This window comes from Lactuca saligna, chromosome 1 (genome assembly GCF_052625555.1).
Source record: "Lactuca saligna cultivar CGN05327 chromosome 1, ASM5262555v1, whole genome shotgun sequence".
NCBI classification, from domain to species: Eukaryota; Viridiplantae; Streptophyta; class Magnoliopsida; order Asterales; family Asteraceae; genus Lactuca; species Lactuca saligna.
The window spans coordinates 28539168-28608688 of record NC_136417.1 but is presented as its reverse complement, the minus strand read 5'-3'; the positions used below and the strand labels follow the sequence as shown (position 1 = coordinate 28608688).

Here is a 69521-nt window from a genome sequence, read left to right as displayed (position 1 = left end):
ACCATATAGCTAAAACACATCCATCAAAAAAATAAACCTTGAATGACAATTTAAATGGAAACGAGTGAAGAGTGATTATCTATCTGCTGGCATTATATATATATATATATATATATATATATATATATATATATATATATATATATATATATATATATATATATATATATATATATATATGGATTTTTTTTCCATTAATTATGCCAAAATGTTATGAATTTTCTAACAATAACCCATAAAACTATAAAACTATGTAGTATATATGGTCCCAATCAAGGTGTGTAAATAGTACCATATGTTAGCCTATCCTTTTTTATTAATATTTATCCTTTATTTTAGGTACAAAATATGATAGTTTTGGTTTGATTTGTTTTGTAACATTAGCATCTTTAAAGAAAACAACCATGCATTTTCATTATTCAAATTTGTACTGGTAATATTGTAAAGTCTCAAGTATCTGGTTCAATAACTTTTTGATTGTAAAAGCATATAAAAGATTTATTTTTTAAATAGGCAAATTTTTAGGAAATGTGGTATTTTACTTTTGTTATAGTTATAACTTATATTTGGGATGCGATCATCCTAAAATGGTCACAATGATTTATAGTAAAAGCTCTTGAGAATTTCAAAAGGTTATCCTATACTATTTTGATTAACAGAAGAATTGTATGAATTTTATATTAGCTATTTAGAGAACCATATTTTGTCCTTAGGATTGTCTACTCCTAATTAGCTCTTGTCTTGGCTTACGTGGAGCCTAAGTCGCATTAACTTGACATATTGACTATTTCTGAAATTTAAAAAGAAATGAACAATTTATTTAGGCCTAAAAGGTGTCGTTTAGTGCTTTAGAAACCAACATTGGTTATCTAATCCCAGTCACCCCCATTCCCAACCATACCAACTTCTACTTTTTTCAAAAGTGTGTAGTTGGGAAGGAAAGTACGATCATATGATCTTCTAAAATGAATGAAATCATGGAAATCAAACGTTTATATGAGTAATGAAGATCGAAAGCAAAGGGAAATCGAAGTATCTAGTCGATATCCACTTTCATGATATGTTCATACCCAACCCTCTACGCTATGTAGAAGGCACGATTGATACATTTCCAAATTTCGATTACGAAGCTTTGTCTATCGAAGATTTGAAGGATGAGCATATGAAGTGATTAAGGATGGATGTGATTCTGTTTATTATGGTGTTTATGGTGAGTCACTATCTTAAACATTAGGAAAGCACCAAGATGAATTGGACTACATCACATTCCTTGATTACGCGTATACAAGTGGTCATGGACGAGTTTACTGCGAGTCAAGATGGGTCACATGCATGACCCACCTAATTTTTTAATTTGTACAAGAAATTATACAGTTTTTCTTTGGTATATGCCTTAAAAGTCATCATCGTTTTTTATTTTATTTTATTTTATTTTATTGGAAAGAGACATGTCTCAAGCAAACTGTTATAAAGAAAAGAAAGTTCATTGTTTACATTATGCTGAAAAAACGAATAAAGTAATAAACATTATTCCTTTAACGATATCATCTAGAAAGAATGGTATAATTGGTATATGCTTGTTTGTACAATAAGATCTTAATCAAAATCTAATATTTAACTCTAAGACGTTGGACCATTAGGTTCATTTTTATATATTTTTTCTTATTAAGATTTTATTTTCTAACAAAACTAATTACTCATTTAGACTTATTAACGTGTTGTTTTTAGTTGATAAGAAAAAAAAGCCAGGAAACTTCTCATTGTTTGTCGATGGGTGGTTTTGAGTTGATTTTGACTTTTTATGTATTTTACTAAACTAGTTAATAGTTATAAGTAAAAGATTTAAAGTATTTAACAATTTATATTAGGGATACAATGGAGGTGAGCTCTTGGGATCAACCTATTGGGCGGTCTAATCGAGGCTCAGCCCAAGCTTTAGATATTAAGCTTGTTCAGGCTTACATAGGCATGCACAAACTGGATTTTTTTTCCAAACCGAACCGGTTCTTTAAACCAGTTAGGTTCACTCCATAGCCAAGGAAAACCGGTTCAGCCTCAAATCGGTTCGGTTCAAACCGGTTCACTCAGGAAATTAATCGAACCTATCTAAACCGGTTTCAAACTGGTTCACACGATATAAACCGGTTTCAATGACAAAATTCTCGAATGGGTGTAAACCGGTGGTTCGGTTCTCAAACTAGTTCGGTTCACTGTGGACCGGTTCAACATAAACTGGTTTACCGGTTCTTTGACTGGTTCAACATAAACCGGTTTTTTTGGGCACCACTAAGCTCACAAGCCGGGTCTAATGCTCAAGTGTTGGGCTGTAGGACGGGTTTATGTTGGGCTATCCAGAGAGTCTGATTTACTTTTTTTTTCTGTTCTGTTTTTTCATATTTATATTTTACATGTACTAAAAAAGAGTAGCCAAAAAGTAGTCGGTAAATACCACTTAAAACAAAGTACTATTGTTAATAAAGTTTGCAACAAAACCCGGCCTACACCCACGTGGTTCATGGATACTAAAAACAAAAGGAAACATTAGCTATAAAACGATCATTCCAACAATCCTATCCTACTAAACTAAAGCTAACACCAAGACCAAGGCCTTTTCTTTTGTCACATACCCAAAATCCAAACATATATACATAATCTATTACCTTTGCACAACTGTTTACAAAGTTCATGTCAACCATATAAGCATGCAAAACAAATCGTCAGCAAGAGAGAATTTTAGTTTCATGTACAATTCAAAGATACTTACGGCAGTTGTCTAGATGATCTATTGGCAAATCATTCATTATAACATCACTCATGATCGGATTAAGACAATCCATTGGCAAAGCTGGTTATTGATGATGCACTTATTTTTCTTTGTGTTCTTTTCATATCACACATAAAGATAGATGGAAATTCCTTTGACAGAAGAAAGTGAAATGAAAGAGAAAAGGTCTACAGGAAGGCAAAAGGGTGGTATAATAACCATGCCATTCATCTTAGGTATTCATACTTTGTCTACTTATTTTTTCAATTTGATTGTGAATCTATATACTTACTCCTAGTTTTGTGATTGGTTACAACTTATGGCAAACAGCAAATGAATCATTTGAAAAAGTGGCAAGTTTTGGTCTACTCCCAAACATGATTATATACCTTATGTCCGATTACCATACGAGCTTCGCCCTCGGTACAAACATCCTCCTAATTTGGTCGGCCGCCACCAATCTCCTCCCCATCGCCGGTGCTTTTCTCTCCGATTCCCTTCTCGGCCGCTTCCTCACCATTTTTCTCGGTTCCATCTTCAGTCTCATGGTACAATCCTACGTACTTCCTTTATAGTTGCACACTCAGACCGGTCCAGACCAGACTGGTCAATTCAATCATTCCAGACCAGTCTGGCCCGATCAATATGCAACTGTAGTTCCTAAATCTAAACTAACTAGGAAACCATTTTTTATGTGTTTCCAGGGGATGATCCTTCTATGGTTAACTACGGTGATCCCGGTAGCAAAACCTCCGGTTTGTAATGTTCGGGTGCCAGGATCATGTGCATCACCGACACCTCTCCAGTATGGTCTCCTCTTTTTAGCATTCACGTTTATGTCGGTTGGAGCTGGCGGGGTACGACCGTGTTCGTTAGCATTTGGGGCTGATCAAATAGACTGTAAGGATAATCCGAAAAGAGAGAGGGTATTGGAGAGTTTTTTCGGGTGGTATTACGCGACAGCTATTGTGGCTGTTCTTATTGCTTTTACTGGTATTGTTTATATTCAAGATCATCAAGGATGGAGAGTTGGTTTCGGGATCCCGGTTGTTCTCATGTTCTTGTCTACTTTCGTTTTTGTTGTGGCTTATCCTCTTTACTATAACATAAAGGTCGAGAAAAGCATGTTTACTAGCTTCTGCAAAGTCATATCCATGGCTTGGAAAAACAGAAACCAAAAGTTACCCTGTTTGAGTGTGAGTGATACGAATGGAAAAACTATGCCCACAGATACCTTGAGGTATGTCAATCAATATGTTATTGCTTTCTAATTCTAGGTAATATTGATCTTTGACTAAATCAGTTTATGGTACCTTTTAAGGTTCTTAAACAAGGCTTGCATAAGTAGGAAACCTGAAGAGACGAGCAAAGTTTGCACAGTAGAGCAAGTTGAAGAGCTAAAGGCGCTTATTAAAGTGATGCCATTGTGGTCTTCAAGTATCATGTTAGCTGTGACCATGAACCAAAGTTCATTTCCAGTCCTTCAAGCCAATACAATGGATAGACATATCACTTCAAGCTTTGAAATCCCAGCAGGATCCTTTTCCTTCTTTGTAATCATAACCATAATGATTTGGGTCACATTATACGACCGAGTTATCCTCCCTTTATTGTCAAAAATCAAAGGGCAACAGGTATACATAAGTGTGAAATTACGAATGGGGGCAGGTCTTGTTTTTGGAATAATCGCCATGGTGCTTTCGGGAATTGTGGAGCACATAAGGAAAACTAAAGCGATTGAAGAAGGGTTTTTGAATGACTCTAAAGCAGTGGTGAACATGTCAGCAAAGTGGCTTATTCCACAGCTTGTTCTTATTGGATTAGCAGAGGCGTTGAACATAATAGGCCAAACAGAGTTTTACTATTCTGAATTCCCAAAGAGTATGTCAAGCATAGCATCTTCTCTATACATGCTTGGGTCAGGTGTCGCAAGCTTACTGGCTAGTTTGATACTAAGCACTGTGGATGCTCTTACTAAAAGGGGTGGAAAAGTGAGTTGGATATCTACTGATATAAACAAGGGTCATTATGAGAGGTACTATTGGCTTCTTGCTATACTGAGTTCAGTGAACTTTTTTTATTATGTTGCGTGTAGTAGGGCTTATGGTCCATGTGCGGATAAAGTTGTACCAAAAGGTGAGAAAATTGATAATTCAGGCGAACATGTGGCGCCCTCAAGTAGCTAGGATCAGAGTGCTTTATGTATATGTTACAACAATAGCATGGGGTCTAAAGAATTTATAATCTGTTGTTATATACAGATATAATATTAACTATCATACAAAGACTAACTTATTCTTCATTTTAGATGCTAGAAGCTATGTGGTATAGACTTTACATACAGAGAGTTTAAATATGGGAATGAAAGCAAAAAGTTGGGAAAGATGAATAAAGATCATAATATGTATGAGTGGTTACTTAGAGCTTGCTTTTTCCAGCCTGTAAATTTTGGAAAGGAGTCACACGCATCCATTGTTTCCCGACAACCACCTTCTCTTTACTGCCTTTCTTTTTTATATCAATCACTACTGATATACTAGATTGCCCTTTTCTCCAACCACATTTGCCTCTATCTCAACTTCTTCCTAATTTTTTTGAGAAAAAAGCCGATGTCAAAGCAAAAGTTGTTACTAATAAGTGAGAGTGATAAACCATAATAGTAAGCAGCAATTCCCAGAGTAGAAATACATTTAGACTTGTGTAATCATTAGGCAAGCAGGAAAAAACTCATTAGTGATTCTGAGTCCAAACATCAACATAATTTAATGTACTCCAGATCATCTATTTGATTATGAACTAATAGTTTGACCATGAAATGAACATAACTAGGGATGTGCTTCGGATCCACTGCTTTATGTAGATAGTCAGTTTGGTTTATTATGAATTATAAATGTAAAAATAGATTTGTATTTTCATTTCTATATCTTTTATGTCATAAGTTTTTGACACCATTATTAGATTGAATTGTTTTTAAGTTATCTCATGTTTATAGACTATCAATTACACATCATTAACCAAGGTGACAAAAAAAAGGATTTATAGAATTTTGTTTTTAGTTAAAGGTTGTATTGCCAATGAAGTATAAAAATAGTAGTTGCTAAAAGGTGGATCTAGGGGAGAACATACTTTTGGAATGGAACCTACGTTTCCTTGACAATGGTTGAAGTGTTTCTTCAATGATTAAGGGGGTGTTTGGATTAGCTTATTAACTTATTGCTTATTAGCTTATTTGTGATGGGTATAAGTAATAAGCAATATACTACCGGAGAGATGCTTATTAAAATTAGTAAACTTAACTTATTGTGATGAGAATAAATAATAAGCACCCTCTTTTTTTCCTATCCAAACACCCCTAAGAACACAACAAAGGAATTTCATTCTGATCTATCTTCTAATTTTTTTCTCTCATTGTCATGTCTTGTCGGTTTGGTGATCTGGTATAAGCCTCAAAGTCACCTTCTCTCTCGGCCTTGATAGAGATTTATCTCTTTCTCAAAAAAACATGATTTTGTCATTAGAACATATCCCTTGAGACTTGTTTTTTTGTTGGGTCTACCATTACATAGTAACAATTTGTTTTACATCGAAACTCTTGAAATCTTCATCAGCAATTTGTTTTATAACATACAATCTTTGTAGAGAAACCTAGGTCAAATCCTTAAAAAATTTTAGCTTCCGTTCTAAAAAGAAAATCATAAAACTTTACATTCCAACCATATAGCTCTTTGTATTTCATATAAGACCCCAAAAACAAAGAGTTCTACACCCATCTTCAAATTCCAAGATGGTGTCATTCCAGGGGGTTTTGATGACAGGTTTAGAGAAAATTTTGTCACAAAACATGCATGCAAGAACCAGATACCATACCCAGGGATATATATAATTTGTTCATGAAAAGAAATAAAAACACACACACACACACTTTTTCCCACCAGTTTGACCTGGAGAAAAGAAATATGAAAAGTTTGATGATAGATTTACCAAAAAAAAACACACATAAAAAAGAGGATCAAACATCCACAAGACCCCACATAGACCATAAATCCAAACACACGACTAAAGTTTATTTTGACCCTAAGAAACCATCAGATCCGAGTAACAAAGTCTAGTTTCCATCTGATGATATGCATACATACTACTATATATATATATATATATATATATATATATATATATATATAAAGTTTCCAACTCAACTCAGAACTCAGAACCTTGTCATGTAATTATTCCCAGGACCGATTATGGTAAAATCAGCTGGGTTCCTGTTAAATAAACACACCAGGGTCCACTGCTTACCTGGTGTGCCCATAACCACCGGACCCGGATCCTTCGACCCACCAGCTCCCGCCACGGGCTGACCCACAACAGTCCGCCCGGTCCCACCTCGCATGTCATACAAACCAGACCTTTTCTGATTAGCTGCCAATGCCACCTCAGCTTCAACCGCATCAGCTAGCTTTCGCGCAGCAAAGTTGTTATGTGGTTGTGGGTGTAGCTTAGCACGCTTGGTCCTGGCCTTGGGTCCACGGTTCGATGATTTGGGTTTGGATTTGGGTTTGGGTTTGGGTTTGGGTTTGGGTGCAGATGTCTTCTTCTTGTTGTAGTTTCGTGAACGGTTGCTTCTAGAAGTAATTTTAAGAGCCTTTTGTTTTTCTGGTGACATCCACACAGTTTCATCATTGGTGGAGTCATCTTCGTCATAATAATCATCGATGATGAAATCTTCATCAGACTCATCAGTATATTCTGTGCCAGAATGAATATGTAGGAAAATTAACAAAAAAAAATTGTTTTTCTTGTTGGGAAAAATGTACATATTTTCACCACTTTATTGATTTAGCCATTTAATTGTTTTTTGCAGTGATTAAACCCTTATGCTTTTTTTTAAAGATAAAACATTTTTCGTTACAAAAAAAATATAGTTCAGTACTTCAGTTGCTAAAGAGATAAAATGATGAAAGCATGTTGTGTTTTTCTGTACTTTCCCTAATATTAAAACTGAGTAACCACAAGAAAATGATTTTTTAAACAGGTAAAAAAGTTAATGGTTTAATCACTACATAAAAATAGTTAAATGACAAAATCGATTAAAAAAATAATAGTTCGGTAGTGGCTAAATAGATGAACTATTTTGAAAGTATGATGTGCTTTCCTGACTGGTTAACCGAAGAAAATGGTTATTTTATATGGTAACAAAAAAAAGTAATAATGGTGATAAAATGGTGAAAACTTAGTACAAGTGTTTTTCTGTCTTTTGTCCTTTTCTGATTTGCTTGAAATTCATTCCTGAATTAGAAGAGAAGCTTACCATCAACCGTATCAGCAAAATGTAGAGTGGATTCGATATCTGAGCCTGTGGGATCCCTCATTAATTCAGACAAACCACGACTTTTTCTTTTTTTGGTTGGCTTTGAAGTCTTTTCTAAATTAGCATCATCATCATCACTAATCACCACAATTTCAGTTTTCCTCCCTCCATATCCTTTCACAATTTCTTCATTTTCAGATTCAGATAAATTCACCAATTCTGTGCCTCCATCACTCATATCTTCACCCATACAATCATTTAGGTCTTTCGAAGTAATAATCTCTGCATAAAAACAACTTATTACCAAAATTCAAAGGACTTGTACACACTAACAATACCATGCTACTATCTTTTCTTTCTGTTACATTATTAAGACATTGTACTTTTAAAAATTTTACCAAAATTTCATTGTACTTTTAGGATGAAATGAAAGTAAGATGCTATAACAAATAAATTAGTGAAAGTATATTGCTATTTTTTGCATTTAATCAAAAGGAGTAACAATGTGTACCCGTAGCAGTGTCGGATTCATTGCCAGTCTCAATTCCCTTAGTCCATTCAAGTTCAAATGCTGTCAAGAAACGAGCCAATTTTTATCAGCAATCAGTGACATATACAATTATAAAAGATGAATCAACAACACCATACTTCAAAGATTTACCTACATTCATTGTTGTAGCCAAAATTCTTATTACAAAATTAGAAAAACAAAACTGTTTCTTTCACTTTTGGATCATGCAATAAACAACATTTTATATGAATGTCTGAAATTTCGAATCAGACTCTCCATATTATACATCTAGTTGTTAGAAATTGTACCTGAAGCATTTTCAGATTGAGTCTTCTTCCCCTTGGGAATTTCAAGTTCAAATTCTGTAAAAAAAATGGGTGGAATCTTGTTATCAGTATCAGATTACATATACAATCAATATTTATAACAAAATGCTCCTTTAAGAAGCTACTTACATTCATTGTTGTTGACAAACTTCTTGTTATATAATTTAAAGAAGGGGAGAATACAGAAAAACACTTGTGCTTTAACCAGTTAACTATTTTCTTAGTGATTGAACCATTATAACTTTTTGACCGGTTAACTATTTTCTTAGTGATTGAACCATTATACTTTTTTGAACACTTGTGCTTTAACCATTTTATCAATTTAACCTTTACACTTGCTTTAACCATTTCATAATTTAACCATTATACTTGTGCTTTAACTATTTTATCAATTTAACCAGTTAGCTATTTTCTTAGTGATTGAACCATTATACTTTTTTGAACATTTGTAAAACATTTTTTGAACAAAACATAAGTTGAGTCTAATTGTTAAAATCAGTACCTGTAGAAGTCTCCAACTGAGTCTTGTTTCCCTTAGAAATCTCTAGTAATGCTGTCAAAATCCAAGAAATAATATTGTCATTAGAATCAAACAAGCTAGAGAAATTGCGTTTAAAAAATATTTGAGATAATGGAACAAAAATAAATGAGGGCAGACTTATAATTCATCAAAATACATACTCATAGCAATTGCAATTTCAGATTCAGTGTTGTTTTCCTTGGTCCATTCAAGTTCAACTGCTGTCAAGAAATCCAACAAACTTTTAATCAGCATCAAATGACATATATGACCATTGTTTTAAGGTCATTGCAAAAACTCTTATTATAGATTAAGAAAAAAAAAAGTTCTGTTTTAGTTCATGGAACAAAGAATATCCAAAATCTTTGTTAGAATTCATACATGTCTAATACAAATTCAAAGTGCTAAATGCACATTTTTGCAACAAAGTTTCCCCTTTTTCCCAATTTATGCAACAAACTGTTTTTTTAAACAAAATGCGGATCCACTTTTCATTTTAGGACCAAATTAGCAACATTGTAACTGGTTACCTCATGATGTGGCACCAGTTAAATGCTTATTTACACAAAAATGTTTCACATTATTATCAAATTATGCAACAATGTACCTTTTTACCATTTTATGCAACTAACACGAATGCAATGATAATGCTAGTGACTATACAAGTTACTCATAAAAAATTGCATCTTTTGGTCCGAAAACGAAACTTCGTTGAATATTTCATATAGAAAACCACTTTTTTGCATTAATTGAGAAAAAGGTGAAACACTGTAGCATAAATGTGTATTTAACAAAGACCAAATCAGGTTCCATATGTGACATTTCTTCATTACAGATGTACCTGTAACAGTTTTAGATCCAGCCTCATTGTTTTTGGAAACCTCCCCTTCAAATGCTGTCAATAGACCAGAAAAAAACACAACTCATCAGCATCAAATGACATATCTGATCACATCATGATCGATTGTCACAACACTTGAGATAATGGAATGAAAAAATAAATGAGGGCAAGTTTGTAAAAAGTAAGGACTTAATGGAGAAGCCTCGTTTTCCTGACTTTCTCTGTTAAGTCATTCTTTCTGCCTTAAGTTAGAAAGAAACATTCATATATAGCTTATCAGATTAAGTCATGCCCCCATTAACTCAAAAAGAAACAGAACCTTAGTTTGGTTGTATTGTATATTGAAAACAAACTTGTTTGGTCCATTTTATAGTTAGAATTAAGAAAATTCCTACACATATACCTGTTGGAGCTTCAAATTCAACAACCTCTTTACCCTTGGAATTTTGAACTTTGGGTACTGTAAAAAAAGAAAAAAAAGAAAACAAAAAAAGAACAGGAAGACTGCATATCAGCATGGAGACATAAATACAATCAATGCATCAAGTTCTACATAGAATTTAGTTTGTCACTTACATTTAGAAGCATTAGTATCTTCTGTAATTTTTAGATTACTCAAGGATGATGTTTCAGGAGCCACATTTTGAGTATTGCGATCCTTGAACTCACAAATTAATCCAAAGGGCCAACATACTGTGGGATCTCTTTCACGAACAGCAGCGACATACTCCCTGAATTTCCTCAATTAATTAGCAAATCCTAAAAAAATATTCCAAATTTTGGGTTTCTGTAGGCATAGATAAAGAATTGCAATTCGTTTACATGCTTTTATTTATTTATTTTTGAATGGAATGCAATCCCAATGTTGAAGACTGTAGGATTCGAACCTAGGACCTTTCCATTTTGAGGAGTTTAAATCCCAGATGATCACCAATAAACCACCTTTGTTAGTTTACATGCTTTTATTTACCTTATAAAAAAAAGTCACACAAGATGTACATATAGATCCAAATAGACCCCAAATCAATATTCACATGATATGCATGAATTAAAAATTATGATGAGAATACAGACTTAGAAAGTTGGATGAATGAAATCAAATCTAGTTCATGATCCAAATTAGGCTACATATCCAACCCCCCAACATGATTTGAGGTAGTCACATATCTTCAAGCTTCGGTCAAAGGACATTTAAGAAATGTGGAATTAGAAACTAAATCAACAGATATCAATGAACAAATGCTTTAAAATGCTAATTCCAAATTTCAAATCCAAACATACCGAATGCTGAAATTCTTGAATCCACTTGTTTGGCAATTTGATTCGTTGTTGAAAACGAACCCCCTCGGAAGCATGTTAATCGACATGGATTTTCCTCAATCACTAGAAACTTGAAAACCCTAGAATTCAATCGAGCCAAAAATTGAGATTAGTCGCACATATCAACAAATCCATGTGCATTGCAATCACAATAACTTGAAAAAACATGAAATCATCATAACCAACTACATAACAAAAAAAAATGGAAAAAAGTAATTGTATTGAAGTTAAGAAGAGGTTGATTCTTGCATTCATAACTCTTCCTACAAGAAACTTTTTAGATCAACCTTCCATTCTTGATCAACTACATAGATTGATTAAAGATGCAAAGATCAAGTGAAATTATGAAGTTAAAGAAATGAACATACAAACACACTTTGCAGCCGCCTGCGATGCACTATCAAACCCTAGATCGCGATATAGAGATCAAATCCTAAAGATCTGAAGTTGCCTTTTCTTCTAATGGAGATTTCAAGGTGTATATATAATCAAATCATCAATGTGGATCGGTGGAAGGTTGAGATGAAAAAAGCATGCATAGATATTATTGGTTCTATTGATGAAAAAAGGCTCTTGCTGAGGTAGGCTATTCGGTAAATAAAGAAAATCGTGTTTGCACAGAAAACCTAGTTCACAAAATGCTAATGTAACAAGGGGGTTCCGTGCACGTAAATGACAGACATACAAAATTTCATTTTAAGCAATTGTATAAAGGTGAAAAGTGCAAAATATACACCATTTTGTGGATTTGAAAAACAAATACAATGTGTTTACTACTTTGCTTAGGTACTAATAGTTACCACACGAAGGAAAGATAAATGAAACCATCTAATAATTTACACCATTTTGTGGATTTGAAAAATAAATACAATGTGTTTACTACTTAGCTTAGGTACTAATAATTACCACACAAAGGAAAGATAAATGAAACCATCTAATAATTTACACCATTTTGTGGATTTGAAAAATAAATACAATGTGTTTACTACTTTGCTTAGGTACTAATAGTTACCACACGAAGGAAAGATAAATGAAACCATCTAATAATTTACACCATTTTGTGGATTTGAAAAATAAATACAATGCGTTTACTACTTAGCTTAGGTACTAATAATTACCACACAAAGGAAAGATAAATGAAACCATCTAATAATTTACACCATTTTGAGGATTTGAAAAATAAATACAATGTGTTTACTACTTAGCTTAGGTACTAATAGTTACCACACAAAGGAAAGATAAATGAAACTGTTTGCATTTGCATATATTCATGAGATACAAAATGAAACACACTAAAGTAACTTTACCTTCAAGTATGATGAACATGATCTTTGGTTTTGTATTATTGTATCACTTTGATTTTGAGCTAGTTTTGTGTGTGCATATGGTGGATTATGTGGTATACCTTTTGCCTTTAGCCTTTATCATTTCAATTTCACAAAACCATAATCATATGCATCTTAATAATGAATAATCTAATGTTTGTTGGGAAAATAGCTCTTTCACCCAAATTAACAAGGCTACAAGGAAATATGTGTATATGGGTATGGTATCCACGAAATTGAAATGCTAAAGGCTAAAGGCAAAAGGCAAAAGGTATACTACATAATCCACACCATATGTACATACAAAACTGGCTCAAAATCAAATTTATACAATAATACAAAACCAAAGATCATGTTCATCATAGTAATATAAATGAAGAGCAGAAGAAGCAGTATAAAAGATGTGAAAAAACAATAACCCACCTCATGTGTTCGATTTTGGTTGAATCTGTGGAAGGGTTTTGTGAAGAATCAAAAGTAATCTGTTCATATTTGCATATTTGCAAATATGAATTTGTGAAGAAACAAAACCCTTGAAGTGTTTTCATATTTGCATTAGAAATCTGTTCAGATTTTGGAATCTTGTGGACGAGATTCGATGATGGGTAAGAGGAAATTGTGTAAATGTGGAGACAGAAACCCTAAACTATTTAGTAAGAGATATAGAGGATTTGCTTGAAATGTAGAGACGAAGAACTCACAAATTAACGTCCATTTTTCACCGACTAATGTTTCCCTCCTCGAACAAACACATTCCAACTTCGATTTTTTCTTTATAAAAATTAAAAAGTTAACTGCTAAAGTCTGCAAGTGCTTATCGGATACAAACAAGGGCGAATTAGTAATTTCGAATTTGAGTTCTTGTTGTAATTTAGCCTGTCTTTTGTAATAATCTATTGTCTTTTGGATCCTCTTGCTAGATTTTTTCAAAATAAAAACATTTCATTAAAAAGACTGTTAAAGTCATCCCCTCAGTTATATAAAAAGTGAATGATAACCACAACAAAGATGTGAACGGGCAAGGTATTTGACATACAAACACACCGTATCAAATAAGTGTAGATGTAATGTTAAAGTAAATCAGTTACAAAGTTTGTCATAATAGAGAGAAATAACTCTCTCTCTCTCCGCGCATGAACACCACCCCACAATGGTGGATTGGTGTTGACGTGTTGTGATGAGATGGTGTGCCTCCTAGTATTATTTTTTTAACAGACAAATTTAATATATTATCTAATTTCACATATATCCACAATGAAACTTGAACTCTTAACCTCAAAGAATGAGGCATCACCTCATACTGTTGGGCTAGAAGCCCTTTGTATTAAAATTATTTAAAATTAAAGTCTATTAGTAAATAAAGATAAATACTTATCATTATTTATCTTATGGATTGAGTAAGAATTTTTATATTCATTATATTATTCATATTTGGTTATATTTTCATTTATATAAACATTTGATGAGAAACAAATCTATTATACAAAATACATACAAAGAAATTCGTGATTTTTTTTTTTTTTTTTACTTTTTGATTTTAGAAAGGTTTCAAGAACAACTCGAAAACTAGTCATGCTAATCATCAGATCCAAAAATCACAATGGAAACATGTAATAATCTTTATTTTTTGTTTATTTATTTTAATCAAATTTGAAATCAATATCTAAATTAAGCTTCCACACTTTATGTTTTAGTAATGAATACATTAAATTTTGTATGTTTTGTGAAGTGTGTGATAAAGAACAAATGGATTAGTCCAATAGTGAGGAACAACCCAATGGGTCCAAACCATTTATGGTCAATCGTAAGAGATCCAATTCACGTGCCAAAGAATAATTCTATTACGTGGGAGTTAGTTACAATAAGATCTATATATGTCAGTAGAATGGGATAGGTAGAGCATTCAGAAAATTCAGGTTATTTTTGTATTCAGCTTAGTTGCCTTGGTAGGAAGACTCATATGAGCTTCTCAATGAATTAAGCTCTCCTTTTGATTCTTCTTTCATTCTTTCTTTTTTCATATAAGTGTGTTTGATCCAAAGGTAGACACACTTCGACAAAATAATATAGTTCTTGTAATAATGATTTCTTGAAGGTTTTAAAAATACATATGCGATATTTTACAATCAAACATTTCAATTGTCAAATAACTTGAGTTATGACAATCTATTTATTTCCACATAAATTAATTAACATAATATATCACCAAAGAGATCTATTTATAGAAAAATAATTTACATATAACTTAAAATGTTATATGTTAAGGTCTGTGTCTATTAATACCTATAGTTGCATCCGCGGTGGATACATTGAATGACAATTTTATTTTGGTTGAGAATGATTCTCAAAGCTTTTGGGTATATAAGTCTAGACTAAGAAATGCTTCACGAGCTAAATTGTATATTCAACCAAAGCTAAAGCAATTATCTGTCAGAGCATTCAATAACCATTACAATCACCTAAAATGTTTAATGATACTAAAATCCCAAACACAAAAACAAAACTTGTATCGCTCTCATATTTAAATCAATTCTAGAAACAAAAGTTACAATATAAACGAGAAGACATACGTTTCAAACTTAGTTAACAAATTTCTCTCAAACTCACCTCACAATACAATAAAAAGACACCATTATGTAAACAGCCATACAGAAGCCAAATCTTTTCAAGTATTTATACATGTATGCATTAAGAATAGCAATGCAAGACGAAAAATAAACATATGAGAAAAAATTTTAAAAAAAAAATCTTGATGTTATAATGTATTTTACCCATTATATACTACATCATGTACCATCGATTGAAATTCATATGGAAGAAACTACCCTGAGAAGTGATCTCCCTATGAAGCAGCAATCTGCAGATACAAACATTTAAGAACATAAGAAAAATAAAGATTCATGTTTATTGGTTTAGCCACTTAGCTATTTTACCTGATTTTAGAAAAGGTTAAATACAGGAAAAAACAATGTACCTTCATATTTTATCAATTTAGCCACCAGAATATTATATAAATATTGATTAAAATATATATATTTTTATCAATTTCATTTTACTAAATTTATAAAATATTTTTTTTTACCTTATTTACAAGCATGTTTACTTGTTCTCTGTACATCTCCTTCAAGTCCACAATATCAGCACGAAGCTCTTCAAGCTACAAACAAGCAAAATTACCATGAAATGAATCGGTTAGTTACTAAGACAAAACAAACTAGTGATAATGAAACAAGTAAACAAAATAAGATATAACACTGCCATGATGGTACTAGTTAATTGAAAATACCAAAACTACCCTTAACCAATCAAGGGTGAAAAGGTAACTTTACCTCCTCATCTCGTTCACCCATCAACTCCAGTGCAGCAGAGTGCCTTCGTCTTAATGCTTCTAGCTCTGCCTTTAAGCCAGGCAGCACAGACACTTCTGACCTTAATTTTTCACACTGCACCAAAGCAGGTCAAAGGTTAATATAGTCATTTACCATAAAAAAAATGTATTGAAAAGAAAGGGAAATTCTACCTCCTCTGTCAATTTAACCAACTCCTCAGCAAGAGAGTCACGAATGGATTCCATGGATGCCTAAAGTTCACATGATCAACCATATAATCAGATTAGATAATTAGGACACTGTACTTTGAAGATTTTACCCAACTATAACATTGTAATTCCAATTTTTTCTTATTAGCACATTGTAATGTGAAAAAACAACCGAATTATAGCAGTGAAAATTGCTTTGTATCTGGACAACATTTCTATAAATTGTGAGAATCTAATGATTACCAATCTTGACATATAAGATGCAAGTTCACCCTCCTTATGACGTAGGGCAGCTTCAAAAGCATTTGGTGTCACACTCTTTAAATAGTAAGAGCTCATGGTAGGCTCTATAGGATTTCTCCTTTCAGATAAAGAATCAGATGAGTCCAAAGATGCCTGAAGATAAAAACTTTCCTCCATGCTGCCTAGACTGCTAGCATTTGAAAGCCTGCGACTTAATCCTGCAAAAGAGGTCCGAAAATTAAAAAACAAAATAAGAGAAAATGGATCCTAAACAGAGAGAATAATGTTTATAAATGTTTAATTACCATTTTCATAGGAAGACTTGGTTCTGGCTATTGGACTTTGTTCAGGAACAATAGAAGATTGAAGTCGAGCTGTTGTTTCTAATTCCAAACGTGCAGCTTTTTCACGTTCTATATCCTATTATTATCATAAACATACTTTATATTAATTAAAAGTATTTTTATTAATAGAGAACGTAATAATCATTAATCAATATAGACTTAAAGGTTGTGTTGTAGCAAATACTCCTCATGCAAAAAAATTGTTAAAAGCAAGAAATAGCAACACACTTTCATTGATCTGTTTATTTTAGCATCCTACTTTCATTTCTTCCTATTACAACATTGTACTTTGAAAAATATATCATTTATAGCAATATCATTCAAATACAAAGCACTTCTCATTGCTATGTTTGGGTATATTTTCAAAGTATTATGCCGTAATAAATAAAAAGCTGAAAGTACAATGCTATAAATGCCTACATTTTTCAAGGTGCAATGCCTTAATAAGAAAGAATGAGTTAACAGATAAAGTCCAGGAAAAGAGGCTTTCCCCATTAAGTCGTAGCTTTTTAAATATTTTCCCTCATTTTCTTTTTTCCCAAGTGTGTCATCATTTTCTTAAATATCTTAAAATCATCACTAAAAAATAAAGGAACCTGCTGAAGAAGTTCATGGTGGGTCAATGCTTCTTGGAGCTCTTGCTTGTGCTTTCTCTTGAGTTCCCTTATCTCTTCTTGAAGTTGATTCACATGATCTTCATGAGTATCTGCCTCCTCTTTTAATGCTAAGTACACCTGTCGACTTTCTGCTGCTTTCTGTCTTTCCTTCTCAAGTGACCTAGTAAGTTGCGTTTGCTCACTTCTTAAACATGAAATCTGCAACATTTTATAAAAATTAAGCCAATGCTTTCCATAAACTTGAAACAAATTAACCAATTAACAAACATAATCAATCACCTGAGCTTCAAGAACATTTACACGAGATAATGTTTGGGACAGGCGTTCGTTTACAGAACGCTCCCTTTCCTCTGCAGCTGCAGATTTGGCCTCCGCTTCCTTCAAATTTATAAATATTAGTGAATCAAATAATGATTTAATGATATTAATATATATTATTTTGTAGAACCTACCTGAAGGCGTGAGTTCAGTGATCTCTCGACAGCTGTCCAAGCTTCTGCTCTTCTAGCTGTTGCTTCCTATTTACATAAAGGGGTAGTGAGAAAAACAAGTAGTGAAAATTAGAAAAAAAAGAAAAAAAGTGTAAAAAGGTAAGCAAACCTGTATGGCTTCTATTTGCCTCAAAAGAGGTCTAGTGGAATCAGGAACTTGCATGACCAACTCTTCACATCTACGCTCACTTTCCTGGAGACAAATGATACAGTAAGGGTATTTTAGTCTTTTAAAGTAAAACAAAGAACGGAATTGAATTCCCTCAACCCTGCCCTAGGAATGATGAAATCCATCAAACATGTGATTTGAAGGATTCCAATTCCAACGGAATTAAATTCCGTCTATTTGGCAACCAAAGACGCCATAGAACGGAATCTTGAATTCCAATTCCATCAAAGGTAAGGAATCACAGATGAATACAAGAACATATTATTGACCCGATAAAATTATTTATGGAAGCCGAATTTACTTGGTATCGTTTTTGAAGGTCCTCAATGTCTCTCCTAAGCATGTCTTCTCTAAAAACCGCCTGCAAAAATGAAATTCAATTATTTCAACATATTTACAAAGCAAATTAAATGAAATCCAAATGTTCCAATTTCCAAATAAACACCTGCTGTTCCGATCTGCTTAAAGTTTGCCTTAACTCTTCTAGAGTTTGAACTAGCATAACTTCACGTTCTTGAGCCTCCCTTAAACGGGTCTCTAATTCAGTTCTGGCTTCAGTGTTAGCTTGTGCTTCTGCTAATGCTTCAGCTTCTTTGGCTGCATTTAATGCATTTGTATAGTATTCTTTTTGTGTTGCAAGTTCAGCCTGGCTTTTTTCTATTGTTTCTTGTAGTAATTTCTCTGTGGCTGCTTTATCCCTCTTTATACTCTCTACCTTATTCTCTTCAACCTGGTAAGTAATTGAAAAGGATAAGTAATATTAACAAACATGAAAGTGTGAATGTAATCATATTTATGTGATGAACAAATAATTTTAAGGCTAATCACTAAAATGACCAAAAGAGAGAATGTCATATCACAAAATGACCACCTATTTTGTGAAATTGCTTTATCAGTGGTCCCCACTAGAAAAATCTTTTAAAAAAGAATGGATTTCTTCAATTCGCCAAAATGACAATGATGTAATATATCTATGTGACTTGCACAAAAATTGAACTTGCCATAACTGTACCAGACTAATTTTTATATGTTTTTATATAGATATAATTATAAGCTACTAGCACGGTTAAATGCTTTTAATACTGAAAGAGATTGATAGACATTTATTTTGTAACATATTATATCAAATATCATGAAGCATTAAAACAAGTTTTGCATGGAAAATTACCTGTAGCTTGGCCATCAATCCTTTCTTCTCTTCCTCAAACTCCCTGATCTAGCTTTCACACAAAATAAATTTTACATATTAATATATATATATATATATATATATATATATATATATATATATATATATATATGTGGAGAGGAACAGTTTCGGGTTCTAAATGGAAGGAAAAGTAGCATCTTTATTGCACACCTGTGCCCGAAGTTTCCTAATTTGAGATTCTTGAGCAGCTTGTTTCTTTGAAAGCCCTTCCCCTAAATGAATGAAGAATAATATTTATACCATGGTAAACCTCCTATTATACATTTAAAATTGTATTACCTTCTGCCATAATTTGGGTGATTATTTCATCTTTTTCTTTCAGAAGTGCAGCAGCATCACTTTTCTTATTTTGCTCTCTACGTAATGTATCCCTTTCCTTTGTGAGAGCATAAACCTGTATTTGATATCAATAATATTCGTTCAATAATAACTACATCAACTTTTTAGTGAAATATGTGTTTTGTGATTCAAGTTAAGGTGTTATGCTTCAAAACATCCATGGTACAAGTACATATGTGTTGTAATAACACAAGTTATGAACAATCATATTATTCATGATTTTGGAAATGCAAATAGATATTATTATATAATATCAAATAGAAAGAAATGTAGAAAGTAGAAATACAAGTACTTTCTTTTTGACATGATTTCTTACCATCCTCCTATGAATGAATATTATTATTGATATTATATAAAGTTTGATTTATACAGCTGTTTACCTTTCTTTCAAGAGTTGAGACCCTTTGATGATACTCTTCTCTTAGAGACTCAATATCTGCTTCATTTGGTTTTCTCTGTTTTAACAATATGAAAGAGAAAGATTAAAAGGGAAAAGAACAAATTGCAAAGGAAATGTTGGTTGGTGAAAGTTATGATAATTTGACTAGAGCACAAGCTTTTCACAGACTTCAAAATCATTTAGGCTTCTTTCACATCCCTTTTAAGGGTAAAAGACCAGTTTGTTAAAATAGGTACTATCTAAATACCTGAAGGCCAACTATATTTATGATGCAGCAGTTACAAAGAGAGGGATAAGTACATAACTAGGAAATGTTATTGCTGGTAGCACATCCTATAAAGAAATTTTGTAATTACCTAATTTATGATAATGGTAATTTTTTATAAATAAAGGAGGGAACAATCTGAAAGCATAAAAAACTAGTTTTAATATTCCATTAATAAGAATGCAACTGTTAACATGCATAGCTGCAGATGTGCAAATATGTGGATTCAAAGAATGTATTCATACATTTGTGGCAATAAATGACTCGTTGAAAAGCCATAAGTTCTCAATGAAAAACATGGACTAGAACATACCTTCTGATCCTCAATTATAGACTTTAGTTGCTCATTTTCATTCAATAGCCTTGCAATTTCATCAGCTTTTGCCTGTTAACAGAATATAATAATAACGAATGAAGTTCAATAATATAGAAAACTGTTCCAGAGAAAAAAATTACCAACCAAGTCCAAGATATAGAAGTAACAACATTTCAACCAATTAAGGAGCTAATTTTTTTTTAAAAAAAAAAAAGAAAAAAAAAACTAATATCATTAAGTTGTTTTCAACAAATGATACAATATAGAAGTATGGCAATGATGAAACAAAAATGGAATTTTCTATATTTGGACCAAGTTATAATTTAGATAACTACCTGTTACATAAAAAAAGTGGCTGATATCCATGATAGATTTCCCATGGAGGTGGTTTATTTATTAGAGATATAATTTATAAGCATGAACAAAGATTAATAGCATGATTCAGATCTTCCAATCTATTACAAGATTTGCTCTTCTACTATACCAACATACCAAAACTTCAATTAATATTTAACATCTTTCATCTCTCAAAGTTGCAATTTACATCTTTCAATGTCAATCTAGTAAAGATTAGATCAAAAATACCAACTTCCATAAACCAAAAGTTTAATAAATCAATACCTGAGCTTGTCTAGCAGCCCCTAGGAGTGCAGTCTCCATCATTTTCATCTCTCTAGTCACCTTCTCCAGTTCTACCTTAGAATCTGAATTGTTAGATGAATTGCTTTCTGAAATCGGATGTTGTTCCTTTACATGAACATCAGCATTTGCATTGTCTTCCTTTGAAACTACTTCAGGAATCAATACAACAGCAGCAACATCATCTGAACTTTGTAATGAATGCAGTTGGCCTTCTTCAGCAACTTCAGTCATCTCAAGTGTTTCAGATCCAGTTTGGCCATCATATAAAGGTTTCACCACTTCAACTGCAGAAACTTCCTGTGAAGTGTCTTCTGACTGTGTCTTTTGTCCATCATCATCTTTTTGTAAATCAGGAGCTGGGTGCACTTCATTTAGTTCAGAGGCAATTACAACTTGGTCTGAGAAACTTGTTGATTCATCTTGTATTGATTCAGACTTTTCTAAAGATCCAGTTTCTGAGCTATCCCTGCTGAGAACATGATTCTGTATTGACCCTGGTTGTGGATCATCAGATATTGTAACATTTGTTGCTGCAGATTTTTCACCAATGTTTTCTACCTCCTCAGGAGTTGAAATATTGGTTTCCAGGGGTTTGTCAGAAACATCTGCATGCTCATGCATATCAATATTTGTTTCCACAGATTTTTCAGCAGTGATATTAGCCTCCTTCAAGGCTTCATTATTTGTTCCCTCATGGTGATCTTCATGCTCTTCAGGCTTTAAAGATTCTGCATTCTCTTCTCTAACAGACTCGTTGATAGAATCAGTTGAATTATCAGCCTCAGTCCTTTCCTTTTCTTTAGAAGAGGATGAATGTTGAGGACTAGAAGTTTGAAGTGCTTCCATGGACTCAGCAGTTCCATCCTCACCTTTCTGTCCCATAAACGCCATCAAATCTGAAGGCCATAACCCTGAAGCTGGTAGCAATTAATAAATATACTTAGTATTGTGATAGGAGAAAAAGAAAAACCATCACTATCGCATCTTTAAGATGATAGACTTTCCAACATCACAATCAAAAAACTATAAAAATCAAAGTCCTATGAACTTCATAACTTGATTGGCATGGAGATGTCAAAAGATCTCCCAAGAAAATGGTGTGTCTGAGATAATACATGAGGAAGATGACTTTGAACGGATTGAATCTCATTATAACATGGCAAGATATCAGTTTAATGAGTGGATATCATGTAAATGAACCCCAAACTATGTGTTCAATGAAGATGTTACTTGTTAGTAATGTCCAGTTAATTTTTATTTCTTCTATTGCTTGGAAATTTATTGGTTCTTTTTATTGTGTGTGGGGTTTGCCATAAGATGGATGTCATTGTCCCTAACATGACCACAAATGATTGAGTACTCAAGATTTCTAACAGAAGTTAAGAAGAAAGACTTGTTGCTGCATGTATGTCAAAAGATAGTTCAAAGCTAGAATTGTTTCTTATCATTGACAAAAATACATCATGCAAATGGACGAAGCTTTTAAACCAATATTAATTATTAATTTTCTATGTTGGTATTCTATAATTGTTGGTTCTTAATTTGTTCTAAAAAACAGTATTTTATAACACCCCTCCCCCCACCCAAAAAAAAAAAAATACACACATACAATGAAATTGCAATCATTTTTTATCGGGTTTCCCATGAAAATTGCAAAGTTCCCCTTGTTGGAAACTTCTTAAACTAAAATTAGATAGTTTCCATAGTCGCTGTTACAAATAAATCATGATCTTTATTTTGGTCCCATGAAATTTCCTTCTTTTATGAAACCTGACAAATAACCAAACATTTTCCTTGAATGTTGCAGCATTCATAGGGCAAAATAGAACTTACTATAAATACTTCTTACTTTTGTTTTGGGTGTTGGTACTTCTTCTGTCGATTTGATGTTCATAACATGGCATGTTGGTCATATTTGGATTGAATGTTTTGTTTAGATTTAAGTGTTCCAGATTCCGTATAATGCTTTAATTGACATTACCATTAAGAAGTAGCATATTGGTTTTTGTTGAAGTTGGCTACAACAAAGCACAACTTGGTAGTTTCAAAATACAGTAAGGAGTTCAAATGGGACATTTGCTACCACAAAACACAGGATATGACAAAATAACTAAGCATTCAGAAACAATCCCTGGCATACAGGCATCATATAATATAGTCCATCCAACTAGTCCAGAGCAATCCCACAAACAAATAAGCCATAATAGTTGTATTTCATGGTATTTACTGTATGATACTATAGATGTGTTTTTGTACTGGAAAACTAAAATTAGTAATGAAAGAAAGATTCCAAATATAAGGCAAGGCATATCAAGCAAAGCTAAGTACCTTCAGTAGAGGAAGTGGAACTAGGACCACCACCAGCCTTGTCTTCAAATCCAAGGGCACTGTCAAAATTCTTCTCAATGTTCTTAACGCTCTCACTGAGCTTGTTAACTGCTCCAGCTAAATCTGGGAAGTTCCCTAACGAGACCTTCCCACTAAACCAAGCCATCTCTCAATCTAAAGTTATAATCTTCCAAATCCCTCAGACTACACGGATCAAATGCATCAGAAAACCTACAGATTCAGACAAAAAACTAACTTGATCAGCATTCAATTGCACAATTAAACTCAATTTTAGGCATTAGGCCACAGAAAGCACAGCAGATCTACAGTTTCGTGGATTCAGATTGTGAGCCATGGATTCGGATACGTACTTTGCTTTATCGTCCTCAATGAATCTCTTGGGATTTGTCTTGCGAGCTATCAACTAGAAGTGATCTATCTTTGTGAAGAAAGCCTTAATTAATTCGATGATGATCTGACTGTTAATTAACCTGAACGATGATACATATGTATGTCAGAGAGAAGACGATTGAGCAGAAATCAGGTGCAAAAAACAGGGCCTGTTGACGGCGATGAACTGAAATCCAGATAGCGCGAAGGGCCCAGGCCGGTGATTCACACTTTAGTCTTTACTCTTTACTGCGTAACTCATGGCACATATGGAATAAATTGTCTTCCCGATCACCAAAACAGAATGAACTATTTATTATTTCTTTATTATTATTTTTTTTTTGATCGTGTGTTTTTTACAATTTTTTAGATTTTCCTGGTTAATAATTTTATTCTTCTTTTCATCAAAATCGAGACCATATCTTTTACTTGTTAGGTTGACTTTAAAGGTGCAAACTGATATCTTTTACTTGTTAGGTTGACTTTAGAGGTGCAAACTGATAAGTAAGAAGAGTAGGCTGGCGGGAGTTGGTTCAGTAATCCATTTGGCGAATACTCGGTCGAGGATTTGGCATGCCGAGTTTGGCTCGGCAATTCGGCTCCATGCACCGATGAAAGAGAAGAGGTGGTCGGCGAAATTGAACTTTTTTTTTAATGTTGGAGTTCGTCTTTTAATTGTTATTTTCAAAAAAAATCAAAAAAACTTAATTTTTACCCTATATAAATACATTGACATATCATATTTCATCCCACTTCATCTTTTTCATTTTTTAACTCAAACGAAAAAAATTTGTAAAAAAAAAGGTTTCTCCTTCCAACCCAAAAGCTCAAAAAAATACCAAAAAGAAACACCCAAAATACAAACTCAATCTCATTTTTTCACTAAATTTCGTTCAAAACCAAAGCGATTGATCTATTTATTCACCTTCAGTTTTACATTTTGGTGGTGTTACTACCCATTTCAAGCCCAAAACCAACTTCAATATCAAAATCAACCTCAATTTCAAAGACAACTTCAATTTCAAAACCAACATCAAATGAACTTTTCATCTCAAGTCTCATGCCAAATGGAAAATGTCTTCAACTCAATTTACGATCTTCCCGACTCCCCATTGAATTTCCAAACCCAATTTAAAACTCAAAGGAAGCCCGAAGTCGTCGCCGAAACGAAATTGGAGCCAGAAGAGAATCGAACACAACCCAAAAAAGTGAAAGGGCGGCTCCAAAACAATGGACATTAGCCGAATAAAAGGCATTAGCTCGTGCGTGGGTGAATGTTTTTGAAGATCTGGTGGTTGGAAACAACCAAGATTGTCCAACTTTTTTCTGGAAAATTACTTAGTGTTTTCTCATGGAGATAAATCTTAGAGAGATCAAGACTTTCCATTGAAAAACGAACCGGTAAAGAGATCAAGACTTTCCATACGGATACAGGTGGAGAATTCACGTCGACTGAGTTGAACCGTTTTTATGACGAAGAAGGGATTTCACGTATGTTGACGTCTCCTTATGCACCTCAACAAAACAGTATAGTTGAAAGGAAAAATCAGACTCTACTCGAGATGACACGGTGCCTAATTAAAGCGAAAGATATTTTAAACCACTTTTGGGGCGAAGCAGTACGACATGTAACGTTCATCATAAATCGTACACCTACTCGAGCATTGATAGGTGCTACACCATTTGAAAATTTGTATGGTGAAAAACCGAACCTTGAAGACTTGAAAGTATTTGGTTGTATTGCATATGAAAATGTAACACCCCGGATTCCTAGGTATTATTTTTATTCTTTTATTTTTGGGTGATTGTGAGGAGACTCGACGAGTTGGAGTCTAAACTCGTCGAGTAGGATCGCGGTTTTGTGCGCGGGTTCACGTCTGGACTCGGCGAGTCCAAGAGTGGACTCGGCGACTCCACGCTGTTTAATGAAACCCTAATTTCCAGGGTTTGAGACCTATTTAAAGGGGCTTATGGCTGTCATTTGCGGCCACCAACCCCAGAGAGAAACCCTAAAGAACTTTTGAGCGTTTTGGGAGAGAGAAGAGGCCATTGTTGACTTTTGAAGCTTGGTTTGGCAAGGCAGAGGAGATTCTAGCTAAGAGGAGGCAAGGGAGGTGGACATCCTTCGATTTTGGAGCTCAGAGCATCATTTTGGAGGTATATTTTGGCTCCCTTTTCTGTTGTTATGATGAACATAGGGGTTCAGGGTTTCTTGACCCCTTTGTTGGTTAGATTTGATGTCCATTTCGTCTCTATCTGTGATGAGGCTTGAGATGGGATCCATAGAGGTCCAGAGAAGCTTTATTCCTTAAGCTTTATGAGGATTCATGGGAGTTTTGACCTAGACTTATGAGATATGGGGTTAAAACATCATTTAGGAGCAAATAGTTGTTGTTTGGGCACCAAGGTTTGGACTTTACGTGATTATCATGTTTGGGGAGGCCAGATCTATGATTGTATGGAACGGATCTGACCACATAAGTGAGTTTAAGTTTATGCATGGCATGGACTCGCCGAGTCTGAAGAACAGACTCGGCGAGTACTAGCATGAAGTTTACCCGTAACCACTCAGTGAGTGGTCTTGTCGAGTTGAGGGCTCGACTCAGTGAGTCAAGGAGAGTCAGGGGGGACTGAGTCAAGTTGGAACTCGCCGAGTTATTCTTGAGACTCGGTGAGTTGAGTCGTGGTGGCCCCGCGATTTATGCCAGGTGAAACTCTTCGAAGTCAGAGAAGTACTCGGCGTGTCAAGAGAGGATCCAAGGGAGTCAGTGGACACGTATAGACTCGCCGAGTCGCCCTAGTGCACTCGTCGAGTCCGGTCAAAGTTGACCGTTGACCTTGTTGACCTTTAGGGTTGAGTTCAGTTGTATTTATGAGTGTATTACTTTGTGTGATTAGGCGAAGGCTAGATCACATTTATTCTGAGACAGATATTTACCGAGATACGCGAGGTGAGTCTTCTCACTATATTTTACCTTGATTAGGTAAATAGAGTTATGTGATACAGTGTTTTATATATATTGTTGTTGCACTGCATTCTTCTATGTGATTTATGTTGTGCATGCTTGCAGAGTTAGAACCTGAGGGTTCACAAAGTTTGGGTTCACGGACCCACAGAGTTATAGCCTCAAGTGGCTAATATGTGTTATATGTGGTATTTGGGGAACTCACTAAGCTTTGTGTTTACAGTGTTTTGTGTTATGTGTTTCAGGTACTAGTGAGGATCGCGGGAAGACGCCGGCTTGATCAATACACACACGGGATTTTTATGCTATGAGATCTTGGGATTGTTATATGTTATAAATTGAGTTTCAAACAATGATGTTTTTTATGATTTACAAATGAATTATGTTTTTATAAATGCGAAAAACTGTTTTGGAAATTTACGGTGTTACAGAAAGAGTAGTCTCAAAACATTTGAAGAAGCTTGATGATAGGTTACGACCATTGATATATTTTGGAAACAAACCCAATTCAGGAGGATTTCGGTTATATAATCCGTAGGGAAATAAAATTATTATTAGTGCCCATGTTATTTGTGATGAAAATAAGACATGGCAATGGAATAATGAACCTAAAATCAAGATGAAAATGGACCGGGTACATTTACGGTCTTGTGGAATAATGGTAAAGCAACCCAAGATAATGGCGGTTCGAGCCCAATTGCAACAGAAACTGAACAATTCACTCCGACCCAAACCGACCAAACAAATGACACTTCTCACGATGGTAGGAGCCCATGCAACCTGTTGATGATCAAAATAACGATGCATGTTTTGTCCTACTTTGGCGTTCCACTCAAACTTCAGTGTTGTCAAGAAGATTAAATGACTAAAAGTTAGATGTAGATCATTTAATGTTGGCATTCGATGAAGCACCAAACAATTTTAAGGAAGACAAAGTGAACAAAAATTGGCTCGATGCAATGAAGGCTGAAATTGATTGCATCGAGAAGAACAATTCTTGGAAATTAGTTCCTCCACCTAAAATGCTAAACCTATTGTGTTAAAATGGTTGTATAAAATTAAAAGAAATACAAATGGATCAATTAGAAGGTACAAAGCGTGTCTAGTAGTAAAAGGCTATGAACTAGAGCAAGGCATTGCCTTTGATGAAGTATTCACGCGAGTAGCTTGACTCGAGACAATAAGACTATTGATTGCTCTCACGGTCGGGAACAAATGGAAGATTCATCACTTAGACGTAAAAACTACATTTTTATATGGAGATCTAAAAGAAGAAGTGTATGTGTGCCAACTGGAAGGTTTCGTGAAGAAAGGTGAAGAAACAAAAATATACAAATTGGCAAAAGCATTATACGGTATTCGACAATCTCCACGTCCATGAAATTTGAAGCTTAATAACACGTTGGAAAATATGGGTTTTCAACAATGCATGCAAGAAAATGCGGTTTATAGAAAAGTTTCAAATGGAGAATATATAATAGTTGTGTTTTATGTATATGATTTGTTCGTAACGGGAACAAGTTTAGATTTTATAAACTAATTCAAGAGATTAATGGAGTTACAATTTGAAATGTCGGACCCTGGTGAACTAACTTGCTACTTGGGTGTCACACCCCCGAACCAGACGGCGGAAATGTCCGAGGGCTTGCGTGACTTAAACTGAATATCATCAAAATGAATATATATGAATCATAACATAAACATCACCATACATCAATATATTACAACTGACACTGTTCACATCAAGTACATTGTTTTAACATTACAATTCCATACATAAATTGTTTGATAGTTTTAAAAGCAAAAACACACTGATATACTTGGCACTTATTCCTTAGCTTACCTGTTACCTGAGAATACAAGTTATTATGAAAAGATGGTCAACATATGGAATGTTGGTGAGCTCATAAGCATGTTTGGTATGATAATGTTTTGTGTAGTTTGAACGAAAACAACCCAGAAAATCCGATATTTTCTGAAAATACCATTGTTTATAAAAAGGTGTGAAGATCCGTAAATATATGCATGATGATTTCAAAACATGTATAACTAAAAAAAACTTTGTATTAACGTACAAGTGAAAATGTTGAACTTTCCCGGAAAACTCGATGTTTTCCAAAATAAAACATATCATATAACGGTTTGAATGATTACTCATCACGTGAATGACTTTGAATTACCTTGTTTACTTGGTTTACATTGGATTTATTTATGTGAGTCGTTAGAATCATGCATGATAATGACTAGTTCGTTTGTCTTGGCACTCTGGTGAACACCGTAATTGATCTTAAGATTTTGTCACCCTAGACTGGCCGAGTCTAACTGTAGCGAACAGCTGAGGTGTGGGGGAGTCACCCCCGTATAGATCTATACACAAACTCTCACTCTCCCTCCAGGAGACTTTGATTATAACTACAGACTACGATCGGCACACCTTGGTGCCACCCGTTATTACTCACTAAATCCCAAATTGACTTTGATTACTATTATTTATCGACCTATATTTGTTTACTTTGATTAAGCATAATCCTAACAAACTCTCGCTCTCCCTCCAGGAGACTTTGATTATAACTACAGACTACGATCGGCACACGTTGGTGCCACCCGTTATTACTCACTAAATCCCAAATTGACTTTGATTACTATTATTTATCGACCTATATTTGTTTACTTTGATTACGCATAATCCTAACAACGAGAAGAAGAGGAAATACAAAGCCGTGCTACCTTTGTGAGTTATTTTAGGTTGTTGGGTATACGAAGGACACGTTGACCCATTTCGTATTTGATTAGTTGGACCTTACTAGCAATGCTAATGGGCCACTAAGGCCCAATAGCACTTAGAAGCCATTGAGGGTCCCTTCAATATGAAATCGGGTCATAGAAGGCCCAATAACATTTATAATTACCCCTTGGGCCCAAAAATCATGTTAATGGGTCACAAAGGCCCAATAGGCATGTTTGGTACTTTCAAGCCCAAAGAATTTATTGTTTACTTGTTTTGGGTATAGTATAGTTGTCGGAATGTTTAATTGAACAATTGTTAAATTTGTATCAATACGAGACCGATATTCGGAATTTATGTATATTCATCTTGTTATTTTTCATAAGTTGTGGTTTGGTATTTTTGACCCAAGTATCTTAATAATAAAATAATTGACTCAAAATATTGGTTTGACCATTTCAACCCTTCTTAGATAAAAATGACAATTTTAGCCCCTCATATATATATATATATATATATATATATATATATATATATATATATATATATATATATATATATATATATATATATATATAAAGACATTTTAGGCCCTAAAACCATTTTATTGTCATCTTTGACCCATAGACTTGTTTAAGTGGTGGTTTTAGCTCAAAATTTACTTTTATCAGTTTCATCTCTTCCAAAAAAGTATTTTACAGCTAAAGTCCAAACTTTTTGCAACTTTTACAAATTTGACCCAAAATCCAAAAAATTTACATTTTTGATCCTTTTTGGTAAAGAAAAGCATTTTAACCCCTGAAATGATTTTGTTTGCCCTTTTTATCCCCTGTTTTGAGAAAATTTTCATTTTAGCCCTTTGAAAATCAGATTTTTCGCTACCTTGGGCTTAATGGGCCGAAAAGCCCAAAAATTGGCCTATTGAGCGATTATCTACATTTCAAGTCCTTTGAAGAGCATTATTGTCACAAAAACATTTATTTTAACTGTTTTGACTCTTTTGACCCTCAAGAAAATCGTGAATAGCAACTTTTCACTCAACTTTTGTTTATTTGACAATTTAAGCCCAAAAACGAGTTTTATGTTGCAATGTTTTTATAATAATCTTAGATATTAATATTTTGACTTGTCTAGTGTAATATAACTTGGATCATGTTTGATTTTCTTCTTATAGCATAGATCTCGAGATTTCTACTCTTTTTGTTGCATATTTACCACATAAACACATACAATCACATATACATGCATAAAATCATATATAGCACACACATACACATAGATCTACACATTTTCTTGTATTATCCCCCATAAAACTAGTAAAAACCGAAAAAAGAGGGGTATGAACTAACCTTTGCTTTTTGTTTTTGATTTAGAAAGAAGAAATGAAGAAAACTTGGTCCTAGCAAGCCTTCTTGAAAGATCTCGAACTTAGATGTGTTCTAAGATGTAAGATCACGAGTTTGAATAGATTAGGAGGAGATTTTTTTGATGAAATGAAGTAGTTAGTTCATGGATATAAGCACCAACTTACCTTAGATGATGATTTTTGTGAAATAATCTCCTTGAAAAGCTCCTAAATCTCAAAAATTTGATGAAGAAGAGTGAGGATATTCTTGAGAGAGTTTGTTTCAAAAATTGGATGAAATGTGTGTGTGGGTGTGTGACTTCGGCCGAGAGAAAAAAAGAGAGGAGAAGAGAGAGTGTTGATGAGATGGTTACTTAGAAACATGGGATATTGCATGGAGAACCAAGATATAATAAGGAGGTGGCAATCCTAAAGTCAACTCCTCCTCCCATGTGTGGCTTGGGCCGAGAGGATGAGAAAGGAGAAAGGAAAATTGGGCTTTTTGTTCTTAAGTCCATCTTATGGCCCAATTAGGTGATTTTTGGCCCAAAATAAATCAAGGGATGATTTTTATGGTCCATTAGGGCTAATTAGCTTTGTTATGGCCCAATAAGGTCCATTAGGGTATTTTATTTCATCTTAGGCCCATTATGGCCCAAAATGTTAACATAAATGGAAATGAGTCCAGTTAGAGCCCATTTAAGAGTTCTAAGCCCAAAAATAGTCAAGTTGGAAGCTTATTGGCCCATTAGGCCCAATAAGGAAATCCTAGTCCATAATGGACCTAAAACTGGGATTTCTAGGTTTTCCAATTCTTTGTTGACTATTTGAAGTGCTTGCATATAGCGTTTGATGGAAAATTCGTTGTTATTGAATAAGCATCATACATGCTTTCACATTTTTGGTTCACAAAGCTTGTCATTGTTGTTGTTACAAGCATCCAAATTCCTAGTTGTGACATTGGGAATTGAAGTATTACAAGAAAATGGTTGCGTAAAGGTGAAGGAAGAGAGTTATGATATGAAGATTCAAAAAGAGGCAGACATGCAAGAGTGTAATGCAACTCAATGTCTAATGGAGTTGGGACTAAAGTTATCAAAAGCTGAAGACAAACCAGAAGTTGAAGCTACTCATTATCAAAAATTAGTGGGTTGTTTATGATATCTCTTACACACTTGTCTAGATTTAGCATATTCGGTTGTAGTAGTTAGTCGTTATATGCATAGTCCAAGTGAAACTCATGCACGCGCTATTAAGCAAATTCTTTGTTAGTTGTGTGGTACTCCATCGTTTGGGATACTATATAAACAAAGTAAAAATATGAGCTTGATAGGTTACAGTGATAGTAGTCACAATGTAGATGTTAATGATGGTAGACGTACAACGTGACATATTTTCTACCTTGGTGACTCACCTATTACGTGGTGCTCCCATATCCTCGTGTGAAGTTGAGTTCATGGCACAGTTGCGTGTCAGGTAGTTTGGTTAAGGGAGTTATTGGCTGAGCTGATAGGAATAAATAAATAGAAGGAGTTGATCCCGAACCCGATCCCTCTCCTGAACCTGATCTCGAACCCGATCCTTGTCCTGAACTGCCAACTACTGGTCTAGGGCGCAATACCACCATTCTAAAACACAACATAATAAACGTCAGGAACGCTGACATATCTCGAGGAATCACTACTACCACAAGTTTCCTGGTCTCATCTCAGCTTTCCTTGATTCGAGTACGGATCCTCTGCTTCCAGTAGTACATGCCCATACTACATTCCACATCTATCCGTACTTTCCTCAAGTATTGCCTTGACTCCACCAAGTCACTATTACTGCTAATAATTTCTGCTACTCCCATCCTAGGCTTGCCCTAAAGAATCCTTTGACTATACCCGATCCAGTCCTCAGCTGCTGAAAGCCTCCTTGTGATGCCAGTTAGCCATCACCTGAATACCATCACATGCGGCGAGGCTCAGATAATCCTTTAAGTAAAAGACTCGTCCCTACAACGGTTAGACTCAGACAAGAGCTGTGCAATAGGGCCAAGTCTAACACTCTGAGATTATTCAACCCTGTTCGCATGTGACGTGACGCATTCACCTAATGGCTAACTCCCATCACTTAGAGTCCCACAAAGCACAAAGCAAGCAACATTCAGCCATAGGAGACTACTCAAGCAATTCCATCCTCATAATGGGAAACTGTACTAGCATACAATGCTAAGCTCATGCTATCATGCATAACCTAAACATGCTATCCTACTGCTGTCTATTAAATCCTAGCATGCAATTTTCATATACTGAAGCACATAAAGCAGGCACATAAGGCATCACTCCTAGATCCTTAGTCCTCTTCTAGCATGCTGTTCTACTGGAACTGATAAACATATATAAACTTGTATGGGTACATTAGGGAATACTTACTTGAGCTCGGCCGGTCGCGCACATCACACACTTTGTTCCTTCTTAAAACTCTTTACTTAACCTTTTAGAAAACATTCTTCTTTTTCAAAATCTTTTAATCCCTCGATTTGAGTTCAGACACCCCCGACGGTGTGTCCGAATCCCTCAAACCAGGGCTCTGATACCAACTTGTAACGTCCCAAAAATACGAGCCAAAAATTTCATTTTTAAAACACATACTTAGCAAAACATTAGGAATAAAACATTCACCGATCATATCATTTCATAAGAGATGTGCGTGTCTGGAAACCAGTTTATAAAAACATAACAATGTCAGAGTACAAATCCCCAGGAAGATCTCATAGTGCGGAATACAAAGTGTGTGTGTGATGTGCCGCTACCGCGCCAGCTCCTTCCCCTTCGAAGAAGAGGTACCTGAAACCAAAACTGAAAACTGTAAGCACGAAGCTTAGTGAGCTCCCGCATCATACCACATACCATACAATCACATATCATACATACTGCCGGGCAATTCTGGGGTGCCCGACTTACCCAATACGGCCATTCTGGGGTGCCGACCTACCTGTGTTAAGCCGTTTTGGGGTGCTGACTACCCATGTCAAGCCATTCTGGGGTACTGACTACCCATCGGCCCTAACAACCGATCATCGGGGACTATTTCACCCCTACTACTACTATTACATATATCATAACATAACATATTATCAGACATATCTGGGGTGCCTGAACTACCCTTCGGTCCTATCAACCGAACTCGAGGACTGGTCCCCTCCTCCTACCTCTATCGCATATAAGATAACAAGCCAACATGCAAACATATAATCACATACTGTCAGACGTATCTGGGGTGTCTGACTACCCTTCGGTCCTAACAACCGAACTCTACTACTATCACATACAACATACCATGCTAGCATATAACATATCAGGTAGTAGCAAACCTAGATGATATCACAAAGACAATCATCTATCATACGTTTCCTACTGGTGGGTCGGCATTGTGGCCTTAGACCCACCGCTACTGGAAGGTAACTTACCTCGTAGTAGCTGTTGATCTGTGTGGGAAAGGTCTGTCTGCTGCTGCTGCTCCAGAAATCCTCCGACTGCAATTCCCACCAAACACTCAGTCAAATACTGCTAATCGACCTCAGGGTAAAATGACCATTTACCCCTAACCAAACCAAGAGTCAAAGTCAAAGTCAACTTCCAGTTGACCCGACTCGCCGAGTTGGATCGCAACCCGTCGAGTCCCTATCCATTCGATTGACCATAATCCCGTCTCTACTCGTCGAGTTAGGCATTGACTCGATGAGTTTTCCTTCTAAACCGATGTCCAATAGTCCTTCATCCTACTCGCCGAGTTGTATGAACAACTCGTCGAGTTCATCTTCATCCGAAGAACATTCTATGTTGAGACTCGCCGAGTTGTATGAACAACTCGCCGAGTCTGTTCTTGAGACAAGAAGATTGCCTTGAACTCGTCGAGTCAGGGCATTGGCTCGCCGAGTTCCTTCATGAGTGAGTCTGGCTTCCGACCCACTGAGTCACATCCCATGACTCACTACTCCACCCAGCAAACACGAAAAGGGGGAAAACTCGGGGACTCGACTCACCGAGTCCAATAAACGACTCGCCGAGTCTTTCTCATGCAAATACTATATACTCGATTTTTCTTGAAACCAGCTCATGCCATACATAGATCTGGGTTCTTAGGGCTTGATTAACACGTAAGGTTTCCAACTTTACGTGTAAATAAACACCAATGAAGGTTTTAGGACTCAAAATGCACTAAAAGAGTAGATCTAGGGCTTTCATGCAATATGGCTCCATAAAGGCAGTAGATCTGAGCTCATGGAGCTCAATCATGCCTAGATCTAAGGGTTAATCAACTTATTACAAACCCTAACTCGAAAACAAGCTTGGAAATGGCTCAAGAAGGACTTTAATGGAGCTACAAAGGAATATAAGTATGAAAACAGAGGGAAATTGAGTTATAACTCAAGGAAATCACTGAAATAACACAAGGATGCCTAGCCTCCTTCTTCTCTTCTTGATCTACTCTTCTGTTCTCTTAAAATCTTCAAGAAACACACCAAAGCACTTCAATCTCTCAAGAAATAAGGGTTTGGACGGTGTTGGGAGCTCTGAGGGTGAATGGGGCTAGGTTGGGGCGCATAAGGTTGGTTTAAATAGGGTGCAAACCCTTGAAATTTAGGATTTCATCAGACAGCGGGGACTCGCTGAGTCCAGGATATGGACTCGCCGAGTCGCCAACATAAACGTGTTCCATATCTCTACTCAACGAGTCGGGCCTACAACTCGCCGAGTCCAAGGCTAAAATTGCAAAATACTTAGATAAATTTTGCGTACCAGGAACCAGGTGCTACAGGTGAGCTTGGGATTACACTTTGATGCTCAAGTTAGTATATGAATAGATGGGTAAAAAGAATATGATAACAAAGAGTGTAAGTTGCCACTTAAGACCTTGTTTGTGACTAGTGTTTATATTGTTGGCACAAAAAATAAGGGTTGTCTTCTAGATTGGTCTAAATTACTAGGTACAAGGTATACTTGTGACATAATGTATGTTGTGACATTCCTACTTGGTGGGTTGAGCATAATCGAATGTCAGTTGGTGTGAATGAGAATGATGGTCACAAAAAGGTTTGTTAAAGCTGACCATTAGACCCGTACGTTGTGGTTTTCGGAATTACTGGTTCATAAAAGGCAAGATAGGAAAGTCGCGCTAGTGATGAGTTTAGGTAACTATTTAGATTAGGCGAGGTCCACTACTATGGTCAACTTGTAAAACCCTATGACCTAGTATAATGTATACATTTTTTTGTCTTTTTTTTGGAAATATTTGTTACATACATGAGTATCTTGGGGAAATTCCAATCTTGTTATCGTGGTATCACCTAATAAGGAACCAGTTAGTCATATCTTGGGGCAAGAACCGACGATACACTTTGATGAATAAGTCGGTAACATGGGGGATACGATATTGAGAATTAGGAAGACAATTTTTTTGAGTAATATGTTTCGACCTTTTGAGAGTGTTGTATTTATAGGCGATGGTATACAATGACATGTCAATAATGTCAATCTTAGATGGTCATGTTGGTTGGAAGTAGTGCTCAAAATGACTTCAGCTAAATATATCTGGTGGATCTAGATGTCATCCACCATTCCTCGAGTGAGCATGGGTTCGTCCCATCTAGAATTAGGGGATGAGATCATCATCCGTAAATGTGGTGTTACATGTTGTGGCAGGTCAGGTGACTGACTGGAACGAGGAGAAATCTGATGTCTTCAACTACGGTTCCGACGAGATGAAGGTTACGATTCCAATACAATTTGAAGAAATCAAAAAATTGGAATGGTTTTTGTAGTTAATATAGAGGTTAAAAACTTCTTTTATACGCAAATTAAAGTTTACACGAACAGAGTAACAAATGTCAATACAAGTCTATCCTATAAAATCTAACACTAACTATCACGATGGAATTTAAAGCACCAAGAAACAACCGAACAATTTTATTAACTTGCATATGAATCAAACATCAACAAAAAAAATTATATGTCAAATAAAACATAACAATTCTCTTGCACATATGATTTTCACCAAACAAACATTTTCCACTTAATTTCAAAATAATCATTAAACATGTAAAAATCATCCATCCAAGAGTCCACGACCCACTCACCAATAATCTCCACAAGAACACACACCATCTTTGAAATGATGGTACCGATTTAAATCTCTACACACAATCTCCCTCTCAGTAATCTTGGATATAAACTTAATTGCAACATGACAATCCTCACAAACCCGAAGATTTTTTGTGATCAAAAGTCTACTCCGAGGTGGAGTACTAATCAACCCAAACGCAATCGCTAGCCTCTCACTATGCCTACACACCATCCTTATCTTCTCATCATCATCCACATCATGAAACACGGGTGCAGTATTAGGAACATATCCGGCTTCACTCATCAACTTTTCAACCCTTTTTAGTTCCGCATCTATCTCATCGGACATAGGATGACTCGTATCACCTGAAAGAAACGTGTTGACTTTATTGTTGACTTCAATCCAACTACACGCGACATCTTTTTTAAGTTCCCGCTTTGACATTAGCTCCCGAAGCTTTTCCACCCCCGAATACCGCCCGGCTTGCGCGTAAATATTCGACATGATCACGTAGTTTCCAGGTTCATCTGGTTCGAGCTCGGTCAACTTCTCTAATGCAAGTTCACCAAGCTCGACATTTCCATGGATTTTACAAGAATTTAGCAGTGCACCCCAGACACCGGCGTCTGGGATGATTGTCATATTCTTGATCATGTTATACGCTTCGTCTAATCGACCATAATGGCCGATTAGATCGATGATAGACGAATAGTGTTGAACGGTTGGTTGTATTTTGTAATTGTGGATCATTGATTCGAAATATTCTCGCCCCTTTTCTAGCAAACCTCCATGGTTACAAGCGGAGAGAACACCGACAAAAGTTATGTGATCGGGATTGGCTTCACATGTCATTTTTTCGAACAAATTTAGCGCTTCGGTTGCGTGTCCATGCATTGCGTACCCTGTAATCATGGCGTTCCAAGAAGCAATACGTTTTTCTGACAAGTGATTGAAGAGAATTCTGGCTACCTTCACGTATCCACTTTTGGCATACATATCAACAAGTGCGGTTTTTACTTTATCTTGAAAGTAAAAACCTTGTCTCCAGCTATACCCATGAAGCTCTCTTCCTTGTGGGAGGGATGCCATGTCAGCAGCAGCGGAGATGGTGGTGACAAGAGTTGCGACAGTTGGTCTCACCATGTTTGAGGCCATTTCACTGCACAAAACCAAGCAGTCTTCAGGGTGGCTGTTTTGAGCGTATGCAGCAAGCATTGAGTTCCATATGACAACATCTCTTTGGAGTATTTTATCAAACACCTGGCGTGCATTACTGACGTTTCCACATTTTGCATACATATCAATTAAAGCTGCACCCACAAAAACATCCGTTTCCCATCCCGTTCTCACCACATGGTCATGAACATCCCGCCCCGTATCGATCGCACTAAGATTCGAACATGCTTTGAGAACAAACGGGAATGTAAAATTATCAGGAATAACGCCCTTATTGATCATTTCATAATACAGCGAAATCGCAGCATTGTAAGGACCGTTCCAAGCATACGCACGAATCAAAACGTTCCAAAGAAAGACATTTCGTTTAGAAATTCTATCGAATAGTAGGTGGGCATTAGACAAATGGTTGCAGGAACAGTATAAATCAACGAGTTTAGTACCTAAAATTGTGTCGTTTCCAAGACCAATTAAGCAAAGATGTGCATGAACCTGTCTACCTGGCTGAATCGCCCTTCGAGCAATGAATGTTTTTAGGATATGTTGGTAATCCAATGGAGAACGATTGGTCAAGTGGTTTGGAGGAAGATGGCGATGATGGGTTGTCGATGTTGTTTGTGAGTGATATGATGATCGACATTGTTGTCGTGAACCCGATGAAGAATCAGAATCAACAATGGTGGTGAGAGAGCAAAACAGGAGTTTGCCATGTGAAAGAGTCCATCTCTTGAGTTTTGCTGTCGCTTGAATTCGAATCAGCATTTGGCTTCTGTTTCAACAATGCATGCAATAGCGACTAGCGAGCACATTTACATCAGATTTAGTTTAGGTAACTGTATATTTTATCATGTACAATACATTAATGCAACACCTTTTTATTTTTTTACTCGTTTTCTAGGGAAATTAAGTGATCCAACTTTTTAATGTGTATTAAAAATAAAAATAAATAAATAAACAAAAAACCGATTCATTTGTTTTTTATTTTTTATTTTTTGCAAAATTATTCAAGACAAAGAAAAAACATTTTTTGACTAATTATGGAATTGCATTTCAGATTCCGGATTTTGAAAAAAATGTAAAACAAGATTGAAATCCAAAGAAAAAAATCTGGAATTTCGAGAAAAAAAATATTTTTTTTACTTAAATTTAATAAAAAGTTAAAAAAAAGATACTAACCTGAACTATACATAGTTGTTAACTCGTGATTCGACTCGTGACTCGAAAATAAAAATTTCTACTCGTGACTTGACTCGTAAGAGTCATGATATATATATATATATATATATATATATATATATATATATATATATATATATCACATTTTCACCTTATTATATAAAAACTCAATATTTATTTATACTACTTAAATGTTTGTATTATGTAAGCAATTCCAAGAAACTCCACTGTCTTGCATCCACTTTAATTACCAATTATGCCTTTTGGTGTTTCCATAAACCTATTGGTTTTCCCAAAAAGATTTTCAACCAACATTTACTCTATTTTATTCGAATGCCGCCTCAACTCTCAATCATTGAAAATCTTCTCATTTGCTTTTCTTTACTCCTATCTCTATTCTCACCCCTAGAAGAAATCAAGCCCTCCTAACTTTGGAAGGCCACGCGGAAGAAAAAAAACATAGCACGTTGAAGAACAACCCAGCATTAGTGCTTCTAAAATAGCAATGGATTACATGCTCGATTATGCAATTACCAATTGGTCATATGACTCGTCCGAGTCACGAATTGACTTGACTCGGTACGAATCAAACCACAACTCATTAATTTTGACCGAGTCGCACAAGAAACGAGTCAGCATACGAGTCGCCTCGTTTTGGGTGTTAAATGACTCGACTCGTACGAGTTTAACAACTATGGAACTATATATGATATTTGTATATGAAATTAGACATTTTATTAAAAAACGGTAACATTAAACATTTCGAAATGTAAAATTTGAAATCCCAAAATAAAATTAAAAAACATTCTTTGAAAAAAAAACTCTGGAATATGAACAGTACTCGGGAAAGCTCAACTTGGATTTTTTTTTTTTTTTTTTTTTTTTTACATAAAACATCTAAAAATCCTACTATTCGCCCATTAATGTGAGCATTGAAATTTTGTCAAAAAAAGTGTTCAATATCTCTTTCTGTAGATTTTGATAACTTTATTTACACAAAACATCAAATACAACATCTCTATCATATCTTCTTGCTCACATGATAGTTGTATGCGGATTTAACAAATTTAACAGACTTATTAACAAGATGGCATGATATTTAGATTTTACAATCACATTGATATATATAAGCTCATTTGTAAAAGCTATATATGTAATTTATGAAAACCAATAAAAAACAACTCGAAGTTTATTCACACAACAAGAAAAGTATTCATTGCTGTTACATAAACATATCGTGGCCTAGAGTTGAACTTGTTACATTTACATCTTTGAGTTCGTCATAAATCATTGACTAATAACATCAGATAACGACTTGTTGATGATCTGAATCAACTCTTCCCTGTAAAGCAATGAGACAAAATTATTAAAGCATCTTTTACTTTTACTCTCAACTAACAAAACATGTTTAAATGTAAAGTTCTCATGGCATCTAGTGCATTAGTGTTTTGGTATGATCGAACCCAATCCTCAAAACTTTTTTAAAAAAAAATCACATTTTATTTTTCCTAAACTTATGAAAAAAAATATATTTTACCTGTCGGGTTTGAATAACAGATAACGATAGACAAACCACTGAAAAAGTGAAAATGAAGAAAATGTTAATATATGAAAAAAGATTGCAAATTAGGAAAGTTGACATTACATGTGGAATAAGAGTACTTACTGTTGAGAACGAAATGCCAATAAGCTCAAATACGCCTGGGAGGACTGGAAGTTTGTCTATAGCCTACTCACATCACATGACAAGTAGAGAGTCACAATATTTGTTAATAGGAGATAACATATATAGCTGTCCAGATTAAGTGCTTAACCCATTAAGCTCATTAAGTAAAAAAGAAACAGCTCCTTAGTTAAAGATACAGAGAGAGTAAGCATATACCGTGACTACGTTAAGCGAGACCCACAAAGCAACAACAGATGCAAATCCCAATCCAATAAGAGCAATTCGATCTTCTGGTGTATCCCACTGTTCAAATGTAACACATACGCAAGCATTTAAGACTAAAATAAGAAGAAAAAAGTTTGCAGTTGGAAAAAGCAGCAGATACTTACAAAATTTTGGACAGACTCAATGATGCTTAAAGAGGTAGAAGACTCTGTGCTCCCACTTGTAGCCATTGCAATAACAGCAACACGCCTTTGTTGTCCTGTAGTCAAATAATGGTATAAAACAAGCATGAAGAATGAGATCTAAAAGATATAAAAGCACGCCACATCATCATCATAAAGTTTGGTGGTTTTTCTTTTGGAAGTTGCAACATATGGTTGCCTGATCCATTTGGTTTATATTGTGCCTAGAACTTATGTTTCTTTCCATCATTTCTTCTTAAATGTGCCTCCACTTTCCTTTTGAGGGTCAAATGAACTATTTTATAAATTCAAATTCCACGAGATTGTTTCTATTAGAGTTGAATCGATACAATGGAAACAGTTTGGAGATTAAAAACACTAATGAACATATGCCAGTTTTGACAATGAATAAGGCTAGATTTGAATTTTTTAAGAGTCAGAAGTTGACTTTTGGGGAAGGAGGGAGTAAAGGGATGTTTGGATTTGTGGCTTCATTGGAATCAAAATAGTCAGTTTTGAGTGTTTGGTAAAAGGCCAATATGAATATGATTTTCTAAGCAAGTAAGTAGATAAACATAAAGCTAACTGATTATCGTATTATTGGATTTTGATTCTTCAATAATCCAAATACACTAACTCCTTGATACATAACGACTCTAACATGAAATATACAATAATATGCACGCTTGGAATTAAGTATAGAATCAAGCATTGCTACCATCGATATTCGAAGGCAAATTAATCAAGAAGAGAACTTAAATCAATTCATCCACCGAAAAATTATAACAATAGTAAAAAACCCATGAACATGTAAATCAACTCAGGTCAGAGCTCATCATAGAGAAGGGAATACAAAAAATGATTGAACTTCAGGAACTGAGATTAATAAATTGATTTACTTCGAAATTTAAACTTCAATAACAACCCTCACAATGCAACTGCCCCAGATTGAGCAATCGATTAATAACTCATAATTGGATTGGGAAAACAAAAGAAAGGGGGGAAATGTACCTCCAATGGCAGAAACAGTGTGCTTATGCAGAGGTGAGAATAAGGATTGTTTGCTAATGTTGAGTAGAGAAGGAAGAGGCAGATTGGAGATCAAACAAGCCATGTGTGCCTGAAACTATGAATATGAAAAGTAAACTAAGATTATTCACCTACAGAATCAAGCAAACTTTATCAGAAAAAAATGAAGAAAATTGGTAATAGAATTACAAGGGTATCAAGATATTAAGCTCTTTGGTTCCTTTGTTGATAGCCTGCAACTGTACTTACCTCGAAATAGAAGACAGCGAAAGCGTGTGTATATGGGTGGGAAGAGAGAGCTCCCCTTCATCACCACAAATTATCTGTAGGTCCCAGAGATAGGTGCAGTTACTCTTAGAATATTTATAATATACTTGAAGGATGTTAGCAAATCGGGGATGTAGCTCAAATGGTAGAGCGCTCGCTTTGCATGCGAGAGGCACGGGGTTCGATCCCCCGCATCTCCATTTTTAATTTATGTTTATAACACTTTTTCATATAAATGTGTTCTATACGAATGTATACATTATATTTTTTTCATGTAAATCCTTGCTATAAGAATGTATACATGTTTAGTTGTGTTAAATTGCATTAAGGTTTTATATATTAAAAGTATACATTTTAGATGATGTTCGACAAATTTTAATATTTTTAGCTGAATTTATTGTTTCTTTTTAATTTCTTAAAAATAATTTGTAATCTGAATCAATTTATTTAGTAAGTAAACTATAAAAAAAATTAACAATCACTAGATGAATTGTCCATTACCATATAAAATCATGGTGATGAAAGGTTTAATTCCATTACTATTACTTGTAAAATTATAAATTAGGAAAAGAACAAAGCCTACCCCAAAAGATCGAATTTCGGCGTTAACACAAAATCTAAAGTTGTCACTTGTCAGACTGGATAATAGATAATCGCATACGAGATAGGCTTATCCAAGTCTAATCCACATGTCAACTCCGGATTGGCTAACTAAAGAACATATCTTTCTCCTTTCAAAAACATATGCCAAATGGCAACCCATTATTCATGCAAGATGATCAAAAGCCCCACACATCCCCTGTTTCTTCATCTCATTGACTATAACCTGATTAATCAATTCGTTTGACAACAACAACAACGACAATTTAGTAGAAACACTGTTTTGAGCTCTAAATTTTGTCCAACAATGGCATCTCTTACAACCTGCGCACCCGCCGCAGCCACCGTCAAAGGCCTCGGAGGCAGTTCACTCACTGGGACTAAGCTTACCCTCAAGCCTTCTCGCGCGAGTTTCAGACCCACTTCAAACAGGTGCTGTTACTCTTTAATAAATACTTATTCTTGTGGTTTAAATCACTATTTTACTCCACAATTTGTAATGAAATGTCTGGTTGAAATCGGCGATTTCCTAATTGTTCTTGTTATTGTGGGAAAATCTTGAATATATGCAGAGCTGGTGCTGTGGTAGCTAAATACGGCGACAAAAGTGTGTACTTTGATTTGGAAGATTTGGGCAACACCACTGGTCAATGGGACGTGTATGGCTCTGATGCCCCCTCACCTTACAATTCCCTCCAGGTATTCGATATAATGCCTCAGTGAACTTGTTATCTCCATTCCTGTGTTTTGAAATTGTATGGGTAAAGGGGTGAATTGATGGTGTAAGTTCTAAATTAATAAGATTGTTTCTTTTTTTGACGAGACTATTTTACTCTTTTGGTCGCAGAGCAAGTTCTTTGAGACATTCGCTGCGCCTTTTACCAAGAGAGGAGTGTTGCTTAAATTCTTGTTATTGGGAGGTGGTTCAACTCTTGCTTACTTCAGCTCCACTGCAACCGGAGACGTCCTACCGATTGTTAAGGGCCCACAACAAAAACCGAAGCTCGGCCCACGTGGCAAGATCTAATTGGATCAACAATCTCAAGTCTTGTTAGTATGAGTTAAATGTATCTTTGCTATATAGCTTGTAAGTATGTCTGATTTCTGCTTATAAGATCTCATCAATTTTCCATGTTATGGTCGTTTGAGAAATGACTAGTTATGGTTTGTGTAACTATTTTTGGTTCAAAAGTTGTGATTGTTTGAATTTTTTTGCGTTTTCCATGTTGCAACTAATCCATAAATAGACTTGGTCAAGATTATATAATAATGCCAAATGTAATAAATAGCAATGTACTTTCATTAATCTGTGTATTATAACACTCTACTTTCGTTTCTTTTTATTACAACATTGTACCTTTTGCATTTTTTTTCTTATAAAACATTGTTCAACCTAATTGTAATATTGTAATTTCATTTTTTTTTCTTATTACGACGTTATACTTAAAAAAAATCCACCTAATTATAATAAGGAAGATTGTCTTGTATTTAGATGACATTGTTGTAATTGGATAAATTTCTCAAAGTAAATGCTATAATAGAAGAAATGAAAGCATTTTACTCTAAGAGAGGAGGGAGTCGTTCTCACTAAACCCACTGAACCCACTGCCACATAACTTTTCTTTTTGATTTTTCTTTATCTTTCCGAACCCACAACACACGGAAATTCTATCTTTCTCAACCCACTCAACCCACTTAATTAAAAAAATATACAAAATAATCAAGGTAAAATCTTAATTAGCAATAGAGTTACCACCGGTACCACTCCCTCTTTGGCGGGTTGTTTAATTGGTTTCACGAACCCACTTCATCCTCTCTCTCTACTTTCTCTCTCTCATTTTCTCTTGTACCATATGTTTTAGTTGTTTAGTATTTTTTTTAATTGAGTGGGTTGAGTGGGTTGAGAAAAATAGGATTTCCGTGTGTTGTGGGTTCGGAAAGATGAAGAAAAATCAAAGAGAAAAGCTGATGTTGCAGTGGGTTCGGTGGGTTCAATGGGAACGACTCCCTCCTCCCTAATAAACAAATTAATGAAAAAGAGTGTCATATTATTTGCATTTGACAATTTCTAATAACCTTGTATGTAGTTAGGGTCCTTTATAAGCCTGTGTTTGTTACACGAGACAAGACCAATGTTGCAAAACTCGTTAGGCGTTCACAAGGTGGCCGATTAGCGCCTAGCGAGTATTCAGTCTAGACGTGGAGTATTCGGATTGGATAAATTATATGAAATTAATTTAAAGAAAATTATATATATAACAAATATAACAAGTTTATTAAAATTTATAAAAAATAAAAAAAATTAAAAAAAAAAAAGATGAATATTAATAACACTTCTAGATTTTTTTCTATAAAAAATTCGAAATTTCCAATTTTGATTGATTTTGAATTTTTTCTAATTTGACTGATTTTTAACTGAGTTTAACCGATTCTAAGTTTTTTTTTGGTCAATTTCTAATTAGACGCCTTGGCCCCTACCCGATTCCGATTAATTGGCCACCTAGGCCGACTTTTGCAACACTGGAGAAGACTAAACGTGACTGTGAGATTAAACTGGATTGGACAAGTTTTTCATGGATATTACGTCTCTTGCATATATGAGAGATCCAAATTAAGTCTTTATCACACTTTTGGTGGGACAAAAAATTGCAAGTTTAATCTCATTGACATTAGAGGGTCTCTGTCAAAATGCATGACAAACACAATACGAGTTTGTCTCTTATGTCATGTGTCGAGTCTTAAGTATCGGTCCAAATGCATGTACAAATCGGTCTCTTCTTTGATGTGTCATGTCCTACGTAACAAATGAGACCTAAAGGTTCTTTACACGAAACAAACTCAAAACTACATTATTTGTGTCCGTATACTACTCACCTCAAAGGGCTGATGGTTTTTAAAAAAAAAAAAAAATTAATAGCATGTTGTGGAAATACGTCGGGGTCTATCCACTTTTAATGATTTGTAGAGGAAAGTTGAAAGGATTCTATACCATAACCATAGTCCATATATTTTGACTAAGTTGAAAAAGTTAATATAGCATGTTGTACAAGATTCAGCACTTAATTAAAAGTGCTTTTCATAACTTACATCGTATGTACTTCCTATATTTACACATGAAAATTTTACAGACTCTATGTAGGTAGGTAGGTCTGATAAATATTTACACATGAAACTTCATTTCTATAAAAACTTTTTTTTTTTTTTTAAACTTTTACTCCTCTAATTTTCAATTCCCGTTAGTCAGTTAATTACTGGCGTGCTGATGGACTTCTTCCGCCTAAAGTATCAAGTTTCTCTAGATACGAAAGCTTCTTGCTATTTGTAGCAGAAGGTTGTTTTGCCAATTGCTCTGTTGTTGTTGTTTCTGTGCCATTTGACAATTCTTGTTTTGATTCTTTTTCATTGTCTAAAGTCCATCCCATGAAATCTGATAATGTCATTGAGGTTGGAGCATCTGAGAGATTGAGTTTTTCTAACTCTTCTTTTGCACTTGGGAATTTTCCGGAAGCCATTGATGCTGAATCTTTTAGAGGGTTTCTTTTTGGATCCCCTGATGGATTTTGTGCAAGATTATCTGCATGCATTACATCTTCAATTCGTGACATTACTTTGTGCGCTAAGCTTTCCAGTATTCTTGAATAGCTCTCCAAAACCGCATGTCCCACATCCTGTTATAACATCAATCAGGCTTTTATCAATTTATAGATAATTATGCATTTGAATATGATTACAAAGGGGTATGAAAGTGTCTTACTCGATTGTTTTCGATTTTGCTTACATCTAGTGCAGATTGAGGAATACCAGGGTAACGATGTTTGAGTATAAGTAATATTGTTTCTGCTCTATCTTCAAACTGTTCTCTTTTCTCAATACTCACACCTGAACCCCATCCAGATTTTCCATCTTTATTTGTCATCTTTCTCCTCCATATCACAACAGAAGCCTCAATTCTGTTCTTCAGATCAAGAATTTTATGCTCTGAAGATAAATCCATGGCTGAAAGAAAATGGTCCGGATCAAAGTGATCAACCGTTATATTTTTATAAATCGTGTCTCCCAAACTTGCCCTTCCATTCTGCCACAAAATGCATGATGTAATGTAATTCCTTCAATTTTGATTGTATTTGTTAGTGTAAAACTGTAAATATATTCTACTCTAAAACTTACCTTGGGGAGACCATCGATGTAACTTTCTGGGATTTCCATTTCGGTAAGCGTGTGAGAGTTCATAGCCATGGCTGCTTTGAGTACTTGGTTCACTGAGTCTTTCTGAAACTGTAACCATTTTCTTGTGACATCAGATAAACCATTTGGGGGAACCTTTGGAGTAGGCAACCACCATTTCTCTTCTTCCCTTTTCTTCTGTGATTTTGCTCCAGCATCGTCTTTTGATGCATAAGTAAATTCATTCTGATCTTTAAAATTATCTAAACATTCCTGTATCAATAGAAATAAACATTAAAAGCATATTAGACTTCCCTATATGCATACAGCACTTACCACGTATAATAGGGTTAAGCTTATTCACAAATATATGACAAAGATCCTAACAAGTGCTGAAAATAAATGTATACTTTTTCCTTTGTTTTATCGTTTTTTTTTTTTTTTCAATTACTTCCTTTCTATGATGGAGGAGTTTAATAAGAGAGCCCATTTCTTACCATGAGCATGGCATCAAGCTTCTTTAGGGCAGGAATATTGGTGTGCACGTCACTTCGTTGCCTTGTAACCATTATCTGTGCAAATTATATGACTGTTTAACAGCTTTTGAGAATTGGCAGACAACATACAAAAGAGATTGGTACCTCCATCATTATGCCATTAGTATTTTGCTTCGAAGGCACAAATTCAACTATGTGATCGGTGACGGATAACATCCAATCGATTTCTTTCCGCCACCTTGCTTTACTATCAGGGGGCATTGGTTCTAAACGCGATATTTCACCAAATACAGAAGCTATAAAACAAAAAATTGAGAAACTCTTATGTATTTGAATACGATCGTTTCGAATAATTCCTCCATGAAAACACGAAAAGATGAAATGAAATTATTAAAACGAGGAAAAAAAACCCTTACCTGCTAGATTCGTGATGGCATTCGACAATGCCAAAGCCGAGGAAACACCTTTTCCTCCACCTGACATATCCTCGCCTAATAGCAACTTTGCGAACCTCTCCTTCATCAATTCCATGTCTGAAAAAGTTAACGACGCCAAAATCAAACACAAAAAAACATAAAATTAGAGTTTAAAATTCGAAATAAACTCGAAACATGTAATCACCGGCATATATCATCTCAAGTTCCGGAATTGAATCCGGATTCACGTCTGCTCTATCATCTTCCATTCCTTCCTGAAGTGCTCGAACTATTGCCAAATTCGAGCAGGAAATCAAGATGAATCGAACAAAAACAGATAAAGTAACAAAATAATGCTAAATCGGAATGGAGATTGATATTCTTGTTTTGTTTCCTATTACAGATGAAAATGGAGGGAGAGAAAGCCAATGCGCTTGGAAAGATGGAAAAATGGTTGTTAGTAGAGGGATGAAGGGAACGTGGGGTGCATGTTAGAAAGAGAATTGAAAGATGAAGTCAAAATTTTATGGAAACTAAATTCTAAGAAGGAAAATATTCTCATTAACCTCGATAAAAAGTTTCACATTTCAACGGAGATAAATTTAGCATGTTTATTTTTCTTTAACCATCCCTATGAGAATATTTTCCATCTTGGGGTAAATTAAAGTTTCGCTACTATTTATTTTTTCTCTCTAACCATTCTATGATAATTATTTGTTACGCTTTTTATCAATAAAAAAATTTATAAATAACTATATTACATTTTCTGGATTTTTTTTTAATAATTATAACCACCCCACCTAATCCACACCATTGAGATGAACATCACAAGTTTGATAATCTTCTCACACCATTCATGTGTTGTTGATGATTTTAATGTCATCAACATATTTTAATATAATTACTATTAATATTGAAATAGACTGAGTTATATTTATTCATCGAGATTGGAGATGCGAGGTGCATATTCGGAGTGATAAATATAAACTTGAGAATATAGGGGTCCTGAGGCAGTGCCCCTGGGTACGGGGTTCCAAGGGACAACACAGGGTCCAAAGGGCAGAGTCCCTGGATGTGGTTCCAAACATGCAATTTTCCAAACCTAAACGAATTTATATATCATGAAAGACTTCAAACATGTATTTTCCCGCCAAAACAAGTGGTGACATCACTATGATGTAAGAATCGGTTATGTCTTTCTAACCACCATTTTTGGAGCCAAAATGTATGTAACCACCATTTAACCTCTTTTCACTCTTGTTTAAGAACATATAAAATGTTCCAAATATTTTGGATGATCTATACTCAAAATTATCATCAAATTCTCTTTAACTCTCAAGAACACAAAACAACTATGTATTTTCTGTGTTTTAGATTTATAAGTGACATGACTTCTAAATTGTCATTCTTGGATTATCCCAAATCTGATTTCAAGATACCTCAGGCCATGAAGTCGAAATCTTAGATTTTGAAAAGTGATTGCAATCATAAGCCTAGAACTTATCAAAGTATATCTATATTCTTATAACCAAAATCTAACAAACCTGAGATTATTTTTTATTTTTTCATACTCTCTCCCACCCTAAATGTATACCTTCTCGATTGAAACCCACCATGACCACAATTATACATTGCATCTCGATATTATGTTTAATCCAACTTGTAAACAATTTGATATATTCCCGTATCCGAGAAAAGGTCACCAAGTACTTATCTTAGGAGGTTAAAGTCATGTTAACCTCAATATCCAAGCTTCAACCTGTTTTTCCTTTAGTTCCAAATATTTCATTAGTTTAACTACATATATGTATGAATCATAACTTAAACATTTGGTAAAATTAGCAACTTAGTCACAAAACAAATTCACTGTCATAACATTTCCCCTTTTTTGAAACATTAACAGGTGTTTAGAATTCAACCATGAAGTTACTTCTTGACAAATTTCGTACATTTCTTCCAACACTACCATTCTATGCTAATAACTTAACACTAATCTAGTTCTTGTCCCTTTAATATTACTTTTTAATGTTGTAATCACACATTTTAAGGGCTAAGGCGCTAAAGGGTTTATATCCCATCAATATAGTATCTGCCTGTCTGGTGAAAGATACATTCAGCCATAGGTTGATAAGTATCATTCAAAAAAATAAGAGTAGTTTATGAGTATATATAGAGTGTATGAGTTTGTTGTTCTAAAAAGGTGCTAAGGTGCTTCACAACTAAGTTTGTCTTGTAGAAAGTTATTTTTAATCAAAAAATATTCAAATTAATTCCATTATTCAAGTTTACTTCCATTTATCCAACTCCCTTTCAAAATTCATAAGCCTGAATATTAAACTACACTTGCAACATGTTAATTATACAAAATATACAAATTAAATCCATTAAAAACTGAGGTAATTCATTGTTACATATAATTATTGAATTAGATGGAAAAAACCACATGATTTGATCTTGGATCATCCTTAAATTGCAATTATACACACTTGAACAACAAAAACACACATCATCCTTTAATTGCAGTTACACGCACTTGAACACCAAGAACACACACATACACACACACAAAGCTCCCAAATGGGATCAAAGGTCGAGACGTGTTGTTAGATGCATCCTTTTTGCATGCTTGTTTATCTATTTTTCATAGTATTTTATGCATAAACTTTTGCAATCGACAACTTGTGTATTTCATGGAACGCCTCATACCACTCACTAGATGATTTGATTTAAAGAGACATTGGATTGGAAGTAAGCATGGAGGACTCATGGCGGCTTGTAGGAAGATTAAAACTAGATCATGTTTATGGGAAGTTGGACATTGGATGGGATTTGAAAGCAAAAATCACGAGAGTAAAGAAACATGTGTTGTGTAACCTAATACACGTGTAGCGTGATGAATATTTTACACATTGGGCAACAAACTTTCAAAAGTTGGTCAAAGACCAATTATAAGGGTCGTGTAAAATAACATGATCCTTTTTTTTTGATAACCTGGCCATTAAGGCAACGCACATCATTAGAAGACTTGAATGCATTTTTGATAAAACGTGGACCATGTAAAATAACACATACCGTGCAACCTACCAAATATCTTAATTTCGTTATGTTATGTAACGCCCGTAGATCCGAACTAGTCAATTTAGAGACGATAAGCGTCAAAATGACTTTTTGATGGAAGATTATTTAGAAGGAGTAATATTAGCTAAGTTGTAATATATGTTACAAGGATTCCATTCATATAAAGAATGCTGAAATCCGAGTTATAACAAAGAAATTAGGACTCGTCGAAGTTTGGCGACAGAACCGGCACGACGCTGAATGACGTAAAAAGTGAATTTACGTTAAAGCAATATTTAGCCTTAGTAATCTAAACAAAAGTCGTAGAGTATGTTAAACCGAAAGCGTGCATAAAAAGAACGTCCAAATCTGACTTTGTATGAGGAAGTTATGATTTTTCCAAAGTTTCGACTTAGCAGTATGCAGCCCGAATCCTCGATTTGAGATCGAGTGATTTTTATCCGAAACAATCTAAATGAGAATCAAAGATCTCATTGATAGTAGTGAAACGATAAATAGATAGGCAGAAACGGACATCAGATGATGAAGTTATGAATTTATAACGGAGTTTTCCTGTCCCGGTCTACTAAAAATAATATAAAAATAATATATTTATAATATATTAAGAATAAATTCAAAATTAGCCAATGGAGTCTAAACTAGAGTTGTAGAGCATATTCTAACCTACGCGATGATATAAAGAACGTTGAAAACGGAGTTCGTATGCGAAAGTTATGAATTTCTGAAGTTCGGGGCGCGAAACCCCAAAACTATCAGCCACCATGACGTGGCAGGAGCTCTAGAGTCTGTCAGACCCACTTGCAATGACACATGCAGTGAAGACCCAACCACCACGACGTGGTAAACCGTACCACAATGTGGCAAGGGCAAATTTTGTCCTATAAATAGATTTGAAGGGCCAGCCGAGTTTGGGTTGCTCCAGCTCCTCTCTCTCACTCCCGATACCCTCTATAGCCATCCCAAAGTACCCCCGAAGCCCCGGTTTCATCCCGAGACCCGAATCAAGTCCCGAAGCCTGAAGATCCCGAGAAGTGAGATTCCCGAGCCGAAGCTCTGCCCGCGAGAAGCCCGGTTTTTATGAAGATCTTCCAGATCTACCGAAGAATACTACTTCTACAAGCCGTAGTGCTGTCCGATCATCTTCTGATCAAGTGAGTGTGTGGTCACTTTCTTCTAACACATAAATATTAAGTATTTGCTATGAAATACGTACTATGTGTATAATATAAAGTTGTTTATACGTGTGGGTGCATAGTCCCTTTCATAAACACGAGTATAATACAAGTATTGTTTGAATGTATTATGTATATGTTTGGGTGAGTGTATAGTTACTTTCTTCCAACACATAAATATGAAGTATTTTCTATGAAATACATGCTATGTGTTTATATATTGTTGTTTATTTGAGATAAGTGTGGAATAGATGTTTTATATAGTTTTTTTTTATATGAGTTAAACTGTATATGTATTTTATATCTACAAATATGTTGGGTAGAACATGGGTAGATGAGATAGTTGGTATGTGATAAAATGATGAGGTAAATGATGAGGTATGAAAGATGATTAAGCATAATATTGGTAGATGCACAAAATAGAGAATGGCATAATGCCAGCAGATGCGCTTAAGCATAATATTGGTAGATGCACCAAATAGAGAATGTCATAATACTAGCAGATGCGCTTAAAGATAATATTGGCAGATGCGCCTAATAGTGAATGTCGTAATCCTGGCAGAGGTGCTTAAAGGATAATGTTGGCAGATGCGCCTTCTGTAGCAATGGAAGTTTGTGCTAATTCCTTAGGTCAATCCTTAGGAATGAATGAAGGAATGATAGTTGATTAATAGGGTAAAACTTTGAGAAACAAAGAAGATAATAAGGATGGGTAACTGAGTTGATTGTTTGATGATTGAATATAATAATTATATTATTGTGGGTTGAAACCCCTATATGCTCATTAGGCTCCCAAAACCTGACTCACTCAGTTTTCTTTGCATTACAGGTAATGACACAAGAGTATAAGTTAGTGGACTTGACGAGAGATTTTAGATTATAGATCAGTAGTTATAAATAATTGTTGTAAGGTCTATTTTATATTGTTTATGCTTTTGGTCTGTATCGGAACATGACATCTTGAGATTTTGTTATTTAATGAAAATACATTTCTTTAAAGAAATGCTTTGATAAATTCTTATCATATTTTGTTTTGGGAACAAATCCCGCAACCGTTTTCTTTAAACGAATACTCTGATTTATAAAACAAAGCATAAACAAATCAGTCTTTTCTGACCGTGAAATTAGGGATGTCACATGTTATTGTTCCTAGAGATAGGACCAACCGCCACGTTATTTTACACATTCGGTTTTGGTGACCTAGAGGTGACTCTGAGGCATTTTTTGAGTGTAAGAAATAAACCCTTTTATTTCGACATGTTCTTACTTTGATTTCAATTTCATGCTTTGTTTTGTTTCTAGTCATGTATGGCTAAATTATAGAGTTCAGTTTTGCAAAGACTTCAACTTTTTATGAAAGTAATCTTGAATTTAGTGTTAATTCGTATTTTATCTAGCAATTTCAAATTTGATTCAACCAAATGTTTGATTTTGATTTGATTCATGTTGATCGTTTGAATTAGGGTTAAGTGAATATAGTTATTCAAATCGGTAAAATTTGTAATTGTTTTTATAATTAATAAAAAGTAACAAACATCAAATTGGTATTGTGATCGGATTTAATATCGATGCAAACTGAGAATTGCATGTTTTCACACTCGTTAGCTTAACGCAATCTTTAATCTTAATTCCAAAAGCTTGTTTAGATTAGGTTATAAATATTAATTTTAATTCAAAGAGCTTTTTTTTATCAGAAAATTTGGTAAACAAAATATTTTAGACCTTGCTAGTATCTTTCAGTACCAACTTAGATAGAATCAAAGTTGATACAACTTCCAAATTACCCTCCATAATTAAAAGAGTCATAACTAAATCACTTTTACCTATGAACTTCTTTAAAAAAAATGTGTTATTTTTTTTCCCGTTTTTAGTTGTTAAACAAAACCCCCTTTTATTTAATTGTCTGGATACATGTATCTTCCACAAAGAGGCATATACCACTAGCACGTGTCCTTGAGAGTCGACTCTGTTGGACTTGTACTCCACTTTTGTGCAACAACCTATGTTTTTTATTACCAATTTTATTTGTTGGGTCTAACATCCCAACATGTGTAGTCTCGCCTAAGGCTAAAAATTGACCCAAAACTACTTTACATGTCGTGAGTGGCCTTAGGTGCTTTTATGTGTTGGCACAAAGCAGGAGGGGGGTCATGCGGTCCACACATAAGAGGTCACGCGGTCCACACATATGAGCCTCCATCCGTCTCTATTGGTAAATGTTTGGTAAACACAAATTTTCATTTCCACTCAAACGCTTATGTAGGGAAATTAACAAATTTATTTAATGATTTTATTAGTCTTTTGCAAATCAATTGGGATGTTGCTACTTTTCCATATTTTTCTGCTTGTAATGATCTCTATGAAGAGCCTCGTCCAATGATCTAACAAATTCTTTGATTACAAGTTGATCGACCAATTTGAATGGTGAGTCATACCTTTAAAAAGATTAGCAAAAAGAGAAATCTTGCATATCAAAAGTTTTTTAAACCAAAAAGCTTTTGAAGATTGAAAAAGTTATTGGAAAACATTTTTCAACCCAAAGTTTTTACAATGATCTTGTTAATTAACAAACTTTTATCATTATTTCTTTTAAGTGCACGAACGGTTCCTATGGTTTGGGGTAATTTGCATGTTTGGTCATTGTCTTATTTTTTTAACTCGGAAAGTCCTTATAGTTTGTTTTTGTTACGTGTTTGGTTTCTGTCTTACCTATAAAGACTATTTTGCCTTTAATTTTTTAAATTTATTTAAATAAGGTGAGATAGGTAAGGTAAGGTAAGATAAGATGAGGTAGAAGTGGAGTTATGAGTGTGTTTATTTAAATAAATTAAAAAAATCAAAGGAAAAATAATCTTTTTAGATGAGATATAAACCAAACGTACAACAAAAACAAATAATATGAACTTTCCAAGTTAAAAAAATAAATTAGGGATCAATCGTGCAAATTACCCCAAACCACAGTAACTGTTCATGTAATTTACTCTTCTTTTAATTATTGTGTGGGTTTTATATGTTTTTCAACAAATTATAACTGACACAGTATAAAAAGCAAATTTAAAAGTTATTATGCCGTAAAGAAATAATAAGTTATTTATTATTGTTATAAAAACCCCACTAAAAAGGGTTCGGATGCTATTAGTCTTAGGACAATCAAAAAGAACTTCAAATTGGTACGTGGTTAGGTCCAAATTTGGTAGATCCAAAACTCCGTCAGCGTAAGGTGTACGAGTTTTAGTTCAGAAATCAGAAACCAACTATTCAGTAAAAAAAACGTCAACAGCAGGATTCGAACCTGCGCAGGCAAAGCCCAACAGATTTCGAGTCTGTCTCCTTAACCACTCGGACATATTGACCAATTTGGATTATTTCTAAACTTTATTTTAAATAAATACAATCTATTTTAACGAATGTATAAGATAATGAAACTGATGGTAAGTTTGTTTCACTTTATTGGTTAGATATTATATAAAATAATGAAAATCTAAAAAATTGTGATATATGGGGGCCATCATCTCCCGAATCTTGACTTCAATTCATTGATAAGAACATATAATAAAAATTCTTGGATCAATCATAAATTGGGTATAACTATGACCTTACCACAATTATCTCAAGTTAACATTTCTTTACATTTGTTATCTATATATACATATGTTGCACACTAACTTGCAATGAACAACAACTAATCCTCCTGATGACTAGAGCTTCTTATGCTCTAGGATTTCGATTCCAGGTGTCAAATTTCCATCATTCGGACGCGGGTTTCCGTGTATTTCTAAAAAACCGCTTAGTTATTATCGTTAATGTTATCATCAGTATTATTCAATACTCGCAAAGCCGATTCATAAGCCGTGAAAATAGCCCCGTTCACAATAAAAGCTCGACATACCGTACTTCCAAATCCACGAATCAACACACCCATACCATCTTTCCTTACACTCTTCCAAAAACAATCAACAATTCCATTATACTTCACCGAAGAATTCGGTGTTTGAGCTTGAAGTCTAGTTTTAACCACATCTACAGGATAACAACATAGCCAACTAGCAACTCCGGCGAGACCTCCGGCGACAATCATTGTTTTGAAGCTCTCTTGACCACTTTGCCGACACCCCGGGTGGAATTTCTCTCTCGTGTATTCGTATGACCAAAAATAGACACCGTATGAAGGTGCGTCTCTTATGATCGTGATGGTTAACCCTCGGAATAAACCTTTCCAACCTTCGGTTCTCATGATGTTTTTAGCGACGCTTAGTGGACCACTTTCTGATTGTTCGTGTAGTTGTAATCGGATTTTTACTAGTTCAATAGGAGTTACCACGAAGCTTTGTATGGCACCGGCTCCGGTGCCTCCTAATGCAACACTTCCATATGAAGGAGGTACTGTGGGGGATCTATAGGAGTCCAATGCTCGCGACAGTGTGGCATTGCTTTGAAAGACCACTGCGTTCTGACATGACATGATATGACAAGTATGATGGGTTAGGTTGCATTTGTTATATGTACATGACATGACATGAAAGTACAGTACATTAAAACTAAATTGGGACTGATATGATGTAAATGGGATTAAAAGTTGCAAAAAGAAAGTTCACCCAAAAAGGTACTAATCCACTTTAGTTATGAATCTAAAACATTTGTATCAATAAGGTCACGAATGTTTCATTGTGTGTTCAAAGTAATTGTTGTAAGTTGAAAGATCATAATCACATAATTAGTTTATTCAATCTAAGAATAAATAGATAATCTAACATAACTTCGTATATGTTATTCAAACTTGATGCTTTTGGCAAAATATGTGAATCTTGATCACTTTTTTTCAAACACTTGAAACTAATTATAACTCACTTTAGAGTTTAGACACACATTTAAGCACCCTTTAATTAGAACTCCCCAAAAGCATGAAATTAGTAAAGATGGTGAATCCACATATGAATTTTCAACTTGTTCACGTGTTTGAGATTTTGCAAGAACAATGTAGAGGTTGTTTCCGAATCTTTTATTGAAAGGGTTAGATGTGTATTTATGCAACAATATTGTACTTTCTTAAATTTATGCAACAAAGTTGCTTTTTATACAACATATGCAATAACGTTCTACTTAAATAGGTTAACACATGATTACATAATCCATGTAAATGATAAATATATAAAACATTTAATCAATATAATTTCATCAGGTAACGGGTTCCAAATTACAATGTTGCATATCTTGGTTGGTACTAGAACGAAACGTGGTTGTATATTTCGTTTAAAACCCCATTTTGTTGCTAGAAATCTAGAATTAAAAGAAATAAACAAACAAACATACATTGTTGCATGGTATTTAACAGACTACATATGAAAGCTCATGAAATATGAAAATGGGGGGAAATGGAAATGGAAAAGGAAATACAAAACCTGAAAGGTAACAGTGGCAAGAGGCGCACCCATGCCTCTAAAAAGAGAAAGTGGGCCTTCTTTAGCTGCAATATTTTTGAGGATGCTAAACGCAGAACCCACCTCTTGACAGTTTTGTTGTCTGACTCTAACGGTGTCAAGAGGGTATCCGGCGACAATTCCGGCGATTCCCCCAAATCCACCGGCCAGAAACTCTTTGCCCCAACTGCTTGCAAGAAACTCCGGCCAAAAATCCATCTACTGAATCTTCTATAAGTACCATATATGTACACATACATTCAAGAAATCAGGCTCGATTATACAACACAAAAAATGTCAACGATGTATGTAATCAATAAACCTCCATTCGGGTTTGCCCGGCTTAACTAATGCGAATCCTAATGGAAGGACGATGTGGAAACTATATAGCTTGGTGTGGTTTTCCGAGCATTTGGGAACTTTTTTATGTGAAAAATGTAAGAAATATATTAGAAATTGAATTATGGGCACAATTTGTTTGCTTTATGTTATGAAATAAAGAGAGAGAAGCTAAGAAAGTGGGTGTTTCTAGATGTGGGGGACTCCGAAAAAAAAGCCTGCCCATACACTAAGAAGTGGCTTGTAATAAACATAAGGTAAAAAGGAAATAAAAATAAGTCAAAATGGTTGCTAACTTGGGTCATAGCATCAGGTTTTGGATTAGGTTGTAAATTCGATTAGTTCTGTAACGAGTTCAAATAATTTTGAGTTGAAGTGAATAGGCTTTAATAAGAGGCGAAACTTATGCACTGGCGGATCTAATATCTGGACCTCATTTGAAAGTGGATCTTAACTCCTATTTTACTAAAATGATCCTTCAAAAATTCATCTTTTGTTGAAATTATCCTGAAAAAACCTATTTTGTACTATTTTTAACATGAAAAAGCCTTCAAAAAAGCTCAAAATTTCAGATTTTTTCTACTTTCAAAATTTTGTTTAGTTTTTTATATAAGATAGACCCGGTAATGTTTTTTCTTGATCTGTGATTGTATACATGGCACGAGCATTTGTCGTGGCAACGTGGGTTTTCTTCCGAATAAGCAAGATGGAAGCACCACACCAGCTTTGGTGTACTCCTAACACAAACACAAAGACAAGAAATGAGTGAGACACAAGATAGAGATAAAGAGAGAATGCACATTGTGACCTCTCGTAGTGAAAACCACAACAACCAATGGTTGTGGTGCCATGTAAGCACAACGTCATCCCCAGGATAATATGAACATGCGTTGTCCTTCTCTTGCTCGTAACCATGAGACTTTCAGTATAGATATACCTGATGGCCTTAGCTAATATATAAAGAATTATAATATGTTTGAGTTGTAATAAATAAACTTTGATGTTGGTTGACACATATTAAAATGAGTTGTGTTGATCTGTATTTTTTTGGTTTAATTCTTATTTAATTATGAGAAAAATTAATACCGTAAGTATATATAATTATGAGAATTGTGTTTTATATACTCCAATACTGACTTTTAATTCAAAACGAGCTCTTGCTCAAGGGATAATTTTTCCGGTATATGTTTTTTGGAAAAAATAATGCGTTATTTGTTTTTTAAAATGTAAAAGATCTGCAGTTTGCGGATCACATCTGCAAATATTTACAGAAGAAGAGGTAAATCAAACGTTTGTAGTTTGCAAAAAGAAGATTGTTTGCTTTTAAAGTTTGCACGTTATTAAAATATAATGAAATTTAAATAAACTGTGTTTTTAAACTTAAAAGAATTTTTTAATACTAAAATTTAAATAATTATAGTTTTACAATACTTATTAAAGAACTCAACATTCAAACCATCTTTCCTTATAAAATTATAAAACACAAAACATTTAATGATAATGTTTCTTTGTAAAAAGGATTTTCTAAAAAAAATTATAAAAAGTATAAAAATAAGTTCTTGCAAAATTTGATACAAAAACATTCATAAAACTTGTTTTTCTTAGTTTATAACATAGCAAGGAATAACGATTATAACTTTCTTTTGGATCTAATTAAAAAACTACTTAAAATATTGAGTCTTTGCTAAAATTATCTAAACTTTCGAAGAAACCACACCAAAAAATGATAACTTAAAAAATTAAACGTTGTACGTTTTTTACTCAATCTAAGAATGTTTTTTAAGCCTAGAAGATGTAAGGAGTGTTAGATCATGTCTGCTCCAAAAAAAAAAAAAAAAAAAAAAAAAAAGGCTCCTTCGCCCACATTTTTAGGTTTATGGTTTTTTAAAAAACAAACGGCCTGCAAGTAGAAGTGTTTGCACATTGTCTGTGTGGCAAAGGCATAAAAGGTCTTTTGAAAAAAAAAAAAAAAAAAACACCTAAATGTCTTTTGTAACATTTATATTATTTTCAAGTACTATAAATGTTATTAGTAAATTAGTAATTGTAAATTTGTACATGTGGTTTTAAAGTATTTAGTACAACTTGAAGAATTAAAATCAAATCAAATAGGTAACTAAGGTTATATATTATTTGGTAATTTTACATTCATTTCAACATCGAACTTTCTCCATACGTTTTTATACAATTTTCCAAATCTGATTATTTTCGCCTCAAGTAATAGAATTCAGTCATTTTTTTACTAATAAGCACTCAAAACTGATTATTATGACCAAAAAATATATAATAAACACTTTAGATACAAAATTCTTGTTCCAACACCAAAAACATGATGTTTTCCTCATTGTGACTACAGCATCCAATAAACACTTTAGATGGACATTCTAACACCTGGAAAATGATGTTTTCAAGATTTACACATGAAGACAACACAATTCCAGTTAGGTTTAACCATGGGGTTGAGTTTTAAAAGAACTTAACGTTTCAACCTTCACCCAAAAGCCTGCCTTTTTTAAAAATTTAGAACTCATAACCAAACAAAACATAACCAGTTCCAGTTTATGACAGAGTCAGCATACAGCCTAAACAACATCTAGACCAAATATCACCATGATTATTATTACAAGCAAACTGCAAAAGGTTTATACTGAATTTACCAAACACGTTCAGCTAAGATATTAGAAGCAGAATTCACAAATCACAACATAATAGTAGTAGTTATATGCAGCAACTTCAGCTCTGCTTCATCTCATTTCTTCCCACTTTTCTTCAGACCAGTACCTCCTAGTGCTCCCTTTTGAGCCTTGGCTCTAAGCTCCTTAAGTGCCTACAGTGGACATTAAAAGTTTAGCAACCTACTTTTCAGCATTTCAAATAAAACATATAGAATACATAATAATCTCACCTTTTCCTCATCCTTCTTCTTTTGAATGTTGGCCTTATCTACCTGCAACCCAAAACGTACAGTTTTATTAGGGCTAGTTTGGATGATGAGAATTAGGAGTGCATTCATGTCTTCTGAACAAATCAGTGATTGTGGCATTAGAGAGTAAAGGTGCTTTTCTTGTTTAATTTGAGTCCCATGTTTTGAAATCGATATATTGGATTTAAGATAGATAGCTTTTGGTCTCCTTTCCAGATAATGAACCAATTACAGCAGAAGATTATATTGACGTTCAGAGCTTTAAACTTTGAGTATATATGTTGCAAGAAAATCAAGTCAGCTGAACATCAATATCAGCTAATAGTCTAATAATGAAGATCTATGGTAAATGAACAAGAAAAGGAAAAGTAAAACTTTAAGAAAAAGGCTTCTGCAAGGAGTTCAGTACAATTGAGCAAGTCTATTAGGAAAAAAAAAAAGATAGATGAAAGAATTCACCCAAAAAAGCAGTATAGAAAGAAGAGGAAGATCATAAAGTTGAACTACGATCTAACAATTTATCAAATCAACAATTGTCTATCACAAGTAAAAATATCAATCATCAACAACTGGAATCAACTTACATACAGAAATACAAAACAAATATAGGGACGAAAGAATCAATCAATAAAGTTGGTAAAGAATACCTCGTCGTATTCTTTCTTCTCAGACTTGGGTTGCTTCAATGGCTTTGCTTTTCCTCCTGCCCAAAACAACAAGTTTTGAATTAGAGGTTGCAGTTATTGCAAGAAACTGGCAGATCGAATCATCCTGGCTTGCGAAAACTAAGATTACGAAGAAGGTAAACTACGGAGTACCTTGCTTGGACGACATGATCGGTTAGGGTTTGATGCTGTAAAGAAACACGCAGAATGGAAAATGAAATAACCTAACCTGAACGCTAACTTCTGATGCATTCGAAAACCCCTCGACCATATTTATAGTCGAGACAGGTACGATTTCGCACACTTACCCCGATAGTCTGAATTAAAAAAAAAAAAAAAAAAAAAAAAACAAAAAACAAAAAAACATTTTAAAAATAAGAGGAACTTGGAATTTATGAAAAATCAAATTATTTACATGACTAATACATGGAATTACCCTTTTTCAGTCCTCATTTAAGATGAACCACAATTAAGGTCTAATTACTCACCCACCCATCTCGATCACTACCTTATTACTCACTCTCCTGTTCTCTCAAAACATCACTCTAATTCCATGGATGAAAATCAAGATTTTCCAATAGTCGATGTACATTGCAATGCTACTTTTGTGCCTAATGTTAAGTTAAGAAACGATAAATAAAACAAATTACTTACATGACTATTACATGGAATTACCCTATTTCACCCCCTCATTTAAGAAGAACAACAATTAGGGTTCAATTACAAACCCACCCTTTTCAATCACTACCTTATTACTCACCCTCTCCTTCTCTCAAAACATCACTTTAATTCTATGGATGAAAATCAAGATTTTCCAATAGTCGATGTACATTGCAATGATACTTTTGTGCCAAATTTTAGGTTAAGAAATGATAAATAAAACAACTCTGAGAAATACAAGAAAAAATAGAAACGAAAATCAAAATCAACGCACACAAAACATAAAGATTTAAGTGGTTCACATTATCTTCCGATAGGCTACATCCACTGTCGAGAGAGAGAGAGAGAGAGAGAGAGAAGAAAGATTTTATTCCACACATGTTTTTTCTGCTACCATGTTACATATACGGTCGTTCATAAGTATATAAACGACAAGTTTGACCTAAACATTTAAAAGGCGAAGCCTGACTGAAAACACAAAGAAAATAAACCCTAGAAGTACCTTTCAAGTAACGCAGCAACCACTTGATTCCTTCCCAATGCACTTTACACGAATTTTAACATAAATATGCTCACAATTCCCACCACATGTATAATGTCTGGTCCGGTGCACACCATAGCATACATCAAACTGCCAACTGCTGATGCATATGGGAGTTTGGCCATTTCTTTTCTGTCTTCATCTGTCGTTAGTGACTGTTTCTTGGAAAGTTTTATCTGACTTCCCAAAGGTGTACTTCTTGGTTTTGCATCACTCATGTTGAACTTCTCTAGAACCTTTTGGATATACTTTTGCTAAGATAGCTTCAAAGTTCCAGCAACTCCATCTCTGACTATGCTCATCGCGAGAATTTGTTTGGCAACTCCCAAGTCCTTCATCTCGAACTCTCTGGATAGTTGTTGCTTTAGTTTGTTGATTTCATGTATGTCTAATCTAGAAACCAACATATAATCAACATATAATAAAAGAATAATGTAAGAGGACTTGAACTTCTTTAGATAACAACAATGGTCCATCTCACATCTCTTGTATCCATTTTTCTACATCAAGTTGTCGAATTTTAAATACCACTTCCTTGGGGCTTCTATTAGTCCGTATAAGCTCTTCTTTAGTTTACACACCAAATTCTCCTTACCATTCACCAGGAAAGCTTCTAGTTAGGACATGTAAATATCGTCCTCAAGGTCACCACGTAAGAATGCAATATTAACATCTAACTATTCCAAATGTAAATTTTTAGTAGCCACAATACTCAAGACTAGTTGAATAGTAGTCATCTTAACAACTAGTGAGAAGATTTCATTGTAATCAACCCCATCCTTCTACTGGAAACCCTTTAGAACTAGTATGGCTTTATACCTCTTGTTGCCATCAACTTCATCCTTGATTCTGAACACCCATTTATTTTGCAAAGCTCTATTTCCTGCTGGTAAATTGACCAAGGACAATGTATGGTTCTTGTCAAGTAAATCCAACTCCTCCTTCATGGCTTTCTTCCATTTTATATAGTCTTTTAGTTTCACCACCTCTAGATAAGACTTCGGCTCTCCATTGTCTGTTAGTAAACATGTAATTAACTGATGAAGAATACTTGCTAGTGGGTCTCTGATCTCAGGTCGATCTTATGAGATTAGGAGTTTCAACATTTGTTTGATCTGGGGCTTTGTTTTCTGACCGATCTGGGATTTCGGGTTTTAAGTCTTTATCTTCTTCAAAACTTTCGTTGACTTCAATATTTACTGTCTCTTCAGCACTCCTACTATTTTGTGAGCCTTCACATGTTTTGGGTTGTAAAACTTCAACATCTGTTAATTCTTCGAACACCACCTTCTGAATTTGTTTGCTTTTGCTTGAATTTGTAGCTAGATCATCTTTATAAAGGATATTTGCATTAAAATTGACATCTCTGTTCCTGATCACTTTCATGGTTTGTTTATCCCAACATCTATATCCCATATCATCCAGCACGTACCTAATAAAGATACACTTCTTATCTTGGGCTTCAAGATTGTATTTTTTTTGCATCTTTAACCTTGACATAAACATTACAACTAAAATACTTTAAGGTGGGAGAGATATATTTCTCTTTTCTACCATTCCTCTTGTGGAATTTTAAACCAATGGGGACTAAGGGTCTACGATTTATAAGGTAAGCAGTTGTACTCATTACGTCTGCCCAAAACATTTTTGGCATCCCTGCATGTAACCCCATTCTTTTAGCTCTCTCGTTCAATGTTCTGTTCATCCTCTCTGCAACATCATTTTGCTAAGATGTTTCTAGAACATTCTGATTTCGTGTTCTGCACAGTAATCGATAAACTCCTTGCTACTATATTCGCTCCAATTATCTGATTTCAGACATTTTATCTTCATATTTGTCTCGTTATCCATAGCAGCTTTGAACCTTTTAAAAGTAAAGAAAGCGTTAGATTTTTTTTTCATAGAGTAAAATCATACCTTTCTTGTAGCATCATCTATAAAGGTAACGTAATACCAGGAACCTCCTGTTTATGAAACTAATATGGGACCAAAGACATCATAATGTATCAGCTCAAGCTTTTCTAGTTTTCCTGGTTGACCCGTCTTCATGAAAGTAACTCTTTTTTGTTTATCGAGTACACATGGTTCACAAAAGTCGATTATGGCATTCTTTCAGTTATGAGATTTTTCCCTTTGAAACAAGCATCTTCATTCCCTTCTTACTCATATGGCCAAGTATTTGGTGCCATAAAGTAGATGAATCCCTATCTCCAATAGTTTCATTTGTTTCTCTTGAGGTCAAATCCACCATTTATAGAGTTTCCCTTAGTATTTCCTTGAGAAATGACCAAGTTCCATTTAATAACCTTCCATTTACATTTACCAAACTTTACATCATGCCCCTCTTTATCCATCTGTCCTACTGATATCCACATATTCTTTAGGTCAAGAATGTATTTTACATCCTTCAAAATCCAAATAGTACCCACTAAAGTTTTTAAAGCTACATCTCCAATACCAATGATCTTCAAAAGTTTACCATCTGCTAGACGAACAGTACCGTTGTAAGGTTTGAAATTTCTCATGATTTATTTGTTGTGGCAAGCGTGAAATGATGCTTCTGAATCCATCACCCAAGACTCTACTGGATATTTGGCACAACAAATCAGTACATCATCATAGTCTTCAGCCACATTCATCTTTTTTCTTTCAATTGTTTGCATGAAGTTTAGGACATTTATTTCTGAAATATCCTATCTCATTATAGTTCCAACAAACGAATTCTTTTCTGCTTCTTAACCGTCCTTTCTTCCTTGACTTTGATCTTTTTCTTCTATAACCACATCTTTTTTGTTTCCTGCCCCTCTCTTCCGTATTAAGTAAACTGGTGGAACCTTCTCCTGCATTCCTTCTCCGAACAATTTCTCCAAGAATCAGATCTTTGATGCTTTTGAATGTGAGTTTCATAGTTCCTGAAGAACTACTGACTGCAGTAACTATTCCAGCCCAAATTTCGAGCAATGAAGATAATAATAATAATAAAGCATGGACTTTGTCTTCGAATTTGATTTCAACATATCCTAACCTGTATATTATGGAGTTAAACTTGTTTATGTGGTATGTAACAGACACTCCTTCCTTTATCTTCATGTTTACCAATTGTCTGATTAAGAAAACCTTGTTTATTGTGGATGGCTTGCCTTTATTAATCCAAACATGGTCTTCTCATTGATGATGTTGTACACGACATTCTTTGTCAGTGATAATCTAACAAAATCAAGGGATTGTCGATCCAACAAGTTCCATTCTGCCAGATCCATCTTCTCAGGTTATTGTTCAAATAACGGTAAGTGTAATTTCTTGTGATATAAGTAATCCTCAATCTGAATCTTCAAGAATCCAAAATCATGGCCTTCAAATTTATCGATCTTCGCACTCTCATCTTCAACCATAGCTATGATACCAGTTTTTAGGTTAAGAAACGATAAATAAAAAAGTTCTAAGAAATATGAGAAAAAACAGAAACGAAAATAAAAAACAAAGCATACAAAACACAAAAATTTAAGTGGTTCACACTATCTTGCAATATGCTACATCCATTGTCGAACTAGAGCAGGAGAGATTTTATTTCATGCACGTTTTTTCTTCTACCTTGTTACAGATATGCCCATTCATAAGTATATAAATGACAAGATTTGACCTAAACATCTAAAAGGCCAAGCTTAACTGAAAAACACAAAGAAAATAAGCCCTAGAAAAAATTGGCCCGCCCAAAAACTTCAGACCTGATGATAAGTCCCGAATATTTAACACCTAATCCATTTGTGTATTTTGCTCCAGACATAGTACGAGTGAAATAACATGCAAACAATTTGAACTTCTCTGATTTCATCAAATATGGTGAGAAGCTTATCGATTTTCAATGCTAGCATGTGTATTTCTGTCTACTTGAAGTGAGATTGAATGAAGGCCTTCATACACTGCAAAATCATTATGAATACTCTGAGTTTCTTGAGGTTGCAAATGCTCACATACATGTGAATATGTATATTGACCATGATAATGAACCATTATTTGATTGTATTGAGGAGGAAGAGCCAGACAGTGAAGAACTTTAGTATTCAGATGAAGATGTTGACTCTGATTTGGAAAATGGTGAGAAGTGTGAGCATGAAGATGATGACTCTTTATATCAAGTAAAAGAATCTTCAAAAGAACCTACAATCTTCACTTTTTAAACAAGTTATGCCCAGTAAAAGATGAAGATAAACAAACATTTCAAATAGAATCCCTTAGAAAAGACCATAGTTGCTCAATGGAATTCAAACTTGGGTCAATTGTTACCTACAAGTGGATAAGGAAATAGTTTGTCACTGATATATTGGATTCTCCTAAAATGAGTTTGAGGAAGATGAAATTTATGGTATCCAAGTTATTCTACATAAATGTTAGTGTTGGACAATGTAGGAATGCAAAAAGATTTATATTATCTGAAATTGAGGGTAGCTTGAAGGATCATTATTTCAAGTTGTAGGATTATGGAGCTGAAATTAGAAGGTCCAACTCAGGATCTCATGTTTAAGTGTATGTGAAGCCCCAAAATGATTCAATTATGGTGTTTGAAAGGTTATATATGAGTTTTAAAGGAGTGGTTAATGGTTGGTTACATGGGTGTAGGAAGGTTATTAGGGTAGATGGAGCATAGGTTGTATGTTAGGCACATACTAGCTAACTTCCATAAAAAGTTTAAGGGTGAGTGCTACGTATTACGTAAAACCTTTTTGGAGGATTGTAAAGGCAACTGCGTTGGATAAATTTTAACTTGCAATGGAAGACATCAAGAGCTTAGATGTAAGGGCATATGATTATATCATTTAAAGGGACCCCAACAATTGCTCAAAGGCATTTTTTAAGGTGGGAATGGGATGTGATGCAATGGAAATGGTGTTTATGGGAGATTTAATGTTGTTATTGAAGAAGCTAAACACAAACCACTTATCACTATGTTAGAGGACATAAGGGTGTTTGTGATGGAGACATAATACATGTAGAAAGGTGTGACAACCCATAAAAAAAATTTGTCTTGTAAATTCAAGCCAATCAACCTTAAGTCAGACTCGCTCCTGCTATCTTTCAGCATTGTTTAGAGTCTATTTGAGTGTTCCAAGTCTAGTACATTGAAGGAATGAGTATTAGGAAGTACCTGCTAGAGTCACTGTACAACATTCAAGCATTATTCACGACCAAAAGGAGTTCACGGCCACAACACATGAGTTTATGGCCGTAAACTCAAGGCTGGCCATAAACTCACCCCTTAAGTCTCATTTCCTTCACTTTTCTTTCATTCTTACACTTTCAACTCAAGAAACTTCCATTCTCTCTCAGGTATCATCGAGCCTTTCACTTTGATCTTCAAATATGTAAGTGATTTCATCCTTTGTTTAGTTGTTTCACTCTTTGATCTAGTATCATTCCATGATTTCATCCATGAAATCATCCCTTTTTGGTTAGATCACCAAGAATACACACTAGTTCTTTGGGCCATATTCACCTCTTTTAGCTTCCAAATCGTAAGTATACTTTCCATATACTTGATCTCTATTAGAAGCTCTTGATTTCATCATTTAAAACAACCACTTTACCATAAACATCAAGAGTTTACGGCCATGGAATATCCCTTGGCCGTAAACCCATGATTTGGACACATTTTGGCTGCAAACCCTTCTCATATCCAAGCATTCAACCTTGAACCCCTAATGGATGATAGATAGGACCTTAATCCGCTCTCTTTTGCATAATGTTCATGAGTTTACGGTCGTAAACTCCTTGCTTAGCCGTAAAATCATCTATGTTGGCCGTAAACACCAAGTGTGTGGTCGTGAACCCTCTTTCATACAATCACATGTGATTCTAACACTTAGTCCAAGTCCCTAAGGGTTTCCTAGCACGTTAGTTGCTTTAAACACTAAATTCATGCCAATATATTCCATTATATGTCATTAGGACTTGTTTGTGTCTCGGGAATTCGTTCGTG

The 69521-nt window shown here is 34.6% G+C and overlaps 8 protein-coding genes, 2 non-coding genes and 1 pseudogene across 15 annotated transcripts; 3 read left to right on the top strand and 8 right to left on the bottom strand.

Moving 5' to 3' along the window:
- The first annotated feature begins 2609 nt into the window (after nt 1-2609).
- On the top strand, nt 2610-5055 carry LOC145030269 (protein NRT1/ PTR FAMILY 1.2-like). Its single transcript, XM_078978663.1, has 4 exons — nt 2610-3000; nt 3095-3312; nt 3469-4004; nt 4086-5055. Exons 1-4 carry the CDS (start codon nt 2907-2909, stop codon nt 4948-4950), a joined length of 1713 nt encoding a protein of 570 aa, XP_078834789.1. The 5' UTR covers nt 2610-2906; the 3' UTR covers nt 4951-5055.
- A 1589-nt stretch (nt 5056-6644) lies between these two features.
- LOC145030251 (uncharacterized) lies at nt 6645-13723 on the bottom strand. 3 transcript variants are annotated; one of them, XM_078978660.1, is made up of 11 exons: nt 13339-13723; nt 11552-11670; nt 10847-11001; nt 10674-10730; nt 10271-10324; nt 9591-9647; nt 9412-9462; nt 8892-8945; nt 8584-8643; nt 8073-8354; nt 6645-7510 (listed from the first exon to the last, which is right to left on the bottom strand). In XM_078978660.1, the coding sequence occupies exons 2-11, from the start codon at nt 11635-11637 to the stop codon at nt 6969-6971; spliced, it is 1398 nt and encodes a 465-aa protein (XP_078834786.1). In that variant the 5' UTR covers nt 11638-11670; nt 13339-13723; the 3' UTR covers nt 6645-6968. The 3 variants fall into 3 exon arrangements, with proteins under 3 accessions (XP_078834786.1, XP_078834781.1, XP_078834776.1); XM_078978655.1 differs by having other exon boundaries at nt 9591-9650; nt 13617-13709; XM_078978650.1 differs by having other exon boundaries at nt 6646-7510; nt 9591-9650; nt 13339-13722.
- Nucleotides 13724-15407: 1684 nt separating this feature from the next.
- Nucleotides 15408-24474, bottom strand: LOC145030241 (golgin candidate 5-like). 2 transcript variants are annotated; one of them, XM_078978643.1, is made up of 20 exons: nt 24189-24474; nt 23818-24048; nt 21469-22406; nt 20845-20916; nt 20247-20321; nt 19807-19921; nt 19678-19739; nt 19486-19533; nt 18763-19047; nt 18619-18678; nt 18258-18341; nt 18110-18175; nt 17937-18035; nt 17637-17855; nt 17002-17116; nt 16697-16914; nt 16436-16495; nt 16245-16358; nt 15998-16072; nt 15408-15772 (listed from the first exon to the last, which is right to left on the bottom strand). In XM_078978643.1, exons 2-20 carry the CDS (start codon nt 23981-23983, stop codon nt 15758-15760), a joined length of 2886 nt encoding a protein of 961 aa, XP_078834769.1. In that variant the 5' UTR covers nt 23984-24048; nt 24189-24474; the 3' UTR covers nt 15408-15757. The 2 variants fall into 2 exon arrangements, with proteins under 2 accessions (XP_078834769.1, XP_078834772.1); XM_078978646.1 differs by having other exon boundaries at nt 21469-22400.
- Nucleotides 24475-37167: 12693 nt separating this feature from the next.
- On the bottom strand, nt 37168-39338 carry LOC145030236 (putative pentatricopeptide repeat-containing protein At5g52630 pseudogene; annotated as a pseudogene).
- A 1539-nt stretch (nt 39339-40877) lies between these two features.
- LOC145030220 (CURVATURE THYLAKOID protein) lies at nt 40878-43173 on the bottom strand. Of its 3 annotated transcripts, none has more exons than XM_078978637.1 (7): nt 43058-43173; nt 42791-42905; nt 41762-41856; nt 41589-41675; nt 41373-41435; nt 41244-41281; nt 40878-41048 (listed from the first exon to the last, which is right to left on the bottom strand). In XM_078978637.1, exons 2-7 carry the CDS (start codon nt 42891-42893, stop codon nt 40994-40996), a joined length of 441 nt encoding a protein of 146 aa, XP_078834763.1. In that variant the 5' UTR covers nt 42894-42905; nt 43058-43173; the 3' UTR covers nt 40878-40993. The 3 variants fall into 3 exon arrangements, with proteins under 3 accessions (XP_078834763.1, XP_078834751.1, XP_078834756.1); XM_078978625.1 differs by having other exon boundaries at nt 42998-43113; XM_078978630.1 differs by having other exon boundaries at nt 42791-42899; nt 42998-43110.
- Nucleotides 43174-43202: 29 nt separating this feature from the next.
- TRNAA-UGC (transfer RNA alanine (anticodon UGC)) lies at nt 43203-43275 on the top strand. Its single transcript has one exon. It is a non-coding gene; the product is annotated as a tRNA-Ala (tRNA).
- Nucleotides 43276-43852: 577 nt separating this feature from the next.
- LOC145030215 (photosystem I reaction center subunit VI, chloroplastic-like) lies at nt 43853-44882 on the top strand. The gene is made up of 3 exons (XM_078978618.1): nt 43853-44107; nt 44248-44374; nt 44523-44882. The coding sequence occupies exons 1-3, from the start codon at nt 43983-43985 to the stop codon at nt 44700-44702; spliced, it is 432 nt and encodes a 143-aa protein (XP_078834744.1). The 5' UTR covers nt 43853-43982; the 3' UTR covers nt 44703-44882.
- A 1787-nt stretch (nt 44883-46669) lies between these two features.
- On the bottom strand, nt 46670-49283 carry LOC145030206 (rop guanine nucleotide exchange factor 12-like). The gene is made up of 7 exons (XM_078978612.1): nt 48958-49283; nt 48753-48869; nt 48481-48632; nt 48337-48411; nt 47843-48112; nt 47430-47750; nt 46670-47343 (listed from the first exon to the last, which is right to left on the bottom strand). Exons 1-7 carry the CDS (start codon nt 49019-49021, stop codon nt 46924-46926), a joined length of 1419 nt encoding a protein of 472 aa, XP_078834738.1. The 5' UTR covers nt 49022-49283; the 3' UTR covers nt 46670-46923.
- A 6990-nt stretch (nt 49284-56273) lies between these two features.
- On the bottom strand, nt 56274-56355 carry TRNAS-CGA (transfer RNA serine (anticodon CGA)). The gene has a single exon. It is a non-coding gene; the product is annotated as a tRNA-Ser (tRNA).
- Nucleotides 56356-56534: 179 nt separating this feature from the next.
- On the bottom strand, nt 56535-58881 carry LOC145048915 (mitochondrial arginine transporter BAC2-like). Its single transcript, XM_078997570.1, has 2 exons — nt 58402-58881; nt 56535-57452 (listed from the first exon to the last, which is right to left on the bottom strand). Exons 1-2 carry the CDS (start codon nt 58636-58638, stop codon nt 56790-56792), a joined length of 900 nt encoding a protein of 299 aa, XP_078853696.1. The 5' UTR covers nt 58639-58881; the 3' UTR covers nt 56535-56789.
- A 2471-nt stretch (nt 58882-61352) lies between these two features.
- LOC145030199 (uncharacterized) lies at nt 61353-62622 on the bottom strand. The gene is made up of 4 exons (XM_078978604.1): nt 62500-62622; nt 62329-62384; nt 61664-61705; nt 61353-61585 (listed from the first exon to the last, which is right to left on the bottom strand). Exons 1-4 carry the CDS (start codon nt 62513-62515, stop codon nt 61508-61510), a joined length of 192 nt encoding a protein of 63 aa, XP_078834730.1. The 5' UTR covers nt 62516-62622; the 3' UTR covers nt 61353-61507.
- Between the last annotated feature and the right edge of the window lie 6899 nt (nt 62623-69521).

Coding starts and splice junctions, on each gene's coding strand:
- LOC145030269 (XM_078978663.1), top strand. CDS start 2,907: ATGGAAATTCCTTTGACAGAAGAAAGTGAAATGAAAGAGAAAAGGTCT. Junction 3,001..3,094: donor AACCATGCCATTCATCTTAG/GTATTCATACTT, acceptor TATGGCAAACAG/CAAATGAATCATTTGAAAAA. Junction 3,313..3,468: donor GTTCCATCTTCAGTCTCATG/GTACAATCCTAC, acceptor ATGTGTTTCCAG/GGGATGATCCTTCTATGGTT.
- LOC145030251 (XM_078978650.1), bottom strand. CDS start 11,637: ATGTCGATTAACATGCTTCCGAGGGGGTTCGTTTTCAACAACGAATCA. Junction 9,463..9,590: donor TGAAATTGCAATTGCTATGA/GTATGTATTTTG, acceptor GGATTTTGACAG/CATTACTAGAGATTTCTAAG. Junction 8,946..9,411: donor TCAGTTGGAGACTTCTACAG/GTACTGATTTTA, acceptor TTTTTTTTACAG/AATTTGAACTTGAAATTCCC.
- LOC145030241 (XM_078978643.1), bottom strand. CDS start 23,983: ATGGCTTGGTTTAGTGGGAAGGTCTCGTTAGGGAACTTCCCAGATTTA. Junction 19,922..20,246: donor TCTCAACTCTTGAAAGAAAG/GTAAACAGCTGT, acceptor TATCAAATACAG/GTTTATGCTCTCACAAAGGA. Junction 16,496..16,696: donor CATCTTATATGTCAAGATTG/GTAATCATTAGA, acceptor TGTGAACTTTAG/GCATCCATGGAATCCATTCG.
- LOC145030220 (XM_078978637.1), bottom strand. CDS start 42,893: ATGGCTTGTTTGATCTCCAATCTGCCTCTTCCTTCTCTACTCAACATT. Junction 41,436..41,588: donor TCTCGCTTAACGTAGTCACG/GTATATGCTTAC, acceptor TGATGTGAGTAG/GCTATAGACAAACTTCCAGT. Junction 41,049..41,243: donor CTGTTATTCAAACCCGACAG/GTAAAATATATT, acceptor ATTGCTTTACAG/GGAAGAGTTGATTCAGATCA.
- LOC145030215 (XM_078978618.1), top strand. CDS start 43,983: ATGGCATCTCTTACAACCTGCGCACCCGCCGCAGCCACCGTCAAAGGC. Junction 44,108..44,247: donor TTCAGACCCACTTCAAACAG/GTGCTGTTACTC, acceptor GAATATATGCAG/AGCTGGTGCTGTGGTAGCTA. Junction 44,375..44,522: donor CACCTTACAATTCCCTCCAG/GTATTCGATATA, acceptor TTTTGGTCGCAG/AGCAAGTTCTTTGAGACATT.
- LOC145030206 (XM_078978612.1), bottom strand. CDS start 49,021: ATGGAAGATGATAGAGCAGACGTGAATCCGGATTCAATTCCGGAACTT. Junction 48,633..48,752: donor TGCCATCACGAATCTAGCAG/GTAAGGGTTTTT, acceptor TTTGTTTTATAG/CTTCTGTATTTGGTGAAATA. Junction 48,412..48,480: donor CTAATGGCATAATGATGGAG/GTACCAATCTCT, acceptor TAATTTGCACAG/ATAATGGTTACAAGGCAACG.
- LOC145048915 (XM_078997570.1), bottom strand. CDS start 58,638: ATGGATTTTTGGCCGGAGTTTCTTGCAAGCAGTTGGGGCAAAGAGTTT. Junction 57,453..58,401: donor TTGCCACTGTTACCTTTCAG/GTTTTGTATTTC, acceptor ATGTCATGTCAG/AACGCAGTGGTCTTTCAAAG.
- LOC145030199 (XM_078978604.1), bottom strand. Junction 61,706..62,328: donor AGAAGAAAGAATACGACGAG/GTATTCTTTACC, acceptor TTTGGGTTGCAG/GTAGATAAGGCCAACATTCA. Junction 61,586..61,663: donor AGAAGAAGGATGAGGAAAAG/GTGAGATTATTA, acceptor TGTCCACTGTAG/GCACTTAAGGAGCTTAGAGC.